This window comes from Esox lucius, chromosome 12 (assembly GCF_011004845.1).
Source record: "Esox lucius isolate fEsoLuc1 chromosome 12, fEsoLuc1.pri, whole genome shotgun sequence".
NCBI classification, from domain to species: domain Eukaryota; kingdom Metazoa; phylum Chordata; class Actinopteri; order Esociformes; family Esocidae; genus Esox; species Esox lucius.
The window spans coordinates 16,868,447-16,940,535 of record NC_047580.1 but is presented as its reverse complement, the minus strand read 5'-3'; the positions used below and the strand labels follow the sequence as shown (position 1 = coordinate 16,940,535).

The window sequence follows — 72,089 nt, the reverse complement described above, 5'->3', positions numbered from 1 at the left end:
GCATTTCTTTCACATGTTGAAGACACGACTGATGGTTTTATTCCATGCCTGGCAGAGAATCGCCATGAAGATATCAAGTGTCTGGTAATACTACTTGGAGAAAATCATACAACTTATCTCAGTAACCTAACATGATTAACCCTCTTTTAAATGTATGTGCAATTTGTTTCTACTGTAATCATAGACAATCATTTTAGCAAATATCACCATTTTGTTTTACCTTATTCTATTTTCTTCTTTACCAATTCAATAATGCTGTACATACTAAGAATAAAACTAAAATACATCTAGCTAAAGGATCACTGTAAGCTGCCCAGCCTCTTTCATGGAATGTCATTGACGGACAACATCATTTTGGAAGAAATGTCATGTGAAAGCTACCCCACCATCATGTATCGGAACCCTCTTTCCTCAATGGCCCCTCTGTGCCTACTTTTTCCTTGCTTTCACCTTCGGCCTCTTGCTTGGTCCATTCTTGCGTGTAACATCTTCAAAAATGCTCTCTTTATGCATTTATGAGGACCTATTGATGATTAAACAATTGTGCATAGACGTTTTACACACATAATGAAGAGGTTTGGTGTTTCATCGTTTGTAGAGAGTTTTGTTTACCAATGTGCTTACCATTTGCATTGTGTATGAAAGCACTGATAAATGACTTACTGTATTGTAAAAACTGCTGTGCTCATTATTTTATGATGATGATGAACGGGACCCTGGTGTCTTATCAATAGAGAAAAACTGAAATCCATCCAAATACTTTTGGCGCTGTAAAACAGGCAGACGATGTACAAAACATGTTGTCATTTCTAAATGGTTCAGACAATTTGGACAAGAAAATACTCTCAAATTACAGTAACACTGACAGTCTGCACTTTAATCCCATATTAATTCAGTGCTTGTTTACTCTCCACTCTAGCTGAAAATTACCTCATTTACTTTACCTCAGAGTCTCTCAGTGATTTTCAGCAGGTCTGTCAAGTTGAATGGGTCACCAACTGTATGTAAATGTGTGGGAAATTGTTAGGTTCCAACATGCAGAGTTGGTTCAGGAACACCTTTGTGCCAGTACTTGATCCCTGACCCCATATTTCCTAATGCTCTCCTTTCCTTTTAGGAATACTTTTCAGCATGGTGGAAGGCATGTGACTGGCATTCCATCAGCATGTTTCCATCTCTTAGGCCCTGGATGAGGAATTTCATCACATTGTTGCTGACCAATGTCAGGCTTGGATTCACCATGACAAAATATTTATGCCACAGTGACTGAAACATACAGTTATTGACTGTGGCATGAATAGGAAACGTCGACCAAATGCCAAAGACAGACTAAATGCAAATAGTTTGTGCCAAACACTTATTTACAAATTATTTTACAAATTATATTTTTTGCAAGTATGATTGGAGGAAAGGACTTAATTAATCACAACTTTAGTACAAATGATAGATGTTCAGTCAATTTTGTTTGTTGGTGTACATTGTTGCCTAATGTGGAACATTGAACATTATCTAACCGACACATTATCATTCTGTCGGTTTTTGTGAAATTTAAAGGGTGAGTTTAGGGTTATGTAAGAGTTAGGGATAGATTAAGCGTATGGAATAAATTGAGGATTTAAAGTAAGAACAGGATTGGATGATTTTACAATGCATGCTCCACCCTCATCCTGGTTGGAAAAAAACTGTTTAAACCAATCACAGGCCTTTCTTCCAGAACCTGAGGAAATGCCTTTTTGTGAGCACGTCACAAATGTCTATTTACCAATTTGTGTCTATTACTCAAAAACCTGTGATTCTGTGCTAAATGTAGCCTATAACCTTCAGCTGTTCAAAGATTCATTAAAACTCGTGCCTTGCATTATTTGCTATTTGAATTAGTGGTTGTTAAAATTAGTAATTTGAGAGTGTTTCATTATCATAAAATATTGTAGTGTTTAAAACAATGTTGGGTGATAAGAACTGTGTACAAACAAAATTAAAGTATTATCAATTGTTATGAATGTAAGACTTGCTGTGTTACGTGTGATCTGTTTAGGGGTTTGTACTGAGAAATCACCACATACTTGTTAAATGAGTACTAAAGCGATTTATTGGCATGATAGCTTTGTAATGCCTTTATTCATTGGTTTTACAAATACAAAACATTTAGGTTGCTAAATGCTTTGGCATTCTATTAACTAGAAAGACATTTGAAATTAAAAACTGTATGGCACAACATATTGTAATAAGTGTGTGTACGTGTATGTGTGTGTGTGTCTGTGTGTGTGTGCTGGACCGTCCATGTTTCCCATCCCCATGGTTCGTCTCTCTTTTCTTTGATGTGCTTTTAAAGTGGTCAATGCTCTCTCTGCTTTCCCTCTCACTTGACAATTGTTTATTAGTTTTGAAATGGATTTAGAGGACCTCAGATTCTCAATAGTAGAGAGGGAAGAACTGGACCCAAAAAGAAAAGACAGGAGAGGTAAAAAGAGAGAGACTGTTATACTGTTTATGGCTTTTTATCAGGGTTTGTATAAAAGAGTATGTTTTGTGGAGAGGTATTGTGATGTAAAAGGACTGGTAGAGGGAGGGAGAAAGGCGAGGCAGAGGAGAGAGAGGGGGGAGACAGACCACCCAGGTGTCCAGGTCCTCATTCTGGATAGATTTATAGTTAGTGGTGGGTCTCCTGGTCCAGTCTGGGAGACAAGTCTTCATTGCCCTGGAGCTTTGATCCTCTGCCTGAGCAGACCGTACCAGAGAAATATGCTACGGACTTAAACTGCACTACGAAACCAGCCTCAGGAATAAGTAGTAGGGTTGTGTTTTCTGTAATAACCCAGGCCTAAGATGAACAGCTCAATCGTCTACATAAGTAAGAAAAGTTCAGGAACATTAACCTAATAGATGTTTTTAAGTGGACAGCTTAATCAGTTTTAATCTGAGAGTTTATTTGGTTTGGTACAGTATGAAGTGATATAGTACATGAGTTGTTTACAATAGGGCATCCATATACAGTACCAGTCAAAAGTATGGACACATTCACCAATTCACGTTAATGGGTAAGTGTTTCTAAAACTTTGATTTGTACTGTATAACATGTTGAGAATCCGGAGATGTTCTCTTTATCATCTGCCTGTTGAATGGTGTCCCATATGTTTGAAACCTAAAGCTATTAGTGTGACAATATTTCATTTCCAATCATTCAATCTCCCTGGATGGAGTTCAAAGTTAAACAAAGTTCAGTCAGAGCATTATTCCTCTTAAATAAAGAGACCCTCCTTGAAAACCCCTCCATGGCCCGAAACCTCTTCCCAGAATCTCCCTCTTCCCCATCCCTCTTCTCAGACTTCTCTGGATGTGATCTGCACTCTCCATTTTATAATTTTTCAGCGCTGTCCCTTATCTGCCCATAAAGAGGCAAAGAAAACACTGGGATCCAGTCTTCCTAATAGGCCTGCATGGCGTAATTGCCTAATTGCTTTTTTTCCTATCGGGGGTTCTGCTTTCTGTCAGCCAGGCAGGAGCCCATAAACACTACAGAGCTATTTGGAGCATCTCCCTCAATGTCACTCTCCGAGCTTAGTGATTGGCTGGACCCGGAGCTGAGGCTATTGCTCATTGGCTCCTCTGAGGATGAATGGCTTTGTTGACAGCCAATGGGGCCATAACAGGGTGAGCTGTTGACTGCTGAGAGACGGACAGTCTCTCACTTTTTGCTATACTAATGAACTTTTATGATCTCTCACTTGATCTCTCACATATGTGTGGCATTTGCATGGGCATAATTAATCGAGTTACCCCACTGGGTCAGTCTCATGAGATCACTAACCTAGAAAGTCAACTGTTTCCCCCTTTTCAGTATGTAGGACTGTTGAAAATAGTTTGAAACCTGTATACACTGTACATCCAGGCAAAAATCATGGAAGGTGAGATGTGGCCATGGCCGTACAACAGGATGTAAATCAGGCGTGTGACACAAGGAGAGCACATCGTCCAGAGGAGGGGTGTTCCATGTTCTTTCACGCCCCACCTCTCCTCCTCCCGAGACCAAGACTGTCTGTCTGCACTGTTTCAACACTATGAAGAGAGTCAGGAAGAGTGTTTCAGGACTGAAAGGTTTAACAGGACACACAGAAAAGGATTGTTTCAGAACCAAAAAGATAGAAGATTAAGAGGGTGTAATTCTTTCTTTGGAAATTCCTCTAATAGAAGTCAGTGAGCATTACAGAAGGAGCCAATATGCAGACTGCAGCTATGAAAAGGATTTTTGGGAGACATTTTTTTATTCAAATTCTGGATTTTAGCAGTATTAATTATGAGTATCCTTAACATGTTAGAATTGTAATTGTAATTACAAAGGATTGTAACTTGTTGTACTAATTCATAGTTACAGTGTACTAACATGGATCTGGTGTTAATTATAGACTCTAATTCCAGAGATGTAATGAACAAGTGCTTGTGAATTACTTTACAAAAAAAAAAAAAAAAAAGTTGTACTATTTGTATAAATACAATTAAAGGTTATGAAAACACCTCCTATTTCATTGTATAACCTGGCAAAGGTGTCATGGTTAAACAACATTCTCACTTTTAGACAGATTTTGGATTTATTTCAGTAATTAAGACATCAAGATCTGCCCATATATCAACCTGCATAAAGTTAACTGACTACCATTTATATGTTGTTATTAGAGAGTAGCGGTGAGCAGTCAAACTTTACTACATACAGTACTGTGCAAAAGTCCTAGGCACATGAAAGTTGAACTGAAGTCATTTATTTGGATAGTAACTGTTTATTTGTTATACATGAATATATATATATATATATATATATATATATGTATATATATACATGAATATATATATATATATATATACATGAATATATATATATATATATATATATATATATATTCAATAAAAATACCATACAAATAAATGGACTTTTTCGACTTTCATATGCACAAGACGTTTACAAAGTACTTTACTTTTTATAAAGTAACTACACATGATATTAGGGGGTAATAAAGATGCCTTTTGTAACAACAATGTGTACCAACAATTGCAATAATTGCTCCAGTTTAGACACAGTTGTATTATTTAAATACATATTTTAATACAATATATTTAACCATTTAATTAATCTCATCTATTTCTTTTTATCTTATCTGATAAATTGGGGCCTCCACCAAGTCATTCTTTGTCTTTGGTTGTAACAGTGAAAACCCTATCTGATGGATGTCAACCCGACTCCTGCTCTGAACCCTGAGACCTTTTCACTCTCCATCTCTATTACTGAACATGAAGATGGAGCTGGTCATTGGACATGTTCACTGGTCACTTATTCAACCCCATGAATGTGTGTGCGTGGGTGTGTGTGATTAAGTGAGTAAGTGAGTGAGTGAGTGAGTGTGAGTGTAGGTGGATGAGTGGAACTGGGCATTGTTTAAAGGAGAAACTGAGAGGGGAAAACTCCACTACGACCAAATCACAAATTCATAAAATTCATAAACTAATACATTTGATCAGTCAGCCTCGCCAACCTTTGACTGTCTTATGATCAGCCTACCTGGTATCAATGTAAGTATACTGTGCAGTTACACAGCTACTCGTAGGGGTCACTGCTCAGACTTTGTGTGACTTCAATATACCTGTCAGTCACAGAAATGAGATCCATGTCATTTGCGTGTATGTTCTTGTATCTTTTAAACGATGTGTGATTTACTGTAACATTCTTAAATAAATGTACAGGATGTACCATATCACACACACTGAGTGTGAGAGAGAGATATCAGAGTTATTAGTTTAGACACAGCTTCACTATGAAGCTATGATGTCCTGTGATGTCCTGTTAGGACGGAGACACAGGAAAAAGCATGGGACAGGATGTCCCCTGAATGTACTCACAGCCAGCATCAGATAAACAACTAAACAAATCAAAAAGCATATAAATGTGCCAAGCTCCACCTCTTTACAACTTCAGCATAGCAGTCAAATGATGATGTCACTGGTTTCAGATATTAAAATCATTTATTGAGCCGTTGCAGTTAGCCAGAGCTAAACTAAAGTTTACAGATTCATATAAGACATTTGTACTTGGGTGGTTGACATTAATGCCTTTAATGATTTATTTATTTTTTACTTCATATATTAGCCATTACAATTTACTCTTAGATTTCCAAAAATATGTGTGGTCTTTAAGATTTTGTATTGGAATCTGAATGTATTCACCAAAGCGTTGTATTAGTGCTTAAAAATTATATATGGTGTGACATAGAAGTTATTGTATATACATTGAAAATGGAGTACACTTTTCTTAAGAAACTCTCTTTATCATCAATCAATCAATCAAATGTATTTATAAAGCCCTTTTTACAACAGCAGTTGTCACAAAGTGCTTTACAAAGACACCCGGCCTTAAACCTCAAGGAGCAAACAACAGTAGTGTTGAATTTCAGTGGCTAGGAAAAACTCCCTAAGAAGGCCGAATTTTAGGAAGAAATCTAGAGAGGACCCAGGCTCAGAGGGGTGACCAGTCCTCTTCTGGCTGTGCCGGGTGAGATATTAAGAGTCCAATTGGAATAATTTATACATTTCTCTGGGCTAAATCTAGAGGCTATTTGATTTTAGACTAGGTCAGAAGTATGACCAGGTGGACAAGGACAAGGACAGGGACAGCAACGGGCCCCCCAAACCAGGGAATCCGCAGGTGTGGACCAGGACCTCATCTCATCCTAAAATGTAAAACTGGAGGAAACTCAGAAAACACTGTGGCCCTACCCGGGGGAGGCACCGGACTGGGCCCAACAGGCAGGAAATCAATCCACCCACATTGCCAGGCATCAACCAAATGGACACCCACCAACCACAACCCCCCTGAATGAGGGCAGAGTATTGCCAGCAGCATACAGCCCAATTGCACAAGTGCGCAACAGAGAGTCAACAACAAGCCAGTGACTCTTCCCCCGAAAGGCATTGGAGGGAGGGCATCCCAGTGGCGACGAGAGCCCACCTGGCAAGACAGCAAAGGTGGACAGTATAAAGCTTACTGGTCACCTTCATGCCCCCGGGCCAGGCTACACCTAATTATAAACCGTGCTGTAGAGATTAGTTTTTAGTAGACACTTGAAAGTTTGCACTGAGTTTGCATTTCTAACCTTAATTGGCAGATCATTCCACTGTAGTGGAGCTCTATGAGAAAAGGCCCTGCCGCCAGCTGTTTGTTTAGAAATCCTGCATCTTGCGATCATAGGTTAGGTGTAGGTATGTATGGCTGGATCATTTCAGCAAGGTAAGTAGGAGCAAGTCCATGTATTGATTTATAGGTTAAGAGTAAAACCTTAAAATAAGCCCTAACCCCAACAGGCAGCCGGTGTAAGGACACTAGGACAGGAGTAATGTGTTACATTTTTTTTGTTCTAGTTAGGATTCTAGCAGCCATGTGCAGCACTAATTGAAGTTTATTTATTAATTTGTCTGGATAACCAGAGAGAAGAGCATTGCAGTAATCTAGTCTAGAAGTAACGAAAGCATGGATTAATTTTTCTGCATCAGTTTTTGATAGAAAGTTTATAATTTTTGCAATGTTTCGAAGATGAAAATAAGCAACTCTTGAGACATATTTTATATGTTATTCAAAAGAGAGGTCAGGGTCAAGGGGAATGCCAAGGTTTTTTACAGTTTTTTGGGATACAACCATGCAGCCGTCGAGGTTCACAGTGAGATCTGCTAACAACGCTCTTTGTTTCTTGGGTCCTAAAACGAGCATTTCTGTTTTCCTTGGGTTTAAGAGCAAGAAATTCTCTGTCATCCACTTCCTAATATCTGAAACGCACGCTTCCAAAGAAGCTAATTTTGGGGCTTCTCCATGCTTCATTGAAATATATAACTGTGTGTCATCAGCATAACAATGAAAGTTTACGTTGTGATTTTGGATTACATTGCCCAGAGGGAGCATATATAGTGAGAACAATAATGGGCCCAGAACCGAGCCTTGAGGAACACCAAAGCATACCTTTGACTTGTCAGAGGATATGCCATCCACACTAACAAACTGATATCTTTCAGATAAATAAGATTTAAACTAGGCTAGAACATGTCCACGTAGCCCAATATGGGTTTCCAATCTCTCTAAGAGAAGGGAGTGATCAATAGTGTCAAAAGCAACACTAAGGTCAAGAAGCAACAGGACGGATGCGGAACCTTTGTCTGAGGCCATTAGAAGGTCATTTGTTACCTTCACGAGTACAGTCTCAGTACTATGATGGGATCTGAAACCAGATTGGAGTATTTCATAAATGTTATTTGTCTTTAGGAAGGCATTCATTTGTTGGGAAACACATTTTTCTAAGATTTTTGGGAGGAACATAATTGTTTGTCATTACTATCTTGAGATCCAACATTTCCTTGTGAAAATTCATTACATTTTGTATTATTTTTCTTAATCATCATGCAAAGTCTGTTCTCAACCTATTAATATATTTTTGATTAATTCTGACAAACACTGTTATGCATCTAACAAAATGCTTGTGTCTCTTGCTGATACTATTTTACATTTGGTGCATTGAGATTTTTATGATTTATCACTAACAAAGCCTTTCTTTGTTCACAATTCTGAATGTCACACCAAATATAGTGTCACACCATAGGATGAACCACACCACACTACAATTTGACAATGCAAAAACATGTATTATATGCATTAAACATTCAAACAAAACCAGTTTAACAAGAGTCACACAAAGGTGTGAAACATTGTTCCACTAAACATTGTATTGTACATGGTTATCAGACTTAGGACTAGAGTAGAACCATATTTCTAGTGAGGAACACACTAATAAAGAACAGTATCACAAGTAAGTGTTTACAGTTAAGTCTGTTGAATATTAACTACTGGTAAGTATTGATTACTTTTAACAACCCCTAAGTAAATCAGTCATATAAACAGGTTAGGTAAGTAATGACAAATGGTCTTTTTCAATGCAAAATAATTGGTTACTTTGACTGTAAGAGGTCAGCTAAAAGAAAGAAATTAATAACACTTGGATTAGTCAAGTGTTCAAGGTCAGCCCAGCTGTAAAACTAGTCTTCACTAGTAGTGAGGAGAGACAAAAGAAAGCATTAAATAGGACAAAACATACATTAAGTTTAGCTATTAGTTGTAAAATACAAAAATAAATTGTTAGCTCGAATGAATAATTATTCAGTTTTTTGGAAAATTCTGTTCATGTCATATGGTGTGATGAATAGATCATATGAAGTGACAAGCATAACCTGTCACACAATGAGACAGAGTGTCACACCATATGAGGTTTCATGCATTTAGTACAAGACTGGGTCTAGTGGTTATGCGCTATAATCCTTGCAGTATACCCACTACAACATGGTAACATAGATTTAAAAGTAATAAAGACAAAAAAAGTAATTTATCTTTGTCATTTTTGTGTAAAAAGTGTCGCACTAAAAGACACTGGGAAAGGGTAGTGAAGTGGGAGTGCCAAAAATATTTAATTTATTTAAAAAATGACAACAGAAAACTCACATTGTAACCCTTGCATGTACTTCTGAGGTGTTTTTAGTAACCCCTCCTCTCCAAGGATTGCCCATTTAAATATCACAATGTTATGTCACATCATATAATATCCATTTCTAGGACAACATGTTTTTGATCAGAACTGACTCAAATTAATATGCTTGGACTTTCTGTACTTCATTGAGGAGAGTTGCGTTTAGTTTTCCTAGTTTTATTCAAGTTCAAACTTTCTGTAACACGCTTGGGACAGTCACTCTATATGAGCTTTTTCATGTTTTTTAAGTAAATGATGAATTGCATGAATGTTATGTTCACATAAAGCACCATGTTCTGAACAATAAAAAAATAATAATTGACAATCTGAAACTTCAACTTTAAAGAAAGTTAGATGTGATATAATCTTTATTTTTTCTCACTCACAACAGGACATGAAATTGTCAACAAAAAAAAAAGGTTCCCAAAATTCAATGGATTAAACCATTGTTTGTGTCCCATAGGTTAATACAGAGAGTAATGTAAATTAACAGTATCTAACCAACAGTCATAAGTTGCTACAAAGAGTAGTGTTAATAAAGAATACCTAACCAACAGCCATAGGTTACTACATAGAGTAGTGTTAATTAAGAGTACTGAATTATACACCAATAAATTCATAAAAAATCCTACAATGTGATTTTCTGGATTTTCATTTCTCATTTTGTCTCTCATAGTTGAAGTGTACCAATGATGAAAATTACAGGCCTCTCTCATCTTTTTAAGTGGGAGAACTTGCACAATTGATGGCTGACTAAATACTTTTTTGCCCCACTGTATGTTATAATATTTAAATAATGGTTTCACACATGGCTTTAATAAAAAAACACAATGGTGTATTTCCCCATTATATATTTTTTTATTATTCTCCCATTCTTGTTAAGTTTGGCATTTTTGTATGGCCCGGGGAATGTAGCACTGGAAAAGTATTCTCCTGTGAAGGCAAGGAACATACATGGGTGGGCATAGCATTTTGCTCCTCGCTTTGACCGCCCAATACGAGGCTCGAACCAGTGATCCACTGACCACAGTGACAAATGTCACCCAGGAAATGTCTTTACCATCTCCCTATGGAGAGATTTCCCCTTGCAGTGCAGGGGAAACAAGTAGAATACCTTGGTAAGGATGCAAGTAGAATACCTTGGTAAGGATGCAGGTAGAATACCTTGTTAAGGATGCAAGTAGAATACCTTGGTAAGGATGCAAGTAGAATACCTTGGTAAGGATGCATGTAGAATACCTTGGTAAGGATGCAGGTAGAATACCTTGGTAAGGATGCAGGTAGAATACCTTGGTAAGGATGCAGGTAGAATACCTTGGTAAGGATGCAGGTAGAATACCTTGGTAAGGATGCAGGTAGAATACCTTAGTAAGGATGCAGGTAGAATACCTTGGTAAGGATGCAGGTAGAATACATTGGTAAGGATGCAAGTGGAATACCTTGGTAAGGATGCAAGTGGAATACCTTGGTAAGGATGCAGGTAGAATACCTTGGTAAGGATGCAGGTAGAATACATTGGTAAGGATGCAAGTGGAATACCTTGGTAAGGATGCAAGTGGAATACCTTGGTAAGGATGCAGGTAGAATACCTTGGTAAGGATGCACACAAAACTTTGGGGAGCGTCTGGGACATGTAGCCCAGAGGATCAACTTCTTTGTCAGGAGGTTTTTGAAATGGGTCAAGTAGAGACATCTCTCAGCTGGGTTTGGATCCCACAGGGTCATTATTAAATGGGAGAGAATGTGATAGAAGAAAATTATTACCCAGGACTATTTACACAATGGAAAGGAAAGCCATGGACTGATGATATTTATCCAAAGATTTAGGTCCTGTAAGCCAATTATTCTTACAGTTATTCTTACAGTTCCTCTGACGGGTACACTCAAGTTGAAAGGTTTTCAGCTGTCCTTTTAAATTATCCAAGGAAGGAGCAGTATATTTTACTGTTTAAAACAACAATAACCTTTTTGAATTCCTCAGTGAGTGAGGAATTCAAAACAAAGTTTCTCAAGGGCAGCGTTTAGATAGGCCACTGTTAGGCTTTGTTCACATAAGAAAGTATGTTGTTACAAAGTACGTCCTTTTCAGGCAATCTCATTCCGCTACTGGTTGGACAAGTGTTCCGTTTGCAGCATGTGAAGGAGAGCCTGCTTCAAATCAAAGATTGCATTCATTTTTGAAGATTGGTTAAAATGAGCTTTCAACAGAGTAGAAAAATTTACTGTTCCAGAACATACAATAACAAAACATGTTACCTTAGCTTGCTTTAGCCTAGAAAGAAGCTAGGTTGCTAACATCTGGTTTTGCTGACAGGCAGTTTGAAAACCGCTAGGGGGCCAGCACAATGTAATGCAGAGAAAAAACTTGATAAGAACAAGGCTATATAAACCATCCCTTGTACTGAATGAACTGAATTGAATAATGTTTTATTACATTTGTGATAATGTTTTATATTAGAATTGTGTGTATTTGAAACAGTTTTCTCTGTATTACAATATGGTAATTTCCCATAACTGCACCTTTCGATAGCAGTTTGATAATCATGATCGAATGACAGCTTTTAAAATGTGTTGATCTACTGGAATTTTTATAGACAGATTTATTTCGACTCAAGATATAGCATGTTTGTGCTGAAGTATTTTTGCATTAAATTCTGTTCCTTTGATGAATGGACTTGTACTATTTCTATTTAGTCTATTTAGAAAGTACATACAAAATCTGTACTTTTCATTTAGAACAACATTTTGAAAATCTTCCACATTGTTCCCGGGAAAGCTTGTAAAACGATTGAGAAAAACTGTGATAGAGGCCACTCCAGTGTGTTAATGCTTTTGAAGTGGTACTGGAGGTGAGAGTATGATTGGCCCACTTCAGCATAGGTAAACACTCCGATTAGGCCTGAAGTTTCTTCACAAGCACAGCTACTTAGTGGAAGGTCCTGACAGTGACAAAGGACTATTAATGCTGTGACAATGTTTAATGCTGTGACACCATTTTCAATTTGCACGCCATTTTCACGCTAGCCCTGGGTGTATACTGTAATAATGTACTGCACAGGAATTATAATTTGCTTCGTTTCATTCTTTCGGTAACTATTTTGCTCCCTCTTATCTCTCTCCCCCTCTTTTCTGTCTCTGTCCCTTATACTCTTCCTCTCTCTCTCTTTCTGTCTCTTTCTCCTAATTCCATTTTTATTTAAAGGGCTTTACTGGTATGGGAAGTATCTTACTCTCTCTGTCACACTGTTAGATGGGATGAATCCGGGCTCTTCAGTTGTTTGACGTCCCAGGGATATTCATCGTGCTGGGTGGCTTTAAATGGAACGTGGAGCTCAGCTTTTGTATTCTTGCCAGAAACACAAACCTGTGCATTAGAAAATCTATCTTCAATAGAAAACGTTTCCGATATTTAAGGGTTCTCTAAGAACTTATTAGGGTTCCCCTACGGTTTTAATGGAGAAAAAAAACATATTGGATCCTTACAGAATATTTTCATAAACGAAAGGCATTCAACCCACTCCTCAGGGACTCCCAGATGTAAAACAATTTTGTTGTAGCACAGGCAAACCTGATTCACTAATCAAGGGCTGGATGATTACCTGACAAGTTGAATCAGGTGTAGTAACTCTAGCATGTATACATATGGCTGTGGTTCCTTGAGGACAGAGTTGAATACCTCTGGTTTGAATGTGTTTGTGTGAAACGTTTTAATTCCCTTGACCAATACTCTCTTGATATTTTATTTTAAAACACTGACAATCAAAATCAACTAGTGTATTTGAAAGATGCGTTGCTTGCATAAGTATTCAATCCCTGTGCTGTGGGAATTCACAGTTTACACATTGGTCTCCACTTTTAAAGTCGTTGCCATATTTTCTGAATAAAACCCCTTCTTTTTAAGAATCATTAGGCTGTAGTAAAATGAAGACAGGTTTGGTTGAGGATTCTCTTGCACCCCTGTGTGGTTGTTTCATGGAATTGAATACACGTAAGAGGGAATTGGAGGTACAACAGGAGGTTAAAGGTACAGTAAATGGCAATAGTTTCCTGGGTTGGTAAACATGGGCACAGGCCCAGCCAACACTACAGTATCCTAGCACTGCGTTCTCACTCCTTTGTTTTACACACCCACGTTATGTCTGTGTCCAACCTCCTTATCAGTAGTTCAACACAGTCTCAGGGAAGAAGAGAGCCTTTGCTATGCGTGGAAGGCAAGCTCCACTCACTCCAATCACAAATGTTTGAATACATACTGAGGGAGTCTGTACATCCTGCATGTTGTTCACAGAGGCTGTCCCAACATTCCTATCACTCGTTGACCAGGTTGGTTTTCTATCTGAACGGGGTGTTCATTTCCAAACTGAAATCCCTTTAGAAGGACTTACAGTGTCATTTCAAGTCTTACTGGAGACATGTCCTGACAAAGGTATATATGAAAATGAAGAATTTCACTAAAACTACATTGAAAAAAAGCTATTTTGTAAACTGAAATTAAGCCTTAATATAGTCATACCTAAGTTATATATATCAAGTCCAGTTTGGTTGATATATATATGTGTAGAGTTGTTGATGTACAGTCTGAAATCAAATTAAACTTGAATATTCGAGTGGAATATAAATCGCAATTTTCTCTGAAAAATAATAGTAAAAAAGGTCAGTGCCTTGTTTGCACATAAAATGGGGGAGGGGGGGGTCGGATTAGGCTATGTAAAATTAATTTGATATTGTAATGATCAGGATGACTGTCCAAAATGTATACCAGGTCAAGGAGAAACCTTATCAGGAAACTACCAAGAGGCCAACGGCAACCATAACAGAGCTACAGTAATTTTAGCCTGGAACTGTTCACTGCCTGCATAACCACTGCGAGTATTCTCCAGCTGTTGGGTATGGACATTACTCCCCATAAAAGTCTAGATATATTTTGCAAAAGGACACATTCAACCTCCCAAAATAATGTGGTAAAATGTTTTGATGGTTTATCAATGAGTGGAATACAAATGCAATGTCTAGGAGTGCTAGGTGGCTGGAGACCTCACCAGAGTTTTTTGCTCTAATCCAAGCAAACGGTACTTCCACAAAGTGTTTGTTGTTATATTTGACTGCTTCGTGGCTTGGCAGCCTTGATAGGCTTACGTTGGCCCTTGGCAGAGCCTTTTCCTATGCAAATTTGAACATTGCTAAAGTGTACCTTTCTGTGTCATGTACGCATGGAGCTAGAGAGGCAAAAAAAGATGTTCAGTTGTACTTTTTACAAATTGGGTTTGCAGGCTTCTGAATCTGCCAGATTAATGCTACCTGTAGATATCAGTGTTTCTAATAGACATAGTTCTCATCTAAATAGTGCCTATATTCATACAAAAAATTTATGATGAAGGTGAAACAGCCACCAGCAACAGGCTTTACCTCAACAACAAACAGAACCAGTGGCTGCATGTCAAGACAACAAACTTGAACAGATTTAAAGGAGAAAAGAAGCACTGGTTTGTTTATTCATCAAGTCCACAAGGCTGTGCGGGAAGCCAGCCATCAGAAAAATCAAGAAATATCTTGATCCAAAAAAGTTAAATGCCTAGTGCCGCAAGAGCATACTCATTTGAAGAAGGAATACAGAAATGCAGAAAGAGATTCTAAAAGACGTTGGTGCAAGAATGGATGGTGTTTTGTATCTGGTCATAAACGCATGCATCTGAGACCCCTCTTCCAACAATGCATGCATGCTTTGTTCAACTGCTATAACAGTGGTATTCAAACCTTTCCCCAGGGACCCCCTAATATCTCACTACGAATCTGAGACCCTACCTACTAAGCACTTGCTTTGAGTGCCCTGCATGGTCACATTTCACTGACAAAAGTACGAAGGTGGCTAGGGGTTTAATAATCACAATACGTACAATTACAATAAAATACACCTACCTGTAATCCAAAAATGTGTATTTAATCAGTCTACAATGTTACATACATAACAAAACATGTCTAACATGCCATGACTTCATTTGTTCCTTTTTATCTCATTCTCTCAGAAAAAGGTAAAAGTAGTTGACTGTTAACTATGAAGTTTAAAACTCACTGAATGGGCAAGGCAATTTCCTTCCATCATCTTTCTTGTGCCAGTCTAAGCACTTGTCCTTCTAAATACAAGTCGCATTAAGATTGATTTATAATTTAAACCTTGCCAAATCTAACCTTGCAAAACACCTTGTATTAGTGCCACCCAGTGGTAAGAAGTGACATCCCAAAAAACAAACCTATGCATAGGCTACTTTCTGTCTCAAACACTAAAAGCTACAACAAATAATGTAATACAAAATAAAAATGTGGTTCTAACACTGAAATCAAATAGAAACAAGTTAAATCTGAAATCAAAACTTAAATAAAGGTGAAAAACAATAATGATCACCCTATTTTAATAATTTAATAAACTACAATAATCTTACAGAGTTTATAAACAGAAATTATTTGAACACACTCCAGATATCAGTTAATCTCCAGTGTTTCCAGTTCTCCACTTTAAAGCAATGTTTTCTACCATGTTGTGACATAGATGATGTTGCATAAACATTTACACAGCAGTATTATTTAAAGGCCCTCTGTAGTGTCTTGTAAAACTGCCTGCTTCTTTGATGTCTTATCTTGGCTTGGAGACTCTGGATTGTGTGTGTGTGTGTGTGTTGTGTGTATGTGCATGCGTGTTCATGCATCCATGTGTGTGGAAAATATTGTCATTTTGACAGCACAGATAACAGGAAAAGTCCAGCCCTTAACCTACGTGTCTTACAGCTAAATAATGTTTCACACAAATAATAAAGGATGTTATATGAAAGAATCACTGTGGGGAAAGTAAAGAGGAGTGTATGGACTGGTGTCACTACTACCAATGATTTAAGCTGCAGAGGTGAGCTGGTCTCCGGGAGTGGCTGTCAGACTGGGCATATTTAACACTGTGATTTGTGCTCCAGAATGAAGAGAACAAACCAGGTTTTGTGTCTGAATCACCAACCAACCTTCAGACAGAAGAGTTATAGAAATGTTCTTCATTTCCATTATATAGATTATTGTTAGGCTATATCATCTATATATTCTCTATGAATCTTACCAGGGAGTGAGTTAAGTGAAAATGACCACGTCCCGGTTTATTGTTACTCCCTCACTTCCCTTTTTACTGTCATGTACTGTCATATACAGACATCTGATCCTCGCTTGTGGAAGTGACAGTTGGCTGATTTACGACAATGTCAATGTCTTAATGACACATACAGGTCAAAGGTTGATCATAAATAACGTGCAAGAGGACTCACTTGTTTTTACATCCCCACATATTTTAAAGATTCCTAGCGGTCACAAAGCAAAGAAAAGGGATTCAACAACAGATTCAGGAAGACAGACAAATAGAAGCAGACAGAATGCTGCATGGCCATTAATTAATGGTTGGCTATGGTGTCTGGCTTTTGTTTCCTTTAGCATTTGTCCTTGAGACAGACTCACCCTATCAAACACTCCTATTCTGATATTATTGTTAAACTGTACCTCTGTTTAGTCATGCAAATCATCTCTCATCAATTCCTTGACCCATTCACTGTGAATAACATTTCAATTATTCATTTATTAACACTCACATTAAACCTCATGTTAAGAACCGTTCACTATGTTCAATACATTAACATAGTGTGGGATTTAGCCCGTTAAACACACAAAACATGTGAGAATTAGGCAGATATGATGTATAGAATGTGTAGCCTATTTTCACCAAGTATATTTAATTATGTTAAAACAATCAGATTAGTAGGGTAACAGATATGCTAACCTGCTATTCAATCTGACAGAACCTAAGAGGATCTGCAGGAAAGCATGGTGAATCCAACACTGGTATGGAGGTGGGTGTCATAACTAAGGAGGCTCAAGGACATAATCACAAAGAGGATTCAAGTAAGTTATAAGTAATGGGGTCTGAGTACCTGAGTAACGTTCAGTTTTTTATATGAATTTGCAAACATTTCTAAAAACCTGTCTGTGCTTGGTCATTAAGGGGTATTATGTGTAGATTGAAGAGGGAGAAAACTGTATGTAATCAATTCTAGAATAAGGCTGTAAGGTAACAAATGGTGGAAAACGTCTTATGACACATTCAGGCTAACCTCACAGCACAGGTACAACAAACACAACAAAGGGGCAACACAACAAAAATAAATAGAAATAGCTAAAGTTGTCAACGGGTGAAACCCATAATTATAGTAACTACAATTTCATTACAAGGAAATAGACTTCTGTTTCCGTCAGAGGTCGCACTTCTCCAAGTTTTCCTTTTCGCCAAGATCCATCCACCTGCCAGGTGTGGTAAATCAAGGCAATGATGAAACAGCATGATCAGTAAACAGGTTAGATAAACAATTAGCATGCTGATGCTAGGAATATCCACCGGAGCTGTTGATATTTCTCTACGATAAGCGGCCTCCATCGGTATATAGAATGTGCCGGTCCAAACTGCCTAACAACCGCAGACCGGGTGTGCCTGCGCCAGCCCAGGACCTCCAAATCTGTTTTCTTCTGCTACAATAACCTAATTTCTCGTCACCATGTGGCAAGTTCTCTTAGCAGGTTGGGAGCCTGTGAGCTCATATTTGATTGGCAAGTATTCACCTACGGGCGAAAACAACCTTCCCGCAGCCGCTGTGGAGTTGCTGCGACAAGGCAAGGCCATAGTCACACACGTGGCATCAGCAAATTGTTATGGGAAAAGAATGTAACAATCTTATTCTAATATAACTGACAACATTAGAAATAATGTAATAGCACGTCACGTAATGTTTCCACAAGCAGATTTTGACAATACATTTTTTACATATTTCTTATAATTGTTTTGACTCTGAGGATAAAGGTCGCTATGGCAGTGAGAAACCTAATAACTTTTTCAGTAAAGGTACATCATTGTCAAGGATAAAAACTTCTGAATGTTTATTTATAGAGGGGGTCTTGTCACATTATTCTCCAATACCTTGACATAGATCTCAGAGGTTTGGTAACAGACAACCATAATGAGGAGTAGGCACTGACAACAATCAGCCTTCTGACAAATTTATCTTATTGGGTTCCTCAATCAGAGTGGATAACTACCAACGGAAGGGTTTAGCTGTTCAACACGGTATGCCCAGTGTTCAGGAATCAGGAAAATCCAGGTTTTGTGCCAGCCACATTGTTTGACTGGGTGACTGTCACGTCATTGTTCATCATAGATGCTGTCCTAAAATAAACTTTATAACCCCAACCCCATGCATGCATTTTTATAAACAATATGATGACTTATGATATATTGTTGCTTTCACAGTAAGCACAGTAAGCAATATCTCAACAACAGCTCCACATGCTATCTGAATGCTTCTCTCAGAAATATACTGTTTCATGGCCCAGTTGTAAGGATATTGCATGTCAGAAGTCACATTGTACTTATTTCCAAACAGAAATTTGTATTGTATACCAATTGCTGTAGTTTATTTCTATGATTCGACTTTGATTCAACATACCATAAAGCTTGAATGGCAGCTTCAAACAAGTGGCCAAACATTTGGCAAATAAATATTACATGGTATGAATTGTTTAAAATTTGAAAAAATACACAATCAGTAAATGTTACTATCCAAACCCTCCAAAAGACCATTGGCACATTTTGAACAAGCCTTTCTAAAAATCACTTAAATTGCCACCATTTGATACAGCTTAAATTGTTACAAAAGTTTATATGATTATGCACTGTAAAGTAGATTAACCAGTCAAAATCAATGTTCATTCTTTCATATAAATAATTGTGTTTGTTATTATGAGTTTCGACCTCTTTACTTCTGAATAGTAAGAGTGAAAAGTTTCAGATAACATGCATGTTTGAGTTTCTCTATTGCCTCTTTCTAGGGTTCACAAATCCGGTTTGGCCAGTTTTTTGGGATTTCAGCAGAACCGGAATATCCAGGGAGAACTGGCTGTGTTTGTACTCTAATGAAGGACTGCTCCAACCTGTTTACTGGGGTGGAGGTGGAGGGTGGAGCTGAGTGAGACACTCTCCTTGCCATTCTCTGCTCCTTTCCCATCTTTTCTCATTCTCTCTCTGTTTCTCTGTTCATCTCTGCTGCCATCGACTAGCTCTCCAGGACTAAGGAGGAGACAGATTTGAATCCTTATGCGGAACAGAAGACAGAAAGACACGCAGACGCACAGACAGAAAGACAGACAGTGACAGGTCCTGGTTTGGACTGGGAAGAGGTAAGTGTGACTGCTGACAGTATGTGGTGAGGACCTGGGGCCTGTATAATTGGGATGAGTTGTTAGGTAGGGCAGGGGGCAGAAGTCAGAGTGGGTTGGAGAAGCTATTCATTAACTTACAGGAAATAACTGTTTCCTTGCATCATTCACATTGAATCCCAATAGAACTAGAAAAGTATAATAGATAAATGAAGAACGGTGGATATACCTCAAAGATGGAGTGGAAGGTAGCTTTATATTAAAATGCATTATTCATAGGACACACTGCCAGTACTGAATATTCATGGTTAATGTAAATATAAACCTCTCCCTAATTGCAAGTTGTATGACCATTAATTGATCTATCAGGCAGACATTTCTCCAACCCAATATGCTGTTAATGAACAAAACAGGTTAGTAAAGTGGGTCAGGTTTATTCACACTGAACATGTTGAATTTGTGAGATAATAGAGCAATTATTTCTGGATTGACAGCTTGATGGACAGATTAAGAGCAGGCTTGTGATTGGTGTGTATGGGTGGCAAAATAGGTGACAGAACACGAAGGCAACAGTTAGCTACTGTAGCCTGTGCCCTTTCTCAAAGTACAGATATTAACATGTTGTGACAATTACCTACTGTTTCTCAACACTTTATTTCCAGGGGTATTTGATTAAACAGGCAATGTAAGAGTTGTTCATACATTTTTGGACTGGTTAAAACATGGTTTTGAGATGTCATAAAGATTTTATGGATGATCAGTCCTTGCATACCATGTCTGTAGGCAAATATTTATTATTTATGTCCTCATCCCCAGATACCAATTCAAATGACAGGGTGACCACTTTGGTTTTTTTTCTTCATGGAGTAGGCCTTTAGTTTTAGGTATCATACAGTACAATCTACAGTATACTTCTTTACATCAGTACTGCCACCTCTGCTTGCGTATGTATGTTTGTTTAAGTTTGCCATCCTAAATCTTTCATTAATCAGGCATCAGTGATACAATGAATCAACTAGGCAATACACATATACAGCAAACAAACAGGTAGTTAAGGACTGCATGGATACATACTTTTGTATGACTGCATTAGGCCTACTGCACTCCCACATTGATCAATAACAGAAAATTGACCAATACTTAAAATAATAATGGGGATATATACTACAATTCAAATGTTAAGGGTCATGTAGATGTTTTTTTTTGTTTTTTTTCATGAAAGCCTACATTAAATTATTTTGAATAGGAAATATAGCAAAATGAATAGGAAATGTAGTAATTGACAAGGTTAGAATAATAGTTTGGAGCTGTGCTTTGGGTCATTGTCCTGTTGTACGAGGAGATTGGCTCCAATCTAGCGCCATCCACAGGCTTTTATCAAGCTCCTATCAAAATGGAGTGTTAGCCTTCCTTAAAGATCTCTTTACTCTGTACAAATCTCCCACTTTTACCCCTGCCAAAGCACCCCCAGATTATCACATTGCCTCCACCATGCTGGACATATGGCGTCTTTTCATCTGGTCTGCATCTCACAAATATTCTTCTTTGTGATCCAAACACCTCAAACTTAGATTGGTTTGTCCATAACACATTTTTCCATTGTTCCTCTGTCCAGTGTCTGTGTTTTTTTTGCCAATTGTAATATTTTCTTTTTAATGGCCAGTCTGAGACATGGCTTTTTCTTTGCAACTCTGCCTAGAAGGCCAGCATCCAGGAGTCACCTTTTCACTGTTGACATTGAGACTGGTGTTTTGCGGGTACTATTTAATGGAGCTGCCAGTTGAGGACCTGTGAGGTGTTTTTCAAACTAGACACTCCAAGTCTAAAGAAGGCCAGTTTTATTGCTTTTTTAATCAGCAGTTTAATCAACAGTTTTCAGATGTGCTAACAGAATTGCAAAAGGGTTTTCTAATGATCACATTTAAAATGATATACTTGGATTAACAAACAAAACATTCCATTGGAATACAGGACTGACGTTATTTTAATTAGACAAAAATAACAGGGAATTTTTTACGGAAATGTAAAAATCTAAGACATTTCTAAATGATCCCAAACTTTTGAACGGTAGTGAAAATTGTATGCATTGTGTGTAATAGTCTTGTACATACATTATTTTATGGATAAGTGTTATGTTACAGTTGATCTGAAATATTGTCAGGTAGTCTGTTTGAGAAGCCATGAAAACTAGCTACCGGGGAAACACAGACAGGTCTTCTCTTGCTTTACTGTAACGTTCAGGACAGTTAGTCAACGTATCCCAACATGTCAAGAGACCAGCTCTGATCAAAATGCAAAACAGCATTTAGTGTGAAGACACACCTTTACACAATAGTATAAAAAAAAGGGGCAGCAGGCCTATGTCAACTAAATAATTAATGTATTGAATGTTTGTGTTATCAGAGTTGTTCTTCAATAGCTCAACAACAGCTCCACATGCCATCTGAATGTCTGGGGAATAATGATTCTCTCAGATATATACTGTTTCATGGCCCAGTTGTAAGGACATTGCATGTCAGAAACGCAGTATAACCTTACAGCACTGTGGAGATTTAATCAAGAATGTTCCCTGTTCCATTATGTATATGTAGACCTCTAGAGAACACAGAAGAGGGAAGTATACCAACAACGCTTAAATGATTCTTTCTCTCTCAATGTTTTTCTCTTTCACAAACTTACTAACACACGCACATACAGCAGACGCAAATTGAAGCCTTGGGTACAGACCTTGAAAAACATGTCCAACAAGTTATTATCCTTTCCAATATCTGTGCAAGTTTTCCCTCATGTTTGTGCAAGGCAAAGCCATAAGGGCTGCTGTACAGATTAGAGATGATTCTGATCAAACTAAGTAAACTTGCAGGCTACAAGTGGAACAACATCTGCTTATCTGTTTTTCCAAAAATAAATAATACAACCCTAATATAATGTAATACAAGTAAAACAACTAATCCTAGTAATGTAACCCTAATCCTAATGCAATGTACATTGCATGTATTTTTCAAATTCATTAGAGTGATTGGTCAGAGCTAGGTAAGAGAGTAATCTGATTTGAAATGGAGATTTAGGATAAATATAGGCTCCATACTGAAAAAAATTTAGGGATTTTATATCATGATTTGGAAGCATCCGATAGGATTCTTTTTAGAGTTTTTATTTTAAATATATATTTGTAATATTCCTATAGAAAGCAATCCTATAAGAGAATGGGGGCAATTTTTTTAAATTAAAGATTTATCAACAGACTATGCTATTAATTCCAACAGATTCCCATTTCTAAAAGTTTTTATTGAAGATTTTACATTCACTGTCCAAAATCTGCATAAAAAATTAGAAAATCTGGAGAGAGGCATATACTTTTTCGTGAAGTGCAGCTGGCCATCCCCGCACTGAATGTTAACTGTCTGCGGAACAGCTGCTGGAAGAACATTTTATAGCTTTGAAATAGAAACATTCTACACACATTGAACATGGATTATATTCTCTTTTTTTGGCCAAAAAGGGTGTGGCACCACCCTTAACTCCTAAACCAGCAAGGCGCCACTGGCTGGTCTAAAGCATACCGTGCATGCACATTCTGCTAGATTGTAAAGGTATTCTTCATAAACCAGCCAATGTGTATATCCAACATTTGAAATTGACAGTACAGTATATTTACCCATAATCCACATTCAAAATGACAGCAGGGTCTAGAAAGATCCATATTCGCGTCTGGATAAATCAACCTAGACCAACTTTAGACCAGGATAAGTAGACCAGCATGGAACAGCTTCAAATTTATTCTGGTCAAATGTATTTTTTTTATGTTCTTGTGTAGACCTGTATGTACAGTTACCTATGTTGCTATGTTTTCTTTCCGCAGCTAATAATATTTGTGTAGTGGATGATAGGAGAGAGGGTTGGAGCTGAGTCCAGGTCAGCTAAAACAGCTGAATTGCACCATGGCTCTGGAGGGTTTTAATGAGCTCCTCCACAGGCTGAAGGAGGCCCATGAGCGAGAACTTGAAGGCAAGTGAAAAATCCTCCCGCAGTATCAGTGTGGCTGACTTTCAAATACATGAGTGAGACACCACACAAGATTAAATAGGGGAAGATGTTTGAATTTAGAATGTAGAGTCATTTTAACGCCAGTGTTAAAATTCTCACTCCCTCTTCTTTTTCTCTGTAGTATGGCAAGATAAAATTCAGGAGCTGACCAATAAAAAGGGTTGGTGAGTAAATGTTGAGTCTGTTGCTCATCAATTTTACAGTTTTTCTCAATCGTTTTGGCTTATTAATCAAATGAGAATTATTTTTTTTCAAAATATTAAGTTAAAATCTCTGAACAATTAGTTTCTGGTTCACACCAGATTAGAATTTCTAATTTATTCAAGCAAATTGCATGTGTTTTGGCACATGCAAGCAAAAGAGTAAGTACAATTGTCTACAATAACCACAATACCTACCTTCACATGGCTTTCTGATCAAAACTGATGAGTTGTTTCTTAGTGAAATTGTCATACTCTTCACAACTTCTGAACTTTCTTTCATCGTGTGAGCCATCACATGCAAAACGAGCCATTCAATTATCAAAATCTGTCAGACATACATGTACACTCCATAAATATCTAAGACATGAAATGTTTGTGATGTCCGTTATAATTGCAAATTACCTGCCAGGTGACATAGTAATGAAATAGGAATCGGCAGGAGATTTTCCCCCGTTGCATCACAAGGGAAAACATTAGATGTGATGTTGACGAAAATCTCTTCACAGTCCAACAAGAGAGCCAGGATGTCCACCCAGAAGATGGGAACTTGTAGTGTTACTTACCATGAGGAGGTACAAATCATAGTTTTTTACAGAACTACCGAAGGATTTTTCATTGTTGCAGTTTTGTTTTCATGGATGTCATTTGGAGGCAAATTTTATGCTCACTGTATTTGACTTTATATGCAAAGTAAAGTTTCTATTTACATATAACACCGCTAAATTGACTGTATACATACAGATGTGCATATCCTTTTTCTGTGTACTACAGAATTGTACAGTATTCACTTTTCCCAATAACATTTTACCACTGCTGAAACTGGTATCTAAAAAGCTCTGGGTAATACACACCAGCATTCTGCTAAACAGAAAAGTAGAAGAAAAATGTAAAAATAACAAACATTTCCAGGATTGACTGCCATGGTGAAAAAACATCTAAACATTTTGACCATTACTGCTCATACGATGAGAACATAACTTTTCATTTTGGTGGCACTGACCAATTTACTGACACAATAAATAGGTTTTGGAGCATTTATTCAATGTTTTGGTGAGTTACTAAATTTTGCAGACATGCCATAGAGTTGTGATGTCCCATGAGACCATTGTGAATGTGTACTTACAGTTTAGAGAATGTTAAGAGCCAAAGCGATTGACAAAATCTGTAAAGCACTTTACTAAAAAGTGATATACTGTTGTATCGGATACTTAGTGAGGGCAGTTGTTGGTCTGGTCCTCTAAGTAGTGATACACAGCGAATGGAGGAGCTGTTCAACAAGAACCAACAGCTAAGAGAGCAGCAGAGGTTACTCACAGAAAACATCAAACAGCTGGAAAACAGGTGGGGTACTTACTGCATGTTAGTGTCACCTTGTCTGTCTGTCCTTCTGTGTGTGTGCCTATTTGGAGATTCTAAATTACCACAGGCATGCATGAGTATGTCTTGAGTGTTTATGTTTCTGTGTTTGTGTGTGTGTGTGTGTGTGTATGCTGTTTTAACACCATCTGTAGCTGAATTTTTGTAAGTGTTGATTCCATGGTAACCTCTGCTGCAGGTTGCGGGCGGGGCTCTGTGACAGGTGTACGGTTACTCAGGAAGTGGCCAAACGCAGGCAGCAGGAGTATGAGACCTCTCAGATCCTGAGCATTCAGCACATCTCCACCCTTGGTAGGACATTAATAGATCCAACTATGATGCAATATATTATAGCTAAAGTGACATACTTTAACATTAGCCATGGCCTGTGGGTTATTTTTGAAGGGAGTGAGATGAATACAATGAAAAAGGAGAACCAGAGACTACAAGAGGAAATTAGACATCTTAGAGCAGCACTAGAGTAAGTTAAATGTTTTGCTACAAGTGAGCCTTTCCTAGTTAGTAAGTTTCAGTGTATTTGATGTTGTCTTGTGTGCTGGTACATACCATGCTTGTCATTTCAGAGGTCAAAGTGGACATTCATCCTCCAAGGATGCAACCCAAGGGGTCAAAAAGTCTGCCAGCCTTTCGCCTTCTGCTATGCCACACATCACCCCAGCCATTCGGTCCACTCTCAACCAGCCACCAGAGGGCACCACTGCAGGGCTGTCCATAGTCAAGACTGAGGCAGACTTCTTTAGAGCTGAGGGTGAGAGGAAAGAACACACATGAACTCTAATTTAAGAATAATGAACCATTAGTATAATCATCTGGGTTTATTTTCTTGTTTTGGGTTATTGAAATCATAGAGACACTACCTGAAGGAAGGCATGTGAGGGATTGGAATGGACGACAAATCTATGTAAGTGATTTAGATAAAATGTTAACAGAATATATGGATGAAATATAGCACTGGTCAAAATGTTCCCTCTTAGCCACAATCTTTCTTTGTATCATACACAGAAATCCCATAAGCCACTATCCATGTCCCCTCCCATCCCACGATCATTGAGGCCAGAGCACAGTACAGCCAGAGGCAACATTAGGCAGAAGAGGTGAGGCAATGGTATCAAAAGATATAGAAAAGAAAAGTGTGTCGACCTTGTAACATTTTCCTCTCTTTTTTTTGACCCATCCCTTCTCTTAGAGCCCACAGTGAGGGATCCCACCTTCCATCCACTCACCCCTGTCTGCTTGACTTGAAGAAAAACCCTATTCCTTCTTCTTTCAGCTCTTTATCTACCTCCTCCTCTCTACCTGGAGACGACAAGCAGAGCCGTCACCTGGTCCATGCTCCCGTCCCCTACCGGCCGCTTCCGGTCAAGAATGCCCGTCTTTCCATCCCCTGGCCCTTGCCCGAGCACTCCAACTGGGTCACCCTGGCCTCCTCCATGAGCGATGGCCCAGTGGTCCACCCCAACCATAACAACCGTGCACACGTCTCCAACCTCCAGACCTTCCACCAGCAGAGCAGCAACGCCACGCTGAACCGGAAACATAGTACCGGACAGAATTGGCCAAAGCCCAGCCACTCTCCCCAGGCAAGTCTGACCAGGAGTCCGTCCATTAAGCCTTTGGAGCGACCAGTAGCACAGGACCAGAGCAGCATGAGCAAGCGGTCTCCACAGAGAGATGCGGTGGCTCACCAAGACAGAGTGTTTGGGGAGGGTCTCAAAGAGATTGACGCTCCTCTGGACCTTTCTGATCCTGGGAAATCCAAAAGTAAATCACCACAGGACAGCAACCCCACAATGCAGGACATAGATGGAGAGACATCTAACAGAGACACCAGGACAGACACATCACAATACATATCCCAACCGGCCTGTCCTCGCACTGCCTCCTCTTCTTCCTCTCCACCTGCTTCTCGGTTATCCTCCTCTTCCACACCTCCTTCAAATCAACACAGGCAAAGCCCCAGCAATTCTAATCCGAAGGTACTTCACCAAAATCTTCATCTTAATGATCATGTGAAAAAGATTTACCAACAAAAGTTTGATTTAGTCAAGGGATATGTCTAACCTCATCAACAGGAGGAAGGAACATCAAAAATGGAGGAAGATGATGGGAAAGCAGATCAAGGAAGCGAAATGGAATTTGGGGACAGAAAGGTCCCTGTTCTGACTATCTCACTGCGTCCAGGTACAGGAAAGCATGGCAAAAATGTAGCAGTGCAAGTATGATTATAAATAATGATAATGTAACCCAGTCCTCTAAGTGATACAAGTTTGGGCCAAACCAGATGGCACAGATGGTGTTTTCTAAAAGCACTTTGTGACATCTGCTGATGTAAAACAGCTTTATAAATACATTTGGGCTTTATAAATACATTTGATTGATTGATTGGATATAAAAAAGGGTCAAGTCCCTTTCCTCCAATAGCACTGGGGTGGTGTTTTTTTAAATATTTTTCTGGAGGGGGTAGACATAGATATACTCAGTGTTTATTGTGAAATTCTCTCACATTTTGGGGGGGGTTCCTGTGGTTACTACCAAAGATTTATTCAGAAGTACCCCCTGGTAGTACTGTCACTCACCAACCTGAGAAAAGAAAAGGTGGTATATGTCAACCAAGACAGAAAGGTGGAGCTCCTTTTTTAAAGTCATTTAGGTGAAGGTGGGACCATGGCTGTGAACAGGCATTCCCAGGAGTCATAAATCGTCTGATCAATGCTTTAGTTCTAGCTTTTGCAAACCTTACAGTGTACACATTGATGCAAGGACTTGGTGCAGTTCTTTATCCAGAACACAAAGGGGAATTGAGACCAGAAGCATTTGCTAGCTGAAAGGTTGCTGAATCAGAAAAATGATACCCTGCACATCGTTTCAAAGGTTTATTTCTCATGTGGGCTATTGTCGACAAGCTCCATGATTACTTGTACAGGGCTCATACAGACAAAACCCCTCTAACCTATGAAATTACCAATTTAAAGTTGATCCCCTGTGGTTGTCAGGCCTTGCTACCTACATTTTCAGCCAGCGCTACCGCCCAGGATGTTTCAAAGTAAATTCAGATTACTTGTCAAGAAGACGTCATGGAGGCCGAGAAGACTGGATCCAAATCCCACCATCCGGGGTGCCTCAGTCAACAATGCAGAAGTCAGCCAGCTTACCGGATAGGGATGATTCATGACTCAACCTATTCCAGTCTTGTTCACTTGCCTGGTTCAAACTTCAAAGGAGGAGTTTCACCCATGTTCCCATGCTGAAATACAAATGGCTATGCAGTTCACCCCATCCGTTTTACGATCATCTATAATGCTAAATGAGAAGGTGAACATTGCTCAGAGGTATTGTCCAACCATACTGAAATTACTCCACTACTGAGAGAGTGGAAAACACTGGTTCTCCAGAAAGATCTACTCTACCAGGAAATGGGGACATCGGAGTCCGCCACTAAGCAATTACTCCTGCCCGATGTTTTTAGGGAAAGGGGTGTTGGCTGCATTTCACGATCACTGTGGGCATTTGGGAATCAACAAAACTGTGGATCTAGTGCAAAACAGATTCTGCTGTCCAAGAATGGGCCAAAACGAGTAGTATGTGGAAAACTGTGGGAAATGCATACAACGCAAAAAAAGCAACCGACTATAGCCACTCATAGTGTGTATAGATTTTGTAGACCTGGAGCCAAACCGTAAGGGTTTCTCAAATCTATTGATGGCCTTTGACCATTTTGGTAGATATGCATTCCCAATCTGCAATCAAGAGGCAACAGTTGCAAAGCTGTTATGGGAACAATACTTTGTCCATCGTGGGCTCTGGGTATTCGTGAAGAAACGTCAATTGGATCAAAGTTCTGGATTTGGGAATCAACAGTAGATTGTGTTTTTGGCCAGGAATGAAAGTTATTATTGACTGATAGTTGGGGTTAAGTCCATTTTTACAAATAGATATGATAGCTGGTGGTTAGAGATTAGGAGATACTGTGCCAGAGCAGAAGGATAAATTTAAAATGATGAGAGGAGAGAGTGCATTCTTGACTTGGGAGGTGGACATATGGTGAAGTGCAAACTGCAAGTTAAGATTTGATGAATAGAATAAAACACTGTAGCATCAGAGGGATGAGGGGGATTTGCTTGTTAGCTGTAGGATACCTCTGGAAGATCCTACTAATGGGAGGTAACACATACTGTAGCTATGAGCTAAAATTACTTGTGTTAAAAAAAAAACACTATACAAAACACCACATCAAAATGGATTGCAGCATCTTGTGTCATGAATTTAAATATAATTTTCACACCATGCACCATGACCATGGTTACTTTGGTATTCCAAGTCATAAGAAATGAATCTCCCTAAACCATTTTCTTTGTTAAGTTCAATATGCCACAGTATAACTTGATATTTTACAAAAATACGAAGTAATTCCTGAGTTTCTAACTCCTCATTGATTTAACCAACCTAGAATACAAGGTGTGCTGAATATAGGGAATCACTAAACTAAGGTGTATTAATTTTACTAAATTTTTAGTTTTAAAATGGTTCTTCAGCAGAAGAAAACCATGAAACCGGAAGGGACTGTTTAATTCAGATTTTCTTTTGGAAATGATTCTGTTGAAGAAACATTTCACAATAAATATGTTTGATTGGCCAAATGAATGGACACAGTTCAGGTGTGTACCATGAAGAGACTTTATATTTCATTCATTTTACTGAAGCATTTATCCAGGGAAAGTAGTGAGTGCATACAATTTCAACCAGGTCCTCTATGGGAATCAAATCCATGTCTGATGTTGCAAGCACCATGCTCTAGCAACTGATTTACATGGGATCATTATTCTGTCTTCTGTTTGGGCATTGATGGATGATGATGCATTTTGTACAGAGCTTGGTGAGGATGGTGGAAAGTTTAAAGAAGATGATGTTGTTAGAAATAATGACACATTGGTCAGAGAGTGCTACATTTCTCCAGTAGATCACACCAGGTCTAGGGTGTGGTTTTTGACATAGATATTTCAAGGCATGCGCACGCATTTTTAGTAATGTTTTTGTTTGAATCTGTGTAATCACAGTGGTGCTCCTCGAGGCTCTGAATACCAGATTACAGAAGCAGCTTTCCTCCGATGGCAAGGCAAGTGTCTACACTCCCTAAAATCTGCTGCATGTTCTCTTTGGTCACAGACTGTTTGATCTGAGATTATTTATACTTGGTGTCTTGTCATTGTTTGATATGTACAGTCAGCCCAGAGCATTGCTTCAAGGAGCAGTTCAGATGACCAGGATGTGGAGAGTCATCTGTCTGGGTCAGAAAGCAGCCAAAGCACCAAGAGGAAGCTAACTGATATAGACCCAGACACAGAAGGTAAGGATGGACAGATGAAAGTAGAAAACCGAGCAAAGGCCAGATAGAAAGAGATTGTTTTGTTAGTACTCTTTATATTGATCACAACAGAGTCAAAGGTGTCTGGTTTCTTTCCTTTTGCTCTCCTAGATTCTCATCAGAAGGAGGGAAGAATGAGTCTTCTTAATACTTTGACTTTGGAGAAGAGCCAAAGTGACACAGATGACAGATCAAATATAAATTCACACTGAGGTCTGTTTCTGCAACAGACTGTGAAGATGTACAGTACGTCCTTAATCTGAACCCATTTGCCCATCAGGAGACTTATCATGCAGCAACAGGACATTCTTTATTATTTGAATTCAAATTCATGTACATTTTATTTGGGGTTGATACACTTTCCATTAGGACAAAAAATAAATAATCTTAGAATGCTAATTACAAATTAAGAATACTTTTTGAACATTGAACACACTGGCATTTCCTACTAACCTAATATGCGTGAACATACAACAGGGTGATCAAATTAAAATATTGCATCTGTACTGTCTGTACTACTGTATGCATGGGAGGTTGCCTACATATCACACTGCTGAAAGGTCTCACTGAGAAGTGTCAAATAGAATGTGTCATTTTCACAGGAAATCCCTGTCTAACCAATACAGTGAGCAAGAAAGAGTGTAGGGGTACAGTGTAGACAAAGTATCTATCCTTTCCCATCTGGGGAACTTTAGCAGGAGTGTAAAAGCTTTATCTGGCTGCTAGTAATCTTTGCATGAGAGGAAGATATCGTATTATTTCTTCAAGACCACAAAATGATTATAATATTCCATGCTACACAGCAAGACCAAAAAGGACAGCATTGTATAACGTTACTGTAACACATATACCATGCATCATACAGCATATTAGCCATTAGTGCTAAATATGTTTGACAGCAGAGCCTATTAGTGGCCTATCCATCAGCAGCCCTTGACATTCTGCACGTTGTACTCTCGTTATAGGAACTCAAGATGGCTATCACTTATTTAAATGTAAAAATGTATTCCACCGCCGCTACATCTGCATCGCATAACCTGCAATCACAAAACTGATTAGGGTGAATGAAGACAATTCAGGTCAAATAAACAATCTGGAGAAAATACAAACTCTGTGACCTACCTATAGTCCTTCATATTACCTTCCTGTCCAGTTTTGTAGTGGAGGCCCTGGGTAAAACTGTACTTCCATTGTCTCTATGTTGGAACTGCACTGACAAACAATGTGTCTTCGTTTACTAATTTCCCCAACTGCAAAACAAAAGATCATGTCCTCCCAGTTGCTAACTCTTAAGTTTCCTTGAAGTTCTGTGATCATCCCATTTTTATTTTCAAGGATTTCTAGCCAGAGCTATCCAAAGTGCACACACGGGGAAACATCTTCTGTCATAATTGCTTGCATTGCTTCAGTCGTTAACTTTTAGCATAACATTGTAGACATGCTGTAACAAAACTGTTATTGGAAATTAGTCTGTAGATTAATTTTTCTGTTATATTACTTTTAGTCAGCAGTGTAGAATACCAACAGCTGACACACGGGTCTACTGTACTGTACAACATTACGTTAAAGCAATGTGGCAACAAACAGGCTGCTGGCATTGTGCGAACTGATAATAATGCAGATACTAACTCAGTTTGTCAAAAGTAGCTATTGCTAACTGGTGTGACATATTAATCTTCGTATGCAATGCACTGTTTGAACAATAAATTTCATTTAACTTGCTGGTTTACCGAATGTTAGCAAGCTTAGCAAATCATGCTCACTTTCATGAGATTGTCAAACTCACTAAATAATTGGTGCACAAACTCCTTAACTAAATTTGGCAACCATAACTTGGTTATCTATCATTTATTTACATATTTATTGTTTAAGATGCATGTCATTTCAGCCTGTGTTAAGCAATGGGCATAATGGTCCAAAAGATGGCCGCACAGTCTGTTTGTATGCTAGCCACCCATGGAAGGTGTTATCAGATTGGCTTGCAAGATAACCCACATCTCTCCTCTAACTCATACCCTCACAATGGCTGGATGCACCTGTTCCTCAACTCGCCATTGTCACAAAGGGAAATGCTCCTTATCAGACCCCTTATCAGACCCCAACTCTGCAGGCTGAGACAAATGTTATAGCTCCGTCACAACATAACAACAACTGGTTGTTCTGGGTGGTGTAGTGACATGGCAACAGTCAGAGAATTGGTTTGGGTAAAACATTTTTACCTAATGCACATTCTTGAATAAACTGCTTGCCAATGGGAAATGCATGATGAACATTTCTGCTGTGTGAAATAAGTTAATACAATGTGGAAAAATTATTGGTAACACTTTATTTTGAGAGTCCCAAGAGTGCACCTGTTGATGTTCAAAAGATTGTCTGCTGACTATCTGTAAAATGTTAACTATCTACTAATCCTAAACCTTACCTATATCCTAACCCTAAACTTTATTCTATCCCTAACCTTAACCCTTACCCTAAACCATATTCTAAACCGAACCCTAACCTTAACCTCAGTAAGTAGTTGTATGTTAAAAGTTTGTTGATAGTATCTATAAAACATGTTCAGATGGAAATTGGGTGTCTCAAAATAAAGTGTAACCAAATAATTGTCTAATTTCCCAATAGAAAACTCACTTAAACCTTTTTATAGTTTTTCCCTCAGCCATGTTAACATGGCTGCTTTCCCTCAGCCATGTTAACTCAGATTAAAGAAACAGGAACAAGGTATTGTGGTTTCCAGTAAGACTTCTGTCAATTGCAATCCACCCTCCTTTGTTGGCCTCAGTGGAAATGGGCCAGAAGGACAGCCAGTGCTAATGACTTCTTCTTACATCTGACTGTTGTCTTTAAGTGGAATGTGCTTGCTATTTGCTCTTTTCACCATTTTCTTTCAGTTCTATTGACAAACACGTGACACTTTGGATTAGACCCCAAATGATCAATGGAATCGACAAATGTATAGTATACTGAAAGGGTATTATTAGCTAGAAAGTGTCTTTAAAGGGATAGTTCATTCAAAATTCAGATTTTTCCACTCACAAAGTGATAATCCTGAAGACACAGTAATTTTTTCAAACAATCCATTTTCAGCTCTATCCCAGTCTGTAATTGGCGTTATTAGCATCGTCCAAATTCATGAATGTAATCGGTTCATACCCATATTGCAAACCTGCATTGCATGCGGAAACAGCCAGCGGAATTGGCTTATTTCAAACTGGCACTAGCAAACTATTTTCTATAGCCACTAAACACAGCTTCTGTCCTTCAGCAGTGATATCATCGAGGTGAACGTGAACTTCAACCTCAACAAGCTGTGTGAAGATAGGTTGCTTTGCCTAGCTGGCCAATCTTCATTGGTGGACATCAGAATGATATTTGTATGCCTAAGTTTGCGAGAAACATTTTACAGAGCCCTGTGACCCATGTTCACTTAGAAGAGGACTAAAGGCAAATGCAGTTGCATCAAGTTACCCAGTTTAACCCATGGAGACAAGACAGATTGTAATACTTCAGATCGTTATGATACACAAAGTACACATTGCCTCTGGATATTTTAGGCAAGGGTTGAGGATTAACATGTTCACCATCATCCCTCTTTAGTTGCTGTCCAAGCTTCTATTCAGTAAATTCATCATCTGTGTATTATGGTTTGGAACTGTGGCCTTTTTTGTACTTTATTGTCTTATTTTATGTCTTATACTCCTTGGCTTGTCTGTACGAAGTGAGAATTCCATCATTGGACCTCTCTCCTGCTCTACCACACTTGATCCTGATCACCACCTGGTTGCCACCACTGTGCCCCAGATATCACTTACATTGATTACGTTTACACTTTCTCCTTGTATTTGTTGTTCTGGCGAGGGTGTGCTTTTTCTGGGTTTATGTTAGCCGGCCTTGCTACTGGTTGGTGTGAGTTGGCCTACCCCAGTTAATCTATGCTATTGCTAACCCTTCTACTGCTAACTCATCTCGTCGTCATGTACCTGCCAACTCCGCTCCCCGTGCTCCTCCTCACCTACCCCTGGATTCATTTGGTTCTCTCCTGCAGTTATTTCTTATAACAATTGCGACATGAACATTCACATTGACTCCTAAAGCTCCAAACTCACTTCTGATTTCACTGCTGTCCTGGACTGCTTTAATATCACCCAACATGTCAATTTCCCAACCCACACCAAGGGCCACATTCTTGACCTAATTTACACTGTTGCCCTCAACATCACTCACATCTCCTCTTCACTGTTCCCCTTATCTGACCATAAGATCCAGAATTTCTCTTTTTCCTGAAACATACCACACAATACTGTGAAACGAAATCTCCTTCCGCAACATTAAAGCTGTCGACCCCCAGACACTGCCCTTCCCCTTGCACCTTGTACGCCTGAAGACCTCACCAACCAGTTCAATACTTTATCTGCTGCTCTCAACTCCATGGCCCCACTTCAAACCAAAAATTTCGCCTTCACATCATTTTCACATCTGACATCCGTGCCATGAAGCAGGAGGGCCGCCGGCTTGAACGTCGAACCAGAACTAGCTTAACTGTTCATGCTGAAGCCTGTAAGCTTCACATCTCATGGTACAGAGATGCTCTTCATGCTGCCAGAACCTCTTTCATCTCTGACACCATCAAAACCTCCAATACAAACTCCCGGACTTTGTTCTCCACTATCAACAAACTCCTCCTACAATGCAGTGAGCTCTCCACACCATCCACTGTGCTCACAAACTCTTTTCTTCAGTTCTTTAAGGACAAGATTACTCACATTAATGCTTCCTTGGCTAACCCCATCTCCCCCAGTTCCTTCTTCCACTGTCAACCACCTACCCTCTCCTGTTTATACACACCCTCCTGAGCACCTTCACCCTAGTCGACTCACCATCTATCACAAAACATATTTTATCTTCAAAAACAACTACCTGCTCCCTGGATCCACTCCCTGCCACTCTCATTAAGGCCTGCATTCCTGCTCTCTGTCCATACATTCCTCAAATAGTAAATATTTTTCTATGCCATGGCATTGTCCCCTCCAGCTTAAACTTGCTGTTGTCACACCCATCCTTAAGAAACCTGGCCTGGACACTACCAATTTCAATAACTTCTGCCTCATCTCCAACCTCCCCTTCCTTGCGAAAACACTGGAAAGGACTGTTGCCACCCAACTTCAATGCCACCTCCTCAATAACTGTCTGTTTGAGCCTTTTCAATCTGGCGCCCGACCACTTCACAGTACTGAAACTGTCCTCCTCAAAGTTGTTAATTACCTTCTTGTCTCTGCTGATGCTGGTGCCCTCAACGTCCTTATCCTGCTTGACCTGAGTGCTGCCTTTGACACAGTCAATCACCAGATCCTCCTCACCGGGCTCAAAGCCTTGGGTGTTGAGGTAGCCACACTTTCCTGGCTACGCTCATACCTCACCAACCATACTCACAACATTTCAGTCCATGGTCATAATTCTGACTCAGTTGTAGTCACACAGGGTGTCCCCCATGGTTCCGTTCTTGGGCCCCTGCTTTTTATCATCTACATCTACCCCCTTTGTTAGATCCTCCGTCACCTTAAACTGGACTTCCACTGCTATGCCGATGACACTCAGATCTACCTCAGCACTAAATCCCTCACCAACCCTCCTCTGTCTCATATTGAAACTGGCAACAATAAAAACCTGGCTGGAGCAGAACTTCCTCAAGCTTAACAGTGACAAAACTGAACTTCTACTACTTGGTACAAAATCCACACTAACCAAAGCCGGCACCTTCACCCTCACTATTGATGACTCTGTTGTATCTCCATCCCCTCATGCATGCAACCTCAGTCTCATACTGGACTCCTCACTCAACTTCCAGCAACACATAAACAGAGAGTCATATCCTCATTCTTCCACCGCCGCAATATTGCCAAGTTACAGTCTTCGCTGTCCCGCACTGCTGCTGAAACCCTAATACATGCATTAATTTCTGCCCATCTTGAATATTGCAATTCTCTCCTTTCTGGCATTAACACTTCATCTCTCCATAAATTAAATCTAGCTCAAAATTCAGATGCAAGACTTCTCACACACACCAAATCCTGGCAGCACATCACCCCCATCCTACAAGAACTCCACTGGCTCCTAATCTCTAAACACATTGACTTCAAAATGTCTTCTTCTCACGTATAAAGCCCTCCACCAACTGGCTCCACTCTATATATCGGACCTTATTCCCCAATACCATTCCTCCAGGTCACTCCGCTCTGCTACTGCTGGCCTCCTTATCATTCCTCGATCCAAGCTGCGGAGCATTGGAGACAGGGCTTTTTCACGGGCTGCTCCAAGACTTTGGAATGCACTTCCACAATTAATCTGTGACTCCACATCTGTTGCCATCTTCAGCTACCACCTCAAGTCTCACCTGTTCAAACAAGCCTATCCCTAGCCCCACCCCTATGTTGTTTGACTCACCCCCCCTTTTTGTTTTTGTTTTGTTAGCTACCGTTTGTCTCATTGTGTAATGATGGTGTGTAGTGGTGGAGAGTAGGAACCAAGTGAAGGCAGTGTGGTTGGTTTTTAAATTGGCAGTCGAGCACCGAGCACACAAACGAAATGAAACCTTGACACTCACCGCTGACGAGACTCATACGGAGACAGGGAAACAATAACTGACAAGTGAGGGGAGCAGAGGCGAAACATTTAAACACATACTAATGACTTAATTGGGACCTGGTGTGAGTGACAATTGGAGACGACAAATGAAGGAGTCCGGGGTGAGTTCATGAATAATGGGAATCCGGGAAAAGTGGGGGATGACGGAGCTGTCCGTCACCACACCGTCACAGTACGCCCCCCCAACCCAGAGGAGGTGGAGCCGCCGGGACAGGACGGGGCGCCGCGGGACGAGGCAGCGGCTCCAGGGCAGGAGTGGGCGCCACGGGACAAGGCGGCCTGTCTTCAGCGGGCTCGGATAGCGGTGGCCAGTCCTCAGCGGGCTTGAGTGGCTTCTACTACAACAGGGCAGCAGGGGGAGTTGCCGGCGGCAACCAATGGACAGCAGGAGGAGCTGGCGACGGCAACCACTGGGCAGCAGGAGGAGCTGGCAGCGGCTCCAAGGCAGCAGGGGGCACTGACTGCGGCTCCAGGGCTGCAGGTGGCGCTGGCTGCGGCTCCTGGACAGCAGCAGGGAACCCCCGGTGCCTAGGAGCTGGCACCAGACGTAAAGGAGTCCGTGGAGCAGCAGCTGGGGCGTGACGGATGGCCGGATGATCGCCTGTCTAGCCCGCCTGGCATTGGGGAGGTGGTCCGGACGGGCCTGTGCCATGAAACGAAAGCGAGAGTCTCCAAACCGTCACACATTGCTCTATCTGTAGTTGTTTGTTATGTATGTATTGTAAAGCGTCTTTGGGTCTTTGAAAAGCGCTATATAAATTTAATGTATTATAATTATTATTGTTAACAAGTAAGGATCTATCCCCCGAAAACCTTTCTTCCAGCTTGTATTCAGAGTCAGACATAATATATGTATTTTCCTTTATCTCTCAAGCAAATATAGTTTGACTGTACAAGGTGAATATCAAAGACGAAATAGGTAACTTGCTTTCTGTGATGTATACACTAATTATTTCCAAAATAATATGTGAATTGATACAATTGTGAACAAAACTGACCGGTAAACACAGGAAGTACCCATTTATTTGAAATGAGAATTATATTGTTTTAAATGAAGTTATAATGACATTTTAAGTGCGATGATTAAAACTTAATTTAATTGTTTACCTCAAAGAACATCGTCATGTTCACACTCTTGTTTGGAGTGCTTTAGAGTAGTTTTCCGCTTGCAATGCAGCTTGTGGTACGAACTGTTTCCCTTTATGAATTTCGATGATGTTAATAATGTTAATTACAGACTGGGACAACACTGATAAATGGATTGTTTGAAAAAAATGACTATGTGTATTCAGGAATATCGTTTGTTAAGTGGACTTTTGAGAACCATATGAAAATGTGTCAAACAGTACTATCAACATTACTGTTTGCCACAGAAAAAAAAAAATTCTAAGCCCTTGAATATGTCTGTACAATGATTATCAAGGGGCTTCCCCAATGTGAACACTTCATACGCATAAAAGCAGTTTTACATTTATTTATACACTATATTAAATTATTAAAGATACATTTAGCAAATTTTGGCCACTGGTTGTGAAAGTGGAACTGTCAAGACAAAAAGGGTCCCACTGAACATGGTGTACTTTTTGTGCCAGTTTGTTCCCCATGTCATCAAAACCGCTTGATTTCAAAATGCTATGATAGTGATTTTAATGATAGATTATGTACATATAAACAACAAATTACACATCCAGCCCAAAATAGAAGGTAAAAAATGTACATTGTGTACAATCGTCTCAGACTGAAACTTTAATTTTAGGCATCAAAATCATAGAAACTGTATCACTAATTCCCCAAGACGCCACTACTACTTTGCTGATCATGACTTTGTCATGCCAATTTGATGATTTACATTTTCTACTTTGAAAATGGACATGCATTTTGTTTAATCATTGAATCAATGTTATATGTAAACAAATATATGAACAGTGTGCATTCAACTTTTTTGAAAAGGACAAAGGTGCAGTGGTCTCTTCATTTTTTTCCAGAGCTGTATTTGCCATTTTCAAACCCATGTACATATCTGAATGTTTATGGTAGCAATGCCAATGGAACCTTGGGTTCATTCAATGCTACCACTCCAACTAATAAATGTAATTGTGACTTCCCAAGACTGCAGTTGTCTCAGTATTACTGTTGTATCAGCAAACTAAACAGAAAGAGTCATCATTGTTCTTCAGTGCACACTTCCCCCTCACCCTTTCACTCTTTCACTCACACACGTGCTCTCACACACACTAATCTTTAACTATCATACATTTCTCCTTCCTGGCAGAACTGTAACCTCTGTCTGGCTATTTTAGTAACAAATCGCCCCCCCACCTACCCCACCCTTATGACCAAAAAAGAAAGAAAAACTGAGAAATCCACCATGTTCCTCTTCCGTTATTTAGTTTTCACAAATCATATATTTTGCAATTCTTAACTTTCCACTTGCAGCTGCCAATTTTTTTTCAGTTTTTATCAATCGCGAAACACAATCTCCAATACAAAACGTGAATGCAATACAGTAGAGGAACACAACTGACAGCTAACCTGTGTATGGAATGGAAGGTCACAATGTTGTGGATGTTACTGTTTTATCATTGGAATTATAGATCATTTTACAATTTCTGCTATATATCTAAGCCCCTTTTTTATTGTATTAGCTAGATTGTTTTTGTTTAACCCACACAAACCCACTACTCATTTTAAACCATCCCCTTTCTCTTGCCCTCTGCATTTTCTTCTCCCTTCAATGATCTTTCATCCTCACACCTGTTCAGTTTTACCCCACCCAACAAGAGAAAAACAACTCCAGCCATCCATCTCCAGCCATCCATACTTTATTGGTACAGTGGATACTACACTGGATACTACAATAATGCAAATTAAAGTTTGAACTCCTTGGTGAATTGTTGGGAAGAAAAAAATTACTTTGTGTCTATTTTACACAAACTCCACAATTACAGATTTCCTTACAGAGGTTAAAAGTCATGTGTTGCTGAGAAGGTGGAACCACACCTGCAGTATAGCTCTGATACTATTATTTCATCTAATTTATTTTGTCTAACTCCATTATGTCTGTGGTCAGTTGACAACTGTGAAACTGTTTGAGCTTTGAGTGACATTACTCTTCTATTCCATGTTTACTTTGTGTACTCAGTTCTAATTATATCACTTGTACTGCTACTGTATAGTTAATGTTTGCTTTTACAATGACAGTATATAATCTAAAAGCAGTTATGCTATTCTGTAACAATGAAATCTACATTGAATAATTTTAACAGTACTTTATTGTTAAATGGACACTTTGTCATGAACTGTTCTCTGTCAACAAGTTAAATTCTAAATATGTGATAATAAATAAGATATGTTTTTTTAAATCTGTCTGGAAACATGTTTTTGGTTCAGGATGTTATGCAAAATGCCATGTTGCATTCATGACTGCATCAGAAGTGTGGAAACAAATTTTTTGACACTATGAATGTCCGGGAAACTGACACCCCAGCCCAGTCACAGGAAATGAACACCACACTGAGTGATACTAAGGGAAATGTGGCTATTCCATCATCCATCTATGCTTTTTATTTATTTTTTATCAATTAATGTGAAGTACCAGGAAAATATTTAGAATATTCAATTGTGCTGAAATAATTTCCAATTGGACATAATGTGTAAAACATTCACTTTATGTTTATATTAGGAGAAGTTAACATGCAGTTGCCAAGAGATTCCCAAGATTACCCCTGCTCTTTTTTACACAGGTCCTGTTCTCTCAGCTGAGATCCCCAGCTGTCAGGGGAGGAATGACCTTTGGTGTTACTGGAGTGTATACAGGTAGCCACAAACATCAGTGCATGAGAAATTATTAAAGGTTTCTCTGTATCACACAGGTGAATTTCCTGGTTCTCCTGTCTGGTTTGCATATTTGAGGTCCCATCCTGTTAGTTTCTGTCCTGAAAGAAAAGAGTCATTGTGTTACTATTGATTGGATAATACTGAGCTGTTGCAAATTTCTCCATTAACTTCATAATTCTCAAGTAGGTTTGTTGTTGGTGCAAATTATGTCTGTGTGCACCATGGGAAAGAACAGGGGAAATAATAAAGGACAAAAAGGAGAGGAAAACCTCCGGAGAGAGAAAGAGATGGTTGGAGTGAAGGAGGGTAAAGTCATTGGTATTGCACATCTTCGTTGCCTTTGGCAGTCAACATTTGTCAGTAAAAGGAACTTTAATGTTGTTTTTTCTGTCGGACAATTTTAACACCAGCACAGAAAATGTACTCTATATTCCCTTTACTCCAAACTGTTCTTCAATTTCGCTTACATCAACCTATTTCTAGATTCTCCAGGAAATTAGTTGGCTATACCTGGCCTACTAACTGACATTTTTTTCTTTTTTTTGTTCGACAACCAGATTGTAACTATTCATCTAATCAACCAACTACAAGGGAGTACCGAAAACCTGCAGACACCTGGATGGAATTCATTTGAGATTTGATTTACTGATTTAAGTCGCTTTTACATAGCACATGAATGAATGGGGTGACAGGTTTAGGGACAATTATTTGGATGTAGCTAGACACCACCAGACAGAACAGGTAGAAAATGGTGAGACACTTAAATGAAAGCTGCAATATTTGTATCTTATTATTAGAACTATGATCCTATACACAAATAACGGATATTATCATGTATACTGTGTACAGGCCTTCGTAAAAAAAATAACTGGCTATTGGCATATACTGTATTTCTTTGCCTGTATGTCATTCTGTCTTCTATATTCTATTTGTGCAAGTCAATAAATTTTTTCCCTGCTACTTTTATTAGATAATATGCTAAGAACAGATTCTTATTTATGGCAATGTCCTTGGAGTAATTAAGATGAACTGTATTGCCCAGGGACCTCGCCCCATTATCTTATTGAATGGTGTTAAATTCTCTGTATGGTTTTGTCTTTCTATTGTTCTGCCTTTCTGCCAGCCTGTGGCACACCTCTGTGAAATAAAGAATTAAAATAACTGAAAAAAATATTTTTAAAACAATAAACAATAAGCATCCATTACCTGACACTCCAATTTTCCCTTCAAATGCCATAAGGGTCAATCCCATGTCACGGTGAATGCAAGTTGAATGCAATGTATTGACATGAGCACCTACTTGTTCTACAATGGATTGGACAAATTAAGCATGAGATTATTTTAAATATCATAATATATTTCTCATTGACTGTAATAAATTGACTCAATGACTGCAAAGGATTGTGACGTTTTTTGGCTGCTAATCGCTGAAAATTGAGGTGTAACTTTGAGTCGGTACTTTTCAATAGTACTTGTGTATTAACGCAAATGTTTGTGCGGTTATGTTAAATACCACTGGCCTTAAACGTATCAGATTTGTGTATACACAATTAATATTCTAGTCTGTGCATTTCGAAATTTTATTTCCGTTTCAAGTTATACGAGCGTAAGACGGGTAGCATTACAAATAATTAACATTAGCCTTAGTATGACAAAGATTTCGAATATGTTTGCTACCGAAAGTCGCGTTAATGATATTATCCAACCCTCAAAGATAGCAGTGTCACGAGTGATAAAACGGGCCGAGAGATGTTAAGTTCCTAGTACATATTTTGCGAGGCACTAGCTTACTTCCTTGTATACAACTAGAACGCACTTTTCACCTTTGTTGCAACCATAAGATCAGCATGGAAGAGCCGACATAAAAGAAAAAGGAGCGTTTTCGGAAGAAAAATATATTTAGGATACAATAGCCATATAACGGAAAATACCTGGATTATACAGTTGTTTTTGAACGAGGTAACGTCTCTTATTTCTTTGTCTAGACCATTGACATGTCCACATTCATACCATTGTTGATAAGCATTTCTTAAATAATAATAACATATACTGTAGGTGTTTTAATCAGTTACCCTTTGGATCTTTCAGGTCAGAGGCATTCTGAGGGAAGAGTATTGACCCTACTAGGCTGATATTAGTATACTAATATACTCTAGGTATCGGCGTATGTGCTTTATGCGCACTCATCATAGTTCAGAAACTACAGTATTAGAATGTTCACATTTTGGTGGCGAAAGTGAGATGAAAGCTTATTTGTATAATATATTTCATTCTCATTTTGCTGAGCCTACTGATTTACCTCTTTTTCTTTAGCCTATACTGTATGAAATAAAACGAAACATAAAACAAAAACGATAGCAATAGCCAAATACAACTTATACAATATTCACATCACATTGTTCCAAGCAACACATTACTTTTAACATATGTAAGGAAAACTGTAATTGTGGTGTTTGTGTAAAATAGACAAAAAGTTATTTATTTATTTTTTCAGTGTGTGTACTTTTCCAGTGTGCCTACATAATGTTCATAGCACATTTATGACTGCATCAACTTGTATTTAATATCAAAGAAAGTCTGCCATAGTTTATACTGGATAATTTAATTTGTCTATACCTAAAGTTTGAAAAGCCTTTACCAGAAGACCTCATGCCATACTTTGACACCAATGCACGGTGGGCATTGTGATTACGGTTCCTAGTGTCATAGCAGTGGTGTGTTTTACATGGTATCTAGTCTCAGCCAGTCACTGCCTGCCCTGCTTTGGCAGACAGGATGATAGCAGATATGTCCCAAAAGCGCACATCTCACTGGGCTCTTATAACTCACGAGATTTGTATCTGTGGGTAATATGTTGTGTGAGACAGACACATATACTCTCAGGGACCAGAGGCAGAAGGAAGGGGCAGAGTTATTATGGTCTGATTTGATAAAGTGACTAAAAGATATATGGATGGAGATATGGATGAGGGGGGCACAGTCTACACCGGGAGCACATGCTATGTTTGTCTTGGTTTGATTCACTGGAAATGTGAGTGGTTGGTTAGAGACTAAGGAGGTCTGTAAATGTATGAAAAATATCAGCCTGCCGCTAGAGATGCTTTCTCATGCTACAACTTCCTTATTCAGGAAGAAGCATATTGGACAATTCCAGCATTATGCATCTTGCATCTCACATTGGAAAAAAATTTACCTTGAAATGTTTGTGTCTATAGTACCCTTTGGGGGATGTTTATACTGGAACAAGTGGAATTTAAGTCTTTTTAAATTGGAGAAAAAGCTTGTTAGAAGAATCGTGATCATTTTCATGAGTATCAAAATGTGAAATTCATAATGGCACATAACACTTGGTGTCAGATAACATTTGAGAGTTTATGAAAATCTAAGAGTCTATGAAAGCTGAAAGAAACATAGTCTTGTGCCATGTAGTTCAATTCCCCACAAACCAGTAAATCTTTAAGATATTTTCACATTTCTGTCCCTGATAAGGAAGGATTGTGTAAGTTCACAGAAGTAATAAGAAAAGGTGGACATGCCAATTAGTTACAGAGTTTTTCCTGACATCAAACGGATGTTAAACGTGTAATTATGGGGCGCAAGGGTGCAGTGATGTAAGTATTTGTGTTGCATTACAGCTGAGTCATTGTGGTCCGGAGCTAAAATCCTGGTTGCAAGATACCAAAAATGCCCATGAGTCTCGGGGTAGGTGGATTGGACATCAGACAGCAGTGGCTTGTCGCTAATGACTCCTTGAATTTGATTGGGCGCCTGGAGCTCTATCATGTGCTCTATCATCCATGTGTGTAGGTGGCGGCAGAAACTTCCTGTTCAAGCCAGCATTGTGATGAAAGCGGAATGGTTTGGTGGGATGTTCATAAGGGCAAAAGGGACACGTCTTAATTGACATTCCAAAAAACGCTGGGGGAGAAAAACCTTTAAATAAATAAAAAATATTGTATTTCCATAAAAACCTCTTGAACACTATTACTGCAATTTAATTAGTTGTTGTAAATTATATGGAGTGATGAAATTACGAAGTTCATGAGTCTTATAGCAGCGAACTGATAAGAATCATAGTGGCAAAAAGAAGTGTTGACTTTAGGTATGATACGTGTGATGTATTTACCAGAGTGCAGCTTTCTACTGGGTAGTGAGATAGAGGAGTGAGCAGAGGTAAAGGGGGGATTAGGGTTAAGATGGACTTGAATATAAGCTGGACCAATGAGTCTGGCATTGCATACTGTATTCAGCCACGGACAGTTTACACTAGGTGATAAGTGTGTTGGAGGGGCCAATGAGGACAAAAGGGATGATGTTTTGATGAACAATGTCACATCAATCAATTAGATTTTTTGCTGCAATCCTGTAAATGATTTTGCCAAAATCCCAGACTTGTAGGTATAGTGGTTAGAGATCTAGGAAGACATGTAGCTGGTGGGTTAATTGTTTGTTTAATTGTTTGTTTAACATATGATCATAGTGGCTCTTTAAAGTTATCTCTGCCATAGACAAAAGAACACTTGATAGGCGGATGTCATAGAGCCCCTTTACATCAGAATGGAGTAATTTGGCTGCCATCTTACATGGGACCTGTTCTAAACCAGCTTCAACCAAGCTTCAGTTTCAACAAATGCTAGAAGTGGCTTGTTAAGTTTTTATAACTGTTATATTTCCATATATGCATAGCATAGCATAGTGCATACAATGAAAATGACAATTTAACAATACATTTCAAATATTTATCAATAATTCATTAATAAAAAATGGCTCCGGTATCTGATGTGGGAAGAGTAACTGCCTACACTAGATACCAGTACCAGTACTTTAAATACACTGCAAATATATGCATGTATTGTGTATAATTTAATTTCGTTGTAGAAATGACTATTTTAGTAATTTACACTCGATCATTGTATAATACTCTAATACTAAACTATATGGTACTGAATAATAGTATACTGAACGAAATTGGGTTGTTTTTGTGCTGTAATGTACTGCACTGCACGGCCATGTTCGGCTGTGGTCCCTTAACGTGAAATTACCTTAATATACATTATTGGCCGTTTATCAATCCGCGTTTCTGTCCGTATTTGTGTTCTTGGGAACTCGTTTGACGTCATCTTTCATGTCCCAAGTACGGTCCCAATCCAAAGAACGCAAGTTACCAAGAACGCCTTTTATCGAAAATCCATTGGTTGGTGATTTGTTCAGCGAGTATGCATCTGATATCCCATCAGTAATTTCAAGATGTCAGGAGAGCAGGAAAAACTGTAATAAGTTTGAACTTTTCGTATTTCAGGTAAACGGTACCTGTAAATCATCGTCAGAAAAAAAAGATGACGAGAAATGGGCATTGTAGTCGCGCAATATTTGCTTATTTTATTTAAGGAACGGCTATTTAATAAATGTGCTCCCATCAACTAGCTAACGTTATTCAGTGCAGTGGAGAGGCTAGTTAACGTTAGCTAAGTTAAGTGATAGGCTCTGTGCACAAGCGTATGGACGAACTTCCGCTTTAGCCAGATGTCGGCATCTAATTGTCCGGTTTACTTAAGGCGATCACCCGCGTCGCCCAAAATTTCCGTTTTTAGTTTCCAAGACCTGCCTAAAATAAGAATTAGTGATGTCCATCGAATTGTTGATGCCTGGTCCCGTGCTCCAACAAGCAAGCGGAACAAGGGATTCAAACTCTACGTATCGAGTTATCTGCACAACTACGAGGGTAAGTAGTTTACTGTGGTGTGCAGGCCAGTTATTGGCTAAGCTAGTTTAGTGTAGTATTAGGCAGGACAGTAGAACGCATAAAAATTCACCCTAGCCTCAAAAACGGCAAAAGAACGCTGGCTGAGCTGGAACGCCAGCGCGTCCCCATAGCAAGTGAATTGAAACGAACCTTCGTTCAGCCTCTTCTAACCTGAATTAAGCTTAAAATTCCATAGCCTCAAAAAAGCACCAAAACAGGTCTCCTCTTTTATTTTACTACTGTAACCTAATTTCACAACGAAAAATAACAACTGGCATAGGAAGTAAACATCTGGTCCTATATGGTATTAATTGCGCTTAAAACTGCGTTACGTGGAAGTATATAAAAAATCGCCTTTTCTGACTATTTCTAGTCTAGCGTTTGAAGTCATTGAACGGCGCAAGCCACATTTTATTAAAAAGAGGACATTCTCCTGATTAAAATGAAGCCCCACTTGTACCTTGAAACTTAAATGAGTCACGTACATTATATTTCTTTTTCCCGCACAAAAGCACCAATCATCTTGTTGTGAGTTTAGGTGTTTACTAATGCGGATGAGTATTAGTAAGTAAACCGGAAACTGCAGTACCGACTTCTAGACAAAAGCGGAAGTTCGTCAATACGCTGGTGCACAGAGTTTATTACAGTACTGGTAGAGAGGGGCAGCTTTTTTAGAATTGCAGTTGATCGACATATGACCAGTAGGTCAGAATGTATCCCGATAGTAAGTTGACGACTACCTGTACTCCTGCGTAGTAAAAAGTAGGAAACTGGACCATTACCATAATTTCATTTGCGGATTTCATTACCAGAATTTAATTAGCGTTTTAATTTATGACGGCACGTTCTAGACGTTAGACACTGGACTGTGTGCGTCAATCACGGGAAAATCCAGCAGTAGACGTGCACTCCACTGAAAATGTATACAACGCCGATACAAAACTCTAGGGAGCTCTGTTGAGCTACTTGGCGAACGCTACCTTGGAAGCTGGCGTATAATTGCCATCATATGACATATGACTAGTGTAGCCAGGAAGACAGGCAGTGATGTCATTTTTTCCTTTAGCTTACAATATGTTTGTGTTGTAAACTAGCTGGCTTAGCTGGCTGGTTTGCTGGCTAGCTAAAGCTAACTATTCAAACCCAATTGGCTTAACTGAAAACAGTATTGTCTTCTTGTTTCATTTCCTTTTTTTAAAGTATTTAGGACCCTGCCTTATATTCAAGCTACACAAACGTTGGCAGCATTGACAGGGATGATTATTGACTATTTTAATGCGACTACATTTACATTGAGCCTCAATCCGTGACATTTTAACTGTTGTCTGTATGCCAGTAAAATACAAGGGTAGAATACTTTATATCAATACAGATTGACCCAGAGTTTCCTTTCTTAACTGACAGAGGAAAATGGAAGGATGCAATCAAAGTTTAACTTTGGGAAGGCAAGAGACACAGGAGGAGGGACATAGAAAGAAAGAGAGAACGTGAGGTGATGGAGGAGAAGGAAATATCACATATTATCAAGAAAGAGACACTTAGAATTGTATATAAGACATTCCAATCATTCTCAATCATGTCTTCAGAGAGGAGACAGAAAAGGCAGTTGGCACAGATGGTAAACTTATTTTACCCATAGATAAATCAAAGTCTCCTGTAATATGTCCCTCTATTGTGATGGAAATGTTTTGGTCTTGCAGTAGGGCTGCAATGAGTTGATTATATTTTTGTATAGTGATTATTTTGCATAAACACAAAAATGTAATAACCTGTGTGACATTTACAATCCCGATTTAAAATGTCATTCATAAACATGATGCTTACTTCCTACTTTTTCATTGTTGTAGTTTTTGTTTTGCCCTTTTTAATGGATTAAACAGGAACCAACTTTGTATTGCTATATTTAGAGAGCAGGATGAAACAAACAGGGAACCACAATCAACCTTTCAAAATACTTTTTTAGCCATGAGACCATTAACAGTTAGTCAGCTTTAAGTGAAGCTTGGATATTTAAAAGGTTTTGCTCTCCAGATTCAAACTGTTAATAGGCCTGATTTAATTTTATGTTGTTTTCCAATTCAGATACATTGAAACATTTCCTTTTCTTGTAATATTATTCTCCTGGAGTTGGTAGGGCCATGAATGAATGTGTAAATATATAGATAACCAGAGTAATCACAGAAATCGTCACTTATCAAATTTAATCATTCACATTTATTTATAAAACCCTTTTTACATCAGCAGTTGTCACAAAGGGTTTTTATAAAACACCCAGCCTGAAACTTAGATAAGCAAGCCAACAACAATGTTGAAGAGCAAGCAACTACAATGGCTCGGAAAAAAACTCTAAGCGGGGCCGAAATTTTGTATGAAACCTAGAGAGGAACCAGGCTCTGAGGGGTGACCATTCCTCTTCTGGCTGTGCTGCGTGAACTTTTTGAGAGTAGAAGTTGTAATGATTCATAAATGCCTTTGGGCTGTGTCCAGAGTCTATAAAACCTTATCCAGGTCAGAAGTAGGGATGTGCTTGACAAATATCTTATGACAAATATTATCGATAATTCCTCAGTTTTTTTCGTTGAATAGTCAACCCCACCCACTCGTGCCAAAAAGAGAGTTACTACATTTAAAAAATAAAATGTTATATACTATGCAATAAATTCTACGTTTTATTTAAAAATGAGGTTAACCTCAAGAACGTTTTAGTATAAACAATTAGGCTAGATGTACTTTTACTCGGGAGACATTCAGATTCAGAAATGCCATAACAGCAGCAAATAACCTAATGCATAGGCCTGTGAAGTCGTTAGTATATTATTACAAGTTATTTATTACAAATCATTGTTACAAGTATTCCATTAATGATACATGCAAATGAACTATAAACGTAGTCAAAAACACACATAGCTCACATTAATTAGCGCCGAGATATACCAGGTTAAGGTTTTTATTTTAAATTTTCCCCCCTCAAAGATTTCAGTGTGTTTTTCAATTGAATTGTCCACATTATAGGTCCCATTAAAAGTGAAAAAATTATTTATCTTTGTCTCATTCTTTTATATCACAAAAACCTGGCATTTTAACAGGGGTGTGTACACTTTTTATATCTACTGTATGTGTATAGGTATTTTCTTATCCATGGTTTTAGAATCTTTTAGCTACATTTTCAGCAGATCAACATTGCCAATTTATATGGATACCACATTGCAAACTAACATCTTTACTGCATTTCTTATAGTACTCCATTCCATAATATAGTTCATTTATCAATATTGTGTAACAGAATGCTAAAATAGCCATCAACTACTTACTAATCCTTTATAATTGTTTTATTGCATAGCTATTATAATGTATACCTTGTTTATTATAAATGGTTACCTATATCTTTAGAGCTAAAATTGTCTGCTGTGCACATGATTCACATTGGTTTAGGCAACAGAGAAAGATATGGCTTAGGCCCAGTAAAATATGGCGTTTTGTATGATGTTTTATAAAAACTGTTGGTGTTTTATTAATCATGTTGTTAAGTGAGTTTTGTCCCAGTCAGATAGAGCTCCCAGAATTAAAGCATACAATTCTGTTCACCAAATGTTTCACCTTATATTTATATGACATCTCCCAATTGATTATACTTTATAAATGTATTATTATAAGGTTGATTTATTTTAGCAAATGTATTGTGTTGAAGTTGTTTGTGAGACTGCAGTGAGTGGGGAATGGCTTTACCAGAATGCGTGAGCAAGAAAGGTGCAGACTTTCACAAACAGTCCTAGTTTAAGGCATGGAGTTTCAGGCGCATAGACAATTTTTGAAATATGCTGTTGTTCCCCTTTAAAAAGAAACTGATCCTGTTGTGAGCGCTAACAATACAAGCAAAGAGGAACATAGTTTAAATGGAAAAGAGAAGTGACTATATACAAAAACAAAACGTTGATCATATTGTCACATTCAATAGATACTGCTTTTGCGTAACTATTAATATGAAATTGATAATGTCATCTTGCGGAAGGACTTCTACACATCCTAAAGGAGTGAATGTGTCAGGTCCTGTCTACTGGGATGCCCCTAGCCATCTCTATGTTTGTGTATGGGTGATAGTGAGGGCCAGACAGTAGGGATGCCCCTAGCCATCTCTATGTTGGTCTAGGGATGATAGTCAGGGCCTGACAAGGATGCCCCTAGCCATCTCTGTTGGTCTAGGGGTGATAGTCAGGGCATGACAGTAGGGAGGCTCCTAGCCATCTCTATGTTGGTCTAGGGGTGATAGTCAGGGCCTGACAGTAGGGAGGCTCCTAGCCATCTCTATGTTGGTCTAGGGGTGATAGTCAGGGCCTGACAGTAGGGAGGCTCCTAGCCATCTCTATGTTGGTCTAGGGGTGATAGTCAGGGCCTGACAGTAGGGGTTTGGTTCTCTCTTACAGACACAGGCTCATTTCAGTCATAAGAATCCCCAGTTTATTATTTCCCTCTTTAAATATTTTACACAGATAAAATGGAACTAAGAATGTAGTTCTACTAAGTCATGGCTTAATTTGGAAAATAACTCTTATTTTCTATTCTCTATCACTCACAATCCCTATATTCCCACACGGAAAACTCATGCAAAACATATATGCACATATGTTAATAAATGTTGAGAAATCCTCTACATATATGTGCCCTGAATATGTTCATGAAATATATAACCAGCGCTTCACACAATATCATAATAAAATGCATGTCATATATTCTTACGTTGAATATTATGTGTTAAACTAATGAAATATATGAATATGGAGAACTTTAAGCATTTCTCATCAACACATCATGGAATTAACCACAAGACCACAATATCATCAGAAAGTTGATTTATTTCAGTAATTCCATTCAAAAAGTGAAACTTGTATAATGTATACATTCATTCCACACAGACAGATATATTTCAAGTGTTTATTTCTTTTAATTTTGATGATTATAACTGACAACTAATGATAACCCCAAATTCAGTATCTCAGAAAATTAGTATATTGTGAATAGGTTCAATATTGAAGACACCTGGTGCCACACTCTAATCAGCTAATTAACTCAAAACACCTGCAAAGGCCTTTAAATGCTCTCTCAGTCTAGTTCTGTAGGCTACACAATCATGGGGAAGACTGCTGACTTGACAGCTGTCCAAAAGATGACCATTGACACCTTGCACAAGGAGGGCAAGACACAAAAGGTCATTGCTAAAGAGAGCTCTGTGTCCAAGCACATTAATAGAGAGGCGAAGGGAAAGAAAAGATGTGGTAGAAAAAAGTGTACAAGCAATAGGGATAACCGCACCCTGGAGAGGATTGTGAAACAAAACCCATTCAAAAATGTGGGGGAAATTCACAAAGAGTGGACTGCAGCTGGAGTCAGTGCTTCAAGAACCACCACGCACAGACGTATGCAAGACATGGGTTTCAGCTGTCGCATTCCTTGTGTCAAGCCACTCTTGAACAAGACACAGCAACAGAAGCGTCAGTCCAGTCCTTTTTGGGCTAAAGACAAAAAGGACTGGACTGCTGCAGAGTGGTCCAAAGTTATGTTCTCTGATGAAAGTACATTTTACATTTCCTTTGGAAATCGAGGTCCCAGAGTCTGGAGGAAGAGAGGAGAGGCACAGAATCCACGTTGCTTCAAGTCCAGTGTAAAGTTTCCACAGTCAGTGATGGTTTGGGGTGCCATGTCATCTGCTGGTGTTGGTCCACTGTGTTTTCTGAGGTCCAAGGTCAACGTAGCCGTCTACCAGGAAGTTTTAGAGCACTTCATGCTTCCTGCTGCTGACCAACTTTATGGAGATGCAGATTTCATTTTCCAACAGGACTTGGCACCTGCACACAGTGCCAAAGCTACCAGTACCTGGTTTAAGGACCATGGTATCCCTGTTCTTAATTGGCCAGCAAACTCTCCTGAACTTAACCCTATAGAAAATCTATGGGGTATTGTGAAGAGGAAGATGCGATACGCCAGACCCAACAACGCAGAAGAGCTGAAGGCCACTATCAGAGCAACATGGGCCCTCATAACACCTGAGCAGTGCCACAGACTGATCGACTCCATGCCACGCCGCATTGCTGCAGTAATTCAGGCAAAAGGAGCCCCACTTCCGTGTGGGTAATTCACCACAAAAACTCTCTCAACTAACAATGTTAAGCTATTTTATAAAATTGCTGAATACCGACTGGTTACACAGGGCACTTGCCAAATGAGGTCCTAATGATCTTGTTAGTAATCTTAACACAGACATCCTGTTAACATGGTTTAATTCATGACAAAAGCTGTGAAAACACTGTAGGCCTGAATTGGAAACGGTCACACATACAGTTTACAGTAAACTCTTCATTAATCATTGACTCAGTACACTCATGTATAATCTTTCCACTCTCCACCCTGTGTTGCCATTTTCGGAATGTAGTGACATTAATTATATCTAAATTCCTAGGTTCTTTCACCATGGGCTGTGTGGGGTCCAAGGAGCAGCAGGATCCCATCAGCAAAGCAGTGGTCAATGATGACTTTCAGAACCGGACTCAGAACTCTGCACATTACGTCAAAGATCCCACCACTGGAAACAAGGCAGTGAGTTAACTCCTTTTGGAGGCTGGCATGGTGCGATGATGATGATCATGTTGTACTGCATTTGAATTTAGATTTAGAACTTTAATTCAGTTCCAGTTCACTTTGTTAAATATTATGCACAAAGTGTTTTTCATTTAAGTTCTGAAGTTCCTTTATGTCGGTGGCTCCCAACCTTTTTCAGTTACTGTATCACCGACAGAATTTTGCTCTGCTTTGAGTACCCCTGAAGTACCCCCTCATGTTAATTTCACTAGTAAGTCTATGGTGTCATGAGTGTTTTCAAGTACCCCCTGTGGAGAGGCCAAGTACCCCCAGGGGTCCTAGTACCCTTGATTGGGAGTGATGAAGTGATGAAGCCAAGTGCAACACAGAATTCAGTTATACAGTCTGGGTCCATGTTGGAAATTGAAAATCTCACAAGATTATTACTACAGGGTTATAACCGATGTTGTTAAGGATGATATTAAGTCGGTCTGTTCATTGTGTACAACACTTTTGGCAGAATCTGCTCAAAATATACCCAAAACAGGTATTGCAGTTATTCCCTAACTAAAGGTTTATGTCAGAACTTCAAATTGCATTGGGATGGAAACAGACTTTAACAGAGAGATGGACAGAAAAGTCCACCTCCTTTACCCTCCCCATCCGTTCTGGGTTCATCCTGGCCAGTCCAGCATTTTATCCAAAAAACATGTTTCAGAGAGTACAATAGAAATATGGGTTGATAATGAAGGGTTTGAATTGCAGATGAATCACAATTGCCATGTAAACTAACAAGCAAAACAACATGACATTTTCACATATCTGCAAAGATCCTTCACAATAGATATATAAAATATGGATTTGATGAAAAGCCCTCTTTTTACATTAAATCCATCTCTGGTGTTTATGACCAAAAAAAAGTTTATTTGGCTCATCTGCGAAATAACCCAGTTCTGATTAAAGTTCCAATAACAATTAGCAAACTCCAGGCAGTGACATTTAAGTCTTGATGAGAGTTAAATGCTTTTTTCTGGCAAGATGTACAAATAGCCTGTTGGTATTAGAATATTAGCAGTTAATACATAGAATGGTTTAAATATTAAGAATGCAGCCGGTCCAGCCAATGGAGATAATTATTTATTAAAGGTTTTGCATCAAATGTTGTCTCTTTTATGGTACAGTATTCTCACTGTCAAAATGGCTGTTCACTGGTAAATATATGGTAGGCGAGGCTACCCATAATTCCACAACAGAGTTATATAAACTATTGTGGAAATTTACTGAGCTGATGTATTTATTAATTATTCCATTGTATAGGAGATTGAAAAATTAGTAGCTACACACAGTGTTGATAGTAATGTACTGAGTCCATGTATTAACTCAGTAGGAAAATGCAAGATGTGCTAATTCAGAGCTAATCAAAGGAACAAGCCTAGGCTGACTGACATCAGATACAGATGTGATGCTCAAAGGTCAGTTATTTTGTCAGATGTTGTCACACCTTCTTGCCCATACAGAAGGAGGTGTTTCTGAACTGTACGGCAGTCAGAGTGTCACTGATCTTGTGTTAGTGTCTTTCTGTCTCTGTTTGCAAATATAAATAAGACTGTTATTGTGATCTCTGTGATCCCTGCCTTGAAGTGTTCTGACTTTTGATTTCTATCACAAAGCACATTGGCTAATTACAGTCACAAACTTTGACAAAATGTGACTTCCTGTGAACATGATTTCCTGAGAGGGAATACAAAATAGTGTTGTGTTATTCTTCAATGTCAAAACATATTTAACTTGTAACAAAGCATACAACCATAATAATCTCACACTGGCAAATTAGAAGGATCTAATTTTAGTTTTGGAGTCTTGGTGACCCCAAGATTTAGCCAATTTCTGCAAAAGTGATTTTATTTTCTCGGTATTGTAGGTATTTTCTTTATAGCCATTACCCAATTAATTAAATAACAAGAAAAGGAACCAGGCAAGCCTAGTTCTGCCGGCCCACGATTAGAAGAGATGAATATTGTTGCCTAGGCTGGATTCGATCTACTGTTTCTTATATGACAGACTGTCTATAACCACTACGCTATTTAAACAACCTGTGTTGTTGCACATGATTCGTGTGTAGAGATGTGGTGCCTGTTTACTTCTGCATTGTCAAAACTCCACGGTTCTATGTAAATCGAAATCGAGAGCAGTATGTTCCTTGTCGGTGCAGTTCATCCATCGCAGTACAACCGTAAGCAGTTTTACTTAGGCTCACTATAATGAAGCTACTGAAGCTTGTAGCCAGCAATGTTTTAGGCTATCCTGAACAAATCCTAATGCATAAAAAAAAAAATCAGTGGCGAGGATCAAACACCGGTTGTTTACATGGCAATCTGCATCTCTAACCACTATGCTATTTAACAATGGGTAGTCAGTCACTCAGTAAGAGACATTCGCTCTTCTTGGCCGGCTCCGCTTACACAGTCCGGCAGAAAACAGTTTTTTTCATTTCCTTTGTGTGTTCTTTGACCTTCTCTTGTTTACAGATGTCTGAGGGAGTTATTTATAGACAACTAAGGGAGTTATTCATATTTTACTACAGTGAAACAGGAAGCCGATAACGAGTTAAGAATTCCTAGTGACGGTGATGAACTTGAAAAAAGATATACAGTTCCTTCTGAAAGTATTCATATCCCTTTACTTTCTCCACATCTTGTGCTGTCAAAATTGTTCATCCAATAAGGAAGGAATGCCCCAATTAGTCACTTTAACTATATATATATATGTGATAAGGAGGTCAATGCTGTTCGGTTTATTTAATATTACAGACCCACAATGTAAATAGATTTAATTGTGATTAATTTTATGTTTTTGATTTAGAAATGATAATGTTCAGTTAAAGAAGTAACTGCTAAAAACTACACTTTTCGTATATGCTGGTAGCATAGGTGTGAAGTGTGCTGTTACAGTAACTTACCGTTGACAGCGGTGGTACTGTTGCACTGCATGACTATACTTGATGATCAAGTGTCATTAGATTTTTAACTTTATTGTCATTGAACAATTACAATATAACGAAATGGCAAAACAAAAGGCAGGTGCGGTACAAATGGCAATACTAAATGTGCAAAAAAAAGGCAAATAGAGGAGGACAGAAAATGTGCTAATATTTTGTATAGTGTTTGTTACAAGTGGGATAAATAGTTGTATTGGTACAAATGCCAATTCTAAATGGCATTCTAGATGTGCAATTGAGGCAAATTGAAGGAGTAAGGTAGCATGTGCAACCGGGATGCAGAGATAGCAGCAATGAGGTCCCAGAGGTAGACATGTATATGTAACAACTGTAAAATTGCAAGTACAATGGCAATTCTAAATGTGCAAAGAAGCAAACTCAATGTGCAAGGTGCATGTGCAACTGAAATGCAGGGATAGCAGCAAGGAGTATCCTTTTTCTTCTACTTTTCCTAGTTGTTCCAGCGTTAGGATTTTGCAGTGTAGGTTTAAATCAGAATCTGAGAAATTGAATACATGAAACATTAATGGGCTATAAATGATACACAGAAATATATAGCATTTTGTCATGAATTTCCATATTCAATCCATTATGTTTAAATTCATGAAATGTTAGTTAAATCATTAAATGTACACTTCTGTTCCAAAGGGGTCACTTAGAAATGTAATTATTTTCCATGAAAACAAACATGAAATGAGTTTGAATAGGAAATATAGCAAAATGAATGAGAAATAAAGTAATTGACAAGGTTAGAGATAATGATTTTTCATTGAAATAATAAGTGTCCTTTGCTTTCATCAAATAATCCCCTGTTTCCATCAATTAAAGCCTTGCAGACCTTTGGCATTCTAGTTCACAAATTGTTGAGGTAATCTAAAGAGATTTCTCCCCGTGCTTCCTCAAGCTTCTCCCACAAGTTGGATTGGCTTGATGGGCACTTCTTACGTACCATACAGTCAAGCTGCTCCCACAACAGCTCAATAGGGTTGGGATCCAGTGACTGTGCTGGCCACACCATTAAAGACAGAATACCAGCTGACTGCTTCTTCCCTAAATAGTTCTTGCATAGTTTGGAGATATGCTTTGGGTCATTGTCTTGTTGTAAGAGGAAATTGGCTCCAGTCAAGCGCTGTCCACAGGGTATGGCATGGCATTGCAAAATGGAGTGATAGCCTTCCTTCTTCAAGATCCCTTTTACCCTGTACAAATCTCCCACTTCACCACCACCAAAGCACACGCAGACCATCACATTGCCTCCACCATGCTTGACAGATGGCATCAAGCACTCCTCCAGCACCTTTTCATTTAGTCTGCATCTCACAAATGTTCTTCTTTGTGATACAAACACCTCAAACGTAGATTAACTTAGAATAATATTTTTCTAGTCTTCCTTAGTCCTGTGTCAGTGTTCTTTTTGTCCATCGTAAACTTTTTTATTGGCCAGTCTGAGATGCCTCTGCCTAGAAAGCCAGCAATCCAGAGTCACCTGTTCCCTGTTGTTGTTGAGACTGATGCTTTGTGGGTACTATTTAATGAAGCTGCCATTTGAGGACCTGTGAGTCGTCTGTTTCCCAAACTAGACACTGTAATATATTTGTCATCTTGCTCAGTTGTGCACCCACTCCTCTTTCTATTCTGGTTTGCGCTGTTCTATGAGGGGAGTATTACACAGCTTTGTATGAGATCTTCAGTTTCTTGGCAAATTCTTGCATGGAAAAGCCTTGTGGTTTAAAATGGGGTGCCAGGTGAATGGAGCATTTAAGTGAGACAACAGACATATAAGGTACAGTGGATATAAAAAGTCTACACACCCCAGTTATTCTTGGTAACAGAGGAGAGACTTTCAGTTATGAAAATCAACAACTGGCTATGAAAATCAACAATTGGCTATGACATACTGTGTATATAAAAAGTCTACACACCCTTGTTAAAATGGCATGTTTTTGTGATGTAAAAGAATGAGACAAAGATAAATCATGTCAGAACTTATCCACTTTTAATGTGACCTATAATGTGAACAATTCAATTGAAAAACAAACTGAAATCTTTGAGGGGGGGAAATGAAAAATTAAAACCTTACAATAACCTGGTTGCATAAGTGTGCACACCCTCTTATAACTGGGGATGTGGTTGTGTTCAGAATTAACCAATCACATTCAGACTCATGTTAAATTGAAGTCATTACACACCTGCCATCATTTTAAGTGACTCTGATTAATCACAAATACATTTCAGCTGTTCTAGTAGGATTTTCCTGACATTTTCTTAGTTGCATCTCAGAGCAAAAGCCATCATTGGCAGAGAGCATCCAAAACATCAGAGGGATCTCATTGTTGAAAGATATCAACAGGAGAAGGGCACAAAATAATTTCCAAAGCATTAGATGTACCATGGAACACAGTGAAGACAGACATCATCAAGTGGAGAAAATATGGCACAACAGAGACATAACCAAGAACTGGACGTCCCTTGATGAGAAGAAAACTGGTCAAGGAGGCTTCCAAGTGGCCTACAGCAACATTAAAGGAACTGCAGGAATGTCTGGCAAGTACTAGCTGTGACAACAATATCCTGTATTCTTCATATGAATTGGCTATGGAATAGGGTGGCAAGACGGAAGCCTTTTCTTACAAAGAAAAACATCCAAGCCCAGCTGAAGTTTGCAAAAATAAACATCAAGTCTCCCAAAAGCAGGTGGGAAAATGTGTTACGGTCTGATGAAACCAAGGTTGAACTTTTTGGCCATAATTCCAAAAGGTATGTTTGGTGCAAAAACAACACTGCACATCACCCAAAGAACACCATACCCACAGTGAAGCATGGTGGTGGCAGCATCATGCTTTGGGGCGGTTTTTCTTCAGCTGGAACCGGGGCCTTAGTCAGGGTGGAGGGAATTATGAACAGTTCCAAATACCAGGTAATTTTGGCAACTTCAGGTGTTCGTTAGAAAGCTGAAGATGAAGTTTACTTTTCAGCATGACAACGACCCAAAGCACACATCCAAATCCACAAAAGCATGGCTTCACCAGAAAAAATGTACGTTTGGGAATGGCCCAGCCAGAGCCCAGACCTGAATCCAATTGAACATCTTTGGGGTGATCTGAAGAGGGCTGTGCACAGGAGATGTCCTCGCAATCTGACAGATTTGGAGAGCTTTTGCAAAGAAGAGTGTGCAAATATTGCCACGTCAAGATGTGCCATGCTAATAGACTCCTACCCCAAAAGACTGAGTGCTATATAAAGGTGCTTCAACAAAGTATTAGTTTAAGGTTTTCAGTTTGTTTTTCAATTCAATTGTTTATGTTATATGTCACATCAAAGGTGGAAAAAATCTGACATGATTTATCTTTGTCTCATTCTTTTACATAATAAGTACCTGGCATTTTAACAGGGGTGTTTTGACTTTTTATATCCCCAGTATGTCGTAGCCAGTTGTTGATTTCCATAACTGAAAGTCTCTCCTCTGTTACCAAGAATAACTGACTGATCATTTCCTTTGGTGTCTGGGTGGTCATTGCATCCTGTTAGTTAACTGTAATGTAACTGTAAGCACGGTTATTCTGAAAGAGAAAGTAGAACCACAAATATGAACAGAAAAATGTGTGTCTGTCACCAACAAGCATTTTGTCACAGAAATCAAGGTTATCAGGAAGCATGTGCGAGTAAACAAATTGTTTAATGACGGTAAAGTCTGAAGAACAACAACCCAAGCTCCAGGTGTAAAATATGTAACGGTTTTAGAAGACCAAGGAACAGCGTACCGGTAATACAAGGCAATAATTAGAGCCACTAACTGTTAGTGTGAGGCACTGAGCCACTAAACACACAACATAACGACAGTAAGTGACAAACTTGGAGATGTGTACACTACCATTCAAAGGTTTGGGGTCAAAAGTTTTTGAAAGGAAAGCACACTTTCCATCCATTAAAATAACATCAACTTGATCAGAAATACAGTGTAGACATTGTGAATGTTGTAAATAACTATTGTGGCTGGAAATGGCTGATTTTCAATGGAATAGCTACATACTGTAGGCGTTCAGAGGCCCATTATCAGCAACCACCTCTCCTGTGTTCCAATAGTACATTGTGTTTGCTAATCCAAGTTTATCATTTTAAAAGGCTTTGTGATAATTAGAAAACCTTCTTGCAATTATGTCAGCATAGCTGAAAACTGTTGTGCTGATTAAAGAAGCAATAAAACTGTCCTTCTTTAGACAAGTTGAGTATCTGAAGCATCAGCGATTGTGCGTTCAATTACAGGCTCAAAATGGCGAGAAACTTTGTTCTGAGACTCGTCAGACTATTCCTGTTCTGAGAAATGAAGGCTATTCTATGCAAGAAATTGCCAAGAAACGGAAGATCTTGTATATTATGTACTACTCTTTTTATATTTGTTTGTCTAATATTGAATATCATAGTTTTGTGACTATAAAGAGAATGTCTAAATATACTAGAATCTTGAAAATAGAAATTTTAGATTTTTAATGTTGTCAGCTTTGAGATACATTTATGTTTTTCCAATTTCATTGCATTTAGTTGTCTTTGTTTTAATGTATTTGTGATACACAAATGCCACAAAGTTCTGCATCTTTACACAGTGATTTGGCAACTTTGTTCCAGGAAATGCTTGTGCACTATTGAGAAAAACTGTACATACTTTCAATAATTGGATTGAAATGTCCTTTGACTATTTCAGTTTTTACTTTTTAAAGTCTCTTACTTCATCTGTCATTGCTCATTCATCACCTTCTGTATCACTTTCTACTACATGTTACAAATGTCCTCTGGTTCTTCTCAAAATCTCATTCTTTCTATACAGAATAAAACCATCTCCACTGACCCTTCTGTTGCCTCTGATGGTGAGTATAATGCCGACAAGATACAGAACTCTTTGCTCAGTTGAGTTTGTGCTGTAGTTTCTATTTTAGTGCTATCTTGGTCACAGTGTTTAGAGCAGCACACTGAAGTATTTAAGGACAAAATCGGTAACTGTTCTCTGAGGTGAGATTGCTCAGAGCTGAGACAGAATATTTGTTTATCTACATCTATAACAGTAAAGCAATAATACACAAAGTATGTTAGGCAAACCAAAACACAGTTTTTCTGTTGAAAATGTTATGTTAAATATCTTGCACACAAAAACTCAAGATCCCACCTTCAAAATAAAAATGAGTAGAGAAATATAAACAAAGACAGTCTTTATCATAATACGCAGACAAACACGCAGACACACGCACACACATACAAACACACACACACACACTTACTGTACATTCTCTGCTCCCTCTAGGTTCTGAAACGATTGCCATTGCACTCTACGATTATGAGGGTATAAATGAAGGAGACCTGGGCTTCAAGAAGGGAGACAAGCTAAAAATCTTACAAGAGTGAGTATGTGTGTAGGACATTTACACACAAGCTGGACCAATCAATACACATATAGGGCACTGTATACAATACAGTATCTATGCCAGCACCTCACTCTCCCAATCTCTCTTTCTGCAGGTCTGGAGAATGGTGGAGAGCAAAACATGCTGTCACAGGCCAGGAAGGCTACATCCCTAGTAACTATGTAGCCATTGACAGCCTTGAAACCGAAGAGTACGTTGCTTATTGTTACACTGTGTGGGGCAAATTCAGATTTACTCCTTTCCTACACTATTTTCACTAATATGTATTTAGACTTTCATTATGAATGTACATAACAAGATTGTTGTGTGTGGCTCCCTTAATAAATATATTTAACCCCAGTAACCACACCAAATGTTCTTCTCCAGTGATCCCCTCTGTAATTTAGATTTAAAACCTAGTTCCATATCAATAGTTCTCAAAAAATATATAAATATATATACTATAAGGAATTTATAAATGAAATGCTAAATTGGAACATTTATCTATTAGACTCTCTTTTGTCTGGCATTATGTGAGGTCAATTGTCACACATTTGTTTTTATTTATTTGAATTGATCATGAAGAATTGTTTTATTCTTTCAGTTTGTTGTTGTTTTATTCATTTCATTTCAAAGCAATCCCTTTAAATATTGTGTACCTTAATTGGAATTTAATTGGCACAGGCATTTCAACTACGGAAAGTCAGTTCAGAATATAGAAAGCTAGCAAAGGGACACAGTGGTCTAAGTTTTTGTCAAAACTGCAAATTCTAAATAGATTGCATAAAGTTACTACAACACCTGTCTCTTATCAATGGCCCTCAAAAATATTTCAATTAAGTGCTTCAATTTATATTCGACAAATGTTACTCTGGGCTCTCTGTTCAATAGTCAAACACGATTGTGAATTGTCAATTTCTTATATTTTTTTTGACCAAAATCGATTGGGAACAAATTCTCGTTTTAATGAAAACCATTCCAAAGGAATTCCAATTGACAAGACAACACATGGAACCACATAAATAATGTTAATAATAAAAAAACATGAACACTATCTACAAGGAAATAAACATCAAATTACACTAAATCCAGCAAAACATACAGATATGTTTGATTGAGCAGGTGCATTAATCACATAGCAGCTTGTTTAGTACATTTTTGGCAGGGGCGAACAGTAAAGAATAGCAACCTAAGAAAGTGTATACGTTTTATCACTCCGGGAGTGGGAAACCGTGGAATTAGTTGTTGTGGTGGACCCACCTTTCCCAAGATGAAGAGAGGCCCTGACACCACTGACAAAACTGAACTTTATAATGCGTCTTCCCATAGAGATCTACAAAATAGCACTGATGTCACAGCGGGTGACTCTAGTAAACAATATAACTTTTTTGTTGCATGCAATACTGTAGCTGGAACACAACTTAACCAACTTTTGGGAATTTGGTTGAGTGATGCATCTTGCATTAGAGGTCTGACATTGATATCGTAAATAGGCCACAATAGTAATCAACTGAAATTCTAAACTTAGAACAAACCTATTTCCTGTCCTGTTAGAGCTACATACATTACATTTTGTACAGCACATTTCTCTTAAGACCTATTTTATTTTTAGGGTTTTTTGTATAACAAATAGCATAAAAAATGACAATTTATCTGCACAATTTATTTTAGCTCCTGTCTGAAGTCACCTGCGTTAATAATTTATGTGGAGTTCTTAAAGGAATCAGACTGTTGTAATTGTAATCCTCTTCCAGGTGGTTCTTTAAAGGAGTGAGCAGAAAAGATGCAGAAAGGCAGCTTCTGGCATCTGGAAACAAATTAGGATCGTACATGATTCGTGACAGTGAGACGACCAAGGGTGAGCACATAAAAAACCTTGTGAACAAACATAAACACACTAACACAATTAGAAAGGTAACTCCCTCTGTCTTTCCTGCCACAGGCAGCTACTCCTTATCCGTGAGGGACGGTGATTCCCAATCAGGAGACACTGTCAAGCATTACAAGATTCGTACACTGGACAACGGTGGCTTCTACATCTCCCCACGTATCACTTTCACCACCTTGCAGGAACTGGTCAGCCACTATAAGAGTGAGTGCCAACCACATGCATCACTAAAATACACAGCAATACATCTTGGTTAACTACTGTAAAATGGTGGCCTACTGTGGCAGTGTTCATACAGAAATTGGTTATGCCCATGGTTTAATTTGGGCGTGGTCCCATCAGAGCTGAGACCTGGAACTTATGATCCGGTTAAGAGCCAGGGGGATCTGGGACCCTGCAACTTTGGTAATAATCATTTTGAATTACATAATGAAAGTGAAGTAGATTACGACACAAGCAGAAGTGTTTATTTGCTATGTAACATTTGAATGAATACAAATAAACATGAACCCAACACAGAGTAACAATCTTGTCTTGTGTTGCTAAGATCTTGTCTTTGTGTTTCACAAAATCTACTCACTAGAAATGATTTGGGTATACAAAGGTGCATAATTGGTTGCAACTGTTCACTGTTCAATTTCTGTTTAAGTGGAAACAAGCATTGGACAGTGTAGGGAATCACTATAAATCTTTATCACTAATATTTTATATCCAAAAAAAATGTATTTAGCATTTGTGAACTGATTGACCTAAAGTGATAGTAAATTAAGAGTTGAATGTACTGTTGATGTAATGCAGCTGACTTTCACAAAGTGAGAGCAAATTTAAAGGTCACTTCCTTGAGAGAATAAGAAGGAAATCTATAGAAGTAGTTCTTTAGCATTTGACCGAGTTATCTGGTAACAAAGTACATGCTTTGACAGTGAAGATGTGTTTTGCAGCTAAGAAACCATTCTTGCAGAAAGAAAAAAGCAGAACAGATTGCAGTACATCAAAAATCATAAAGCATGCAGCTACAACCTGTAGCATGAAGTCTTATGGAGCGATAAGTTACAATTTTGTTTACAAAGACATATATAGATTTTGTTTAATCATACTGTACATTTGGGAAAACAACCCATTGGTCAAAAATGTGTTTTTGATTGGAAACCTTACTTAATGCAGTCAACAGGGAAATACACAATTGAAAGTGATCGATGGCCAAGGTAAAAAGAGGAAGATTTTTGGAATACTAACCTTGTTCCTGAACTCTAAAGTATCTTTTATTTGACAGGGCTAATTGTAACATTGTTAATGGTAGGTCTTAGGACCATTGTCACATTAGATTGTTGTCACTGGAAAGATTTTGGGGTCATCAAAGTCAACTAACTAGAAACATGATCATATTTTGAGTTTGTAGTTTGTGATGTATTAGCCCAATGTGATACCTGGTTAAGCTACCGTTGATTATGTTCATAGCTAAATAGTAAACCTGTCTGATAATATGGACCAATCTTCTTTTCTTGGGGAGGAAATTATATAGATTATGCACATTTTACACATCCAGACACAAATTGGGGGTTAAAAAAACAATTGTGTTAATCGCAAAGGTCCCAGACTACATCTTTTATTCAAAACCACTCGCTGTCAAATTTGAAATTACATGTCTAATCTTTGCATCATACAGAGCAGGGAGATGGTCTGTGCCAGGCCTTGACCAGTCCTTGCATCAGTCCCAAGCCCCAGAAGCCTTGGGAGAAGGATGCCTGGGAAATCCCCCGGGAGTCCCTGAAACTGGACAGGAGGCTCGGAGCTGGACAATTCGGAGAGGTCTGGATGGGTAAGCTACTTGTCATTCATGTCATGTAGTTGTAACTCAATCCCTCTTGACTTTGTAAGAAGGGTGTATTTAGACCAAACAGTATAATTTCAAATGCATTCTGGAAACTGAGCAGGGGTAATGTGGTTGTCTTTGTGTCTTTTGATTTAGCTACCTATAACAAGCACACTAAGGTGGCTGTGAAGACCATGAAGCCTGGCACCATGTCTGTAGAGGCCTTCTTGGCTGAGGCTAACCTGATGAAGGCTCTGCAGCACGACAAGCTGGTCCGTCTGAACGCTGTGGTTACCAAAGAAGAACCTATTTACATAATCACAGAGTACATGGAAAAGGGTGTGTACACTACAGTTTGAGATTTTGTATGCAGTCACGTTACCATACAATACATTTCTCGTCATTGCATATATGTTATTTACTTTTGTTTGATCTGTGTGTGTGCATGTGTTTAGGCAGTTTGCTGGACTTCTTGAAGAGTGATGAGGGGAACCGTGTCCAGCTCCCCAAACTCATTGATTTCTCTGCACAGGTAAGATTCAGCTACTGTCTGTCAAAGTCAAACAATGTTAGTTTAAGTAAGTATGACTAAGAACACATTCTTACTTTCAGCAATTAGAACCACCAACACTCTAGACCACCAGGTTACCTTGGCAACACATTTTGTGGACAGCTAATAGGAATGTGACTTATACCGTAACAAAACAACAGGAGAATACTTTGGTCTTGTTATGCCCATGTACCTATCATACCATCATCAAGCCACTCTTTTGCATACAGTGCTGTTAAATGACGATCCTGCCTTTGTTCTGTAGCAATGGTTTTTCCTGTTGTGGGCAGTATTTCAATATTCAAATTCCATTGTAGCTTGGCAGAAGAAGGGTTGTGGCAGACTGTGTTTGTAAACCAAATTCATATTGCCAAATGCTTTATGCCAATTCTTGCAATATTTTAAGAATATTTTTAAGATTGTTGAGATTTTGTTTTAAAAGGCCTGAACAAAAAACATACAGTATTTCTGTCAACTGTGTATATTTCAGTTTAAAACCAGTTAATACATTTGTTACACCTGTTGCAACAGATGACAGTGATTGAGGAACTTAGAGAAAAAGCAGAACTTGTGAAGCTATGCTTATCGTGAGTGCATGTTTGTGCCATCTGTTCTCTGTAGATTTTAGAGTGAAATGACATCAGGGAATTAGGAAGACATTCAAGTTAAATATTAGTAACATTGGAGAGAGACAGAGACAAAACATTTAATTTATAAAGAATAGGAACAGGAAGACATTATTGGATTAGTCTGATGCAATTTCCATGTATCATGAAAGACTTTTAAAGTAAAAATACTTACAAATAATTTAGCTGAGTAACTTAATGGGATCAAGTGGTGAAGCCAGTGCACATGGGTTCATATTCTGTCTAGTGCTTTTCAGCAAAAAACCTATGTATTTTACCATATGAAGAAATAAAGCATCTTGTTTTATTCTCATGATATTGGTACATGAATTAAGTTTATATAGTTCTATAATAGTTGGTCACAAAGGGTCATGGGCAGCCAAGGCTCATTGATGCGCGTGGGGGGCGAAGGCTGGCCCATGTGGTCTGATCCAACAGACGAGCTACTGTAGCTCAAATTGCTGAAAAAGTTAATGCTGGTACTGATAAAAAGGTGTCAGAACACAGAGTGCATCACAGTTTGTTGCGTATGGAGCTGTGTAGCCGCAGACCAGTCAGGGTGCCCATGCTGACCCCTGTCCACTGCTGAAAGCACCTACAATGGGAATGTGAGCATCAGAACTGGACCACGGAGCAATGGAAGAAGGTGACTGGTCTGATGAATCATGTTTTCTTTGGGAAGAAGGCAAGTCGGCGGAGACAGTGTGATACTTTGGGCAATGTTCTGCTGGGAAAACTTGGGTCCTGCCATTCATGTGGATGTTACTTTGGAGAACAGGAGGGCTTCTTAAAGAAAAACTAACAGGTCTGTGAGAGCCGGAATTCTGTGTATCAAATACTTGTTCCCCCCGCTGTATATGTATATACACATTTTATTACAGCACTCAGTCTTTTTGGGTAGGAATCTATTAGCATGGCCCATGTTGATGTGGCAATATTTGCCCACTCTTCTTTCCAAATGCGCTTCAAATCCGTCAGATTGCGAGTGCTCCAAATCCGTTAGATCCCCTGTGCACAGCCCTCTTCAGATCAACCTACAGATGTTTAACTGGATTCAGGTCTGGGCTCTGGCTGGGCCATTCCAAAACTTACATTTTCTTCTGGTGAAGCCATGCTTTTGTGGATTTTGGTGTGTGCTTTGGGTCGTTGTCGTGCTGAAAGGTAAACTTCCTCTTCATCTTCAGCTTTCTAACGAACGCCTGAAGGTTTTGTGCTAAAATTGCCTGGTATTTGGAACTGTTCATAATTCCCTCCTCCCTGACTTAGGCCCCGGTTCCAGCTGAAGAAAAACAGCCCCAAAGCATGATGCTGCTACCACCATGCTTCGCTGTGGGTATGGTGTTCTTTGGGTGATGTGCAGTGTTGTTTTTGCATCAAACATACATTTTGGAATTATGGCCAAAAAGTTCAACATTGGCCATAATGTTATGGTCATCAGACCATAACACATTTTCCCACTTGCATTTGGGGGACTTGATGTTTGTTTTTGCAAACTTCAGCCGAGCTGGGTGTTTTTCTTTGTAAGAAAAGGCTTCCGTCTTGCCACCCTACCCCATAGCCCATTCATATGAAGAATACGGGAGATTGTTGTCAAATGTAGCACACAGCCAGTACTTGCCAGAAATTCCTGCAGCTCCTTTAATGTTACTGTAGGCCTCTTGGAAGCCTCCCTGACAATTTTCTTCTTGTCTTTTCATCAATTTGGGAGGGACGTCCAGTTCTTGGTAATGTCTCTGTTGTGCCATATTTTCTCCACTTGATGATGACTGTCTTCACTGTGTTCCATGTTATATCTAATGCTTTGAAAATTATTTTGTACCCTTCTCCTGACTGATATCTTTCAACAATGAGATCCCTCTGATGTTTTGGAAGCAGACCATGGCTTTTGCTCTGAGATGCAACTAAGACAATGTCAGGAAAATCCTACTAGAACAGCTGAAATGTATTTGTGATTAATCAGAATCACTTTAAATGACGGCATGTGTGTAATGACTTCTATTTAACATGAGTCTGAATGTGATTGGTTAATTCTGAACACAACCACATCCCCAGTTATAAGAGGGTGTGCACACTTATGCAACCAGGTTATTGTAAGGTTTTTATTTTTCATTTCCCCCCCTCGAAGATTTCAGTTTGTTTTTCAATTGAATTGTTCACATTATAGATCACATTAAAAGTGGAAAAGTTCTGACATGATTTATCTGTGTCTCATTCTTTTACATCACAAAAACCTGGCATTTTCACAGGGGTGTGTAGACTTTTTATATCCACATATATATTTGCCACTCTCAATCTGCTTACATATAGCTCCTCTGTCTCCTCTGCTCTGCTGTACATTTGTTATCATATTTCTACCTGGATTTTCACACATTGCTAGTTAACAATCATGGGGAAGAAGAGACCAGCATCCCAATATTTCAGTTGTCTTCTGACATCTAACTATGGCTTTCTTTGAAGATTGCAGAAGGAATGGCCTTCATTGAGCAGAGGAACTATATTCACCGAGATCTACGAGCTGCAAACATCCTGGTCTCAAAGGCTCTGGTGTGCAAGATCGCTGATTTTGGCCTTGCCCGAATCATCGAGGACAATGAGTACACAGCTAGGGAAGGTAAGATGCCTACCATGCCTAATAATGTTCAATGGCATTAAAATAACACATTTTAGTACTGCAGTAGAAGACAAAGATTGGCTTTCAGATCTGTTATGGTTTGGAATAAGAATCTGTGATATTATGGAATTCTAGTTGAAACTGTAATGTGAAATTTATTACAGTGTCAGACTGAAATGTGTGGGATTGAATGAATACGTTTGAATAAAGAAATACATTAAGACATTTTGTATTACATGCTGAGAAAACACACATTTGAAAAGGTATGAGAAATGTGGTTCAGTTCAACAATTGTGATGGTGCTGGGTCAGTATTTAAAATAATTTTACCATATATATTGAACCTTAGGCAGCCGTTATACACTGTCATCCATATTTACACCCTTGTTAAAGATGACCAAAACATGCCATTATCAACAATCCAACATTGCTCATTTTACAAATAACAACCCAGGGATTATGTCAACCAAACCACCCAGCTTTTTGTGTGTTTGTATCAGTGAAATCATACTATTGTGCCCTAAAAGGAGCCAAGTTCCCGATCAAGTGGACAGCACCGGAGGCAATCAACTATGGCTCCTTCACCATCAAATCAGATGTTTGGTCTTTTGGCATTCTACTGACCGAGATCATCAGTTATGGACGTACACCATATCCAGGTCAGGACATGAATGATCACATGCACTCTAGTCCTACACAACAAAAAGATTGCAATTTAGATTTTGCAGTAAAAGTGGAGTAATTGCAGTCAACTGTCATAGGTTGGATACAGTAATCAAACATCACATAATTACTGCAGTTTGGAATGATTAATTTAATGATAGAAAGTTTAACCATGCCACAGTTAAAACCAATGAAACATCGGAGCCGTACGTGTTGATGATATGATTTGCCTCTTAACTGGTTCTGATTGCTTCTGAACACTGGAGCCCTATTTTTACCCTTGCCTCGTTTTTCACCACATGATATTCATTTTTATGGCCCTGATTAATTGCAGGATCTCTCAGCAAACACAGGACAGTTAATGTCGAGGTATGTGTCTTCTGAAGCACATCCAATGCTGTTCTGGTTCTTATTCTTAGCTCACAGGCCACCATTAGTTGAATTACTAGATTGCGACAAGGACGTACAAACAAATTGTACATTGCACTATCCCCTGCGGGACCCTTTGGCAAATCAGCGAGAAGGAATGCAAGGATTGCAACACTCGCAATGAGGGTTCCCCTACCTTCAAAGTGTGTAGGGGGACCTGTTGGCCATGTGAGCATGGTTGGGAAGCGAGAGTATTTCCGCTTTTCCTAACTTTATGCAAATGCCCCAGTTTTGTGTAGGGGTCCTACGTTTTGGTTCCACCACTTTGTCAGAAGTGGTGGCCATCCAGGCTGGTTCGTAGCTTACTAGGCAACTTCATGTAAATAAAAATTGAACAGGAATGAGAGTGGATAGCTGTATTATTATTATTATTGTTATTATTTTTCATGTTTGTCTTTGCATGTGCTTGGATATATCCAAGATGATAATAATGACGATAATAAAAATAATAACGTTGATGCTTGATTTTGACTGAGTCATGTTCAAGACTCCAACACAACTGTACAAACTGCAAAATCCTTTTGGCAAGCCCACAAGTGAGCAACCCTGGGTGATGCTAGCACAGCTATCCAAATCTAACATGTAATTTGCAGGCACCGTCAGGCTCACCCTCCCCCCTGTAATGATGTGTTTCTGTGTGGGCTGTATCATCTAGGTATGACGAACCCAGAAGTGATCCGCTCCCTGGAGAGAGGCTACCGCATGCAGCGTACAGATAGTTGTCCGCAGGAGCTCTATGACATCATGTTGGAATGCTGGAAGAACAAGCCTGAGGATAGGCCCACCTTCGAGTACCTGCAGAGTGTCCTGGAAGATTTCTACACTGCAACAGAGAGCCAGTACCAGCAACAGCCATGAGCCAGAAAGCGTCATGTTGTATACCCTGCCTAACCTCTTATAGTTTTATGCACTTGAGCAAGCATAGAGTACAGGCAAACCTAGAAAAACATTTAGATGGTTCCTTATGCAATTCAATTACCGTGAATGAGGACCAAAGAAAATCTTTGAAATGCGTGGCCCTATTTCAGGATTGTTGATTTATTTATATTTTATTCACATGTTGTGTGACTTTACCATCCCTTCCTCTTTATGGTTAACTCTGCCAGTTTGTTGTGTGATCAATCTCTTTGCATTTGCACTGAAAATGTACAAACAATGAGTTGCCAGATATTAATTTTTAAATATGCTATTTATATACCCAGCCAGGTCATGTACAGCTCAAAAATTAAGAGACCACTGCACCTTTTTCTTTCCTTTCCAAAAAAGTTGAGTCTCTTAATTAGTCTCTTAATTTCAACCCTTCTGTTCCTCACTCAAAACCTTCCTTTTCGACTTTTTTTGGAAAGGAAAGATAAAGGTGCAGTGTTCTCTTAATTTTTTCCGGAGCTGTATTTTTTTTTTTTTATTGAAACCAATAAATCTCTAATCCACTTAAGTACTGGATTCTAATTCATCTCAGAGTTTAGAGAAATCTTTTGGTAAGTTACGTCATTTAATCCAAAAATATCTGGTCATCCTCCATACTTAAACAGTATGCAGGCTACTCAGGGATGTAATGTGAGGTAC

The 72,089-nt window shown here is 38.8% G+C and overlaps 2 protein-coding genes across 6 annotated transcripts; both read left to right on the top strand.

The window, feature by feature from the left end:
* The first annotated feature begins 19,224 nt into the window (after positions 1–19,224).
* On the top strand, positions 19,225–33,207 carry rbbp8l (retinoblastoma binding protein 8-like). Of its 4 annotated transcripts, none has more exons than XM_010875542.3 (15): positions 19,225–19,793; positions 23,635–23,780; positions 23,941–23,983; positions 24,529–24,594; positions 25,268–25,363; positions 25,578–25,690; positions 25,784–25,859; positions 25,963–26,147; positions 26,248–26,300; positions 26,402–26,493; positions 26,670–27,375; positions 27,472–27,580; positions 30,454–30,512; positions 30,620–30,743; positions 30,873–33,207. In XM_010875542.3, the coding sequence occupies exons 2-15, from the start codon at positions 23,714–23,716 to the stop codon at positions 30,971–30,973; spliced, it is 1,890 nt and encodes a 629-aa protein (XP_010873844.1). In that variant the 5' UTR covers positions 19,225–19,793; positions 23,635–23,713; the 3' UTR covers positions 30,974–33,207. The 4 variants fall into 4 exon arrangements, with proteins under 4 accessions (XP_010873844.1, XP_010873841.1, XP_010873843.1 ...); XM_010875539.3 differs by having other exon boundaries at positions 26,586–27,375; XM_010875541.3 differs by lacking the exon at positions 24,529–24,594 and having other exon boundaries at positions 19,227–19,793; positions 26,586–27,375.
* Positions 33,208–42,869: 9,662 nt separating this feature from the next.
* hck (HCK proto-oncogene, Src family tyrosine kinase) lies at positions 42,870–71,818 on the top strand. 2 transcript variants are annotated; one of them, XM_034295951.1, is made up of 13 exons: positions 42,870–43,199; positions 53,435–53,568; positions 61,374–61,413; positions 61,845–61,941; positions 62,060–62,155; positions 63,699–63,802; positions 63,887–64,036; positions 65,499–65,651; positions 65,802–65,984; positions 66,101–66,177; positions 69,279–69,432; positions 69,959–70,090; positions 71,179–71,818. In XM_034295951.1, the coding sequence occupies exons 2-13, from the start codon at positions 53,446–53,448 to the stop codon at positions 71,379–71,381; spliced, it is 1,512 nt and encodes a 503-aa protein (XP_034151842.1). In that variant the 5' UTR covers positions 42,870–43,199; positions 53,435–53,445; the 3' UTR covers positions 71,382–71,818. The 2 variants fall into 2 exon arrangements, with proteins under 2 accessions (XP_034151842.1, XP_010873845.1); XM_010875543.4 differs by having other exon boundaries at positions 42,872–43,199; positions 53,435–53,571.
* Positions 71,819–72,089: the final 271 nt, after the last annotated feature.

Bases quoted from the DNA above. Each gene is read 5' to 3' on its own strand.
- rbbp8l (XM_010875539.3), top strand. From the start codon at position 23,714: ATGGCTCTGGAGGGTTTTAATGAGCTCCTCCACAGGCTGAAGGAGGCC. The intron at 23,984-24,528 runs GTGAGTAAATGT...ATCTCTTCACAG, and splicing joins CTGACCAATAAAAAGGGTTG to TCCAACAAGAGAGCCAGGAT. The intron at 25,860-25,962 runs GTAAGTTAAATG...TTGTCATTTCAG, and splicing joins CATCTTAGAGCAGCACTAGA to AGGTCAAAGTGGACATTCAT.
- hck (XM_010875543.4), top strand. From the start codon at position 53,446: ATGGGCTGTGTGGGGTCCAAGGAGCAGCAGGATCCCATCAGCAAAGCA. The intron at 53,572-61,373 runs GTGAGTTAACTC...CTTTCTATACAG, and splicing joins CCACCACTGGAAACAAGGCA to AATAAAACCATCTCCACTGA. The intron at 61,414-61,844 runs GTGAGTATAATG...TGCTCCCTCTAG, and splicing joins CCCTTCTGTTGCCTCTGATG to GTTCTGAAACGATTGCCATT.